Source organism: Girardinichthys multiradiatus, chromosome 12 (assembly GCF_021462225.1).
Source record: "Girardinichthys multiradiatus isolate DD_20200921_A chromosome 12, DD_fGirMul_XY1, whole genome shotgun sequence".
Classification (NCBI taxonomy): domain Eukaryota; kingdom Metazoa; phylum Chordata; class Actinopteri; order Cyprinodontiformes; family Goodeidae; genus Girardinichthys; species Girardinichthys multiradiatus.
The window spans coordinates 52,026,847-52,098,935 of NC_061805.1; the positions used below are offsets into that span (position 1 = coordinate 52,026,847).

Below are 72,089 nucleotides of genomic sequence, written 5' to 3' on the forward strand. Positions count from 1 at the left end.
GAATGTTTAAAATACTTAGATATATACTTTTCTGAAAAATGCACCAAAACTTAAATGGATAGCATATCATAGTAATTTTAAACCTGCTTTGTATGACAATGTTGTGATTATGGATATAAATACATTATTTAATATCAATACTTTAATATTTTATCAAATAATATTTCAGTCTGTTAAGGGTTGTCCTGTGAATACCAGCCCAGTAAGGCGATGGTATTAGAACAAAATAGAAAGGTGTGAGACGAGCTCTGACATTATTGAACAGCATAAACTCTGCACATATATGGAATAAATTCACACAATTTCTTAAAATAAAAGAATTTATTAACAAAAATAAGTCAACTCAAAGTCAAACATATTTCAATCAACAAACTCTTTACTTTGCTAAAACAATCCAACTAAACTACCAATCAGAATTAAAGAATAATGAAGACTAATGAGCTATGTACAATATAAACAAGTTGATTAAAGATGGTTGATAATTATGACCAAAAGAGTGATGCAACATTACCATGCAATGTTTATGTTTGAGAACCACGGATTATCTTGAAGAATCTGGAAATGAAGTTAAGTTAGTCTTGGAACTAACTTAGAAAATAATCAGCAAACGTTTAGACAACCATTCACAATGTAAGATCAGATTAAATATTATTTTAATAAAATAATGTTTTAAATAATAATCTGCTGAATAAAACCAACCTTCTGGATGAATAATTCTCTGTCTGTTTGCCTGCAAAGAGACTATTTCAGCCCGTCCCTTCAGGCAGGCAGCTGAGGATCATTCAGAGCGAGACCACCAGGCTCAGAAACAGCTTTTTTCTTGAAGCTGTCAGACTGCTGAACTCGAACCGGACTCTGTAGACTCTCTCACTACACATACCTGCACTAAACACTTCTCCCACCAAAGCTGCAATATTTCCCTCATTTATAGATGCATATTAAGGACTGCCTCATGCTTTACATGTGGATTTAATACTTTGAAAAGTTCATTTCAGTTTTACTATTTAACTGTATATATTTCTCATAGATAGATAGATAGATAGATAGATAGATAGATAGATAGATAGATAGATAGATAGATAGATAGATAGATAGATAGATAGATAGATAGATAGATAGATAGATAGATAAATAGATAGATAGATAGATAAATAGATAGATAGATAGATAGATAGATAGATAGATAGATAGATAAATAGATAGATAGATAGATAGATAGATAGATAGATAGATAGATAGATAGATAGATAGATAGATAGATAGATAGATAGATAGATAGATAAATAGATAGATAGATAGATAAATAGATAGATAGATAGATAGATAGATAGATAGATAGATAGATAGATAGATAGATAGATAGATAGATAGATAGATAGATAGATAGATAGATAGATAGATAGATAGATAGATAGATAGATAGATAGATAGATAGATAGATAGATAGATAGATAGATAGATAGATAGATAGATAGATAGATAGATAGATAGATAGATAGATAGATAGATAGATAGATAGATAGATAGATAGATAGATAAATAGATAGATAGATAGATAGATAGATAGATAGATAGATAGATAGATAGATAGATAGATAGATAGATAGATAGATAGATAGATAGATAGATAGATAGATAGATAAATAGATAGATAGATAGATAAATAGATAGATAGATAGATAGATAGATAGATAGATAGATAGATAGATAGATAGATAGATAGATAGATAGATAGATAGATAGATAGATAGATAGATAGATAGATAGATAGATAGATAGATAGATAGATAGATAGATAGATAGATAGATAGATAGATAGATAGATAGATAGATAGATAGATAGATAGATAGATAGATAGATAGATAGATAGATAGATAGATAGATAGATAGATAAATAGATAGATAGATAGATAAATAGATAGATAGATAGATAGATAGATAGATAGATAGATAGATAGATAGATAGATAGATAGATAGATAGATAGATAAATAGATAGATAGATAGATAAATAGATAGATAGATAGATAGATAGATAGATAGATAGATAGATAGATAGATAGATAGATAAATAGATAGATAGATAGATAAATAGATAGATAGATAGATAGATAGATAGATAGATAGATAGATAGATAGATAGATAGATAGATAGATAGATAGATAGATAGATAGATAGATAGATAGATAGATAGATAGATAGATAGATAGATAGATAGATAAATAGATAGATAGATAGATAAATAGATAGATAGATAGATAGATAGATAGATAGATAGATAGATAGATAGATAGATAGATAGATAGATAGATAGATAGATAGATAGATAGATAGATAGATAGATAGATAGATAGATAAATAGATAGATAGATAGATAAATAGATAGATAGATAGATAGATAGATAGATAGATAGATAGATAGATAGATAGATAGATAGATAGATAGATAGATAGATAGATAGATAGATAGATAGATAGATAGATAGATAGATAGATAGATAGATAGATAGATAGATAGATAGATAGATAGATAGATAGATAGATAGATAGATAGATAAATAGATAGATAGATAGATAGATAGATAGATAGATAGATAGATAGATAGATAGATAGATAGATAGATAGATAGATAAATAGATAGATAGATAGATAGATAGATAGATAGATAGATAGATAGATAGATAGATAGATAGATAGATAGATAGATAGATAGATAGATAGATAGATAGATAGATAGATAGATAGATAGATAGATAGATAGATAGATAGATAGATAAATAGATAGATAGATAGATAGATAGATAGATAGATAGATAGATAGATAGATAGATAGATAGATAGATAAATAGATAGATAGATAGATAAATAGATAGATAGATAGATAGATAGATAGATAGATAGATAGATAGATAGATAGATAGATAGATAGATAGATAGATAGATAGATAGATAGATAGATAGATAGATAGATAGATAGATAGATAGATAGATAGATAGATAAATAGATAGATAGATAGATAAATAGATAGATAGATAGATAGATAGATAGATAGATAGATAGATAGATAGATAGATAGATAGATAGATAGATAGATAGATAGATAGATAGATAGATAGATAGATAGATAGATAGATAGATAGATAGATAGATAGATAGATAGATAGATAAATAGATAGATAGATAGATAAATAGATAGATAGATAGATAGATAGATAGATAGATAGATAGATAGATAGATAGATAGATAGATAGATAGATAGATAGATAGATAGATAGATAGATAGATAGATAGATAGATAGATAGATAGATAGATAGATAGATAGATAGATAGATAGATATGATACCCCACGCTGCTATGCGGTACACAGACACAATCATTCTATCTGTGGATGTCTCCCCAGCAACAGCATCAAATAAACAGAGATACATTTCATAATTTAATTAAAGAACTGTTTTGCACATCTTCTAGAAGTTTCTGGGTGGAATAGATATCAGATGTTTCAGTCAGCACAGAGAGGAGTAGTACACCTCCCCACAAACACATCTCCTGGTTCCTCATTATACAGACAGAAAACACCTGCAAGCCTTAACCTTGAATAATGAACACCTATTGTGTTATAATACTAGAAGCTACTGTTAAAGTTTTTTCAAACTATCAAAATGAAGACTAATGGACTATAAAAACTCCTAATTAAAATCAATCTATAAACAGCAAAGTCCCAAATATATCTTAGTCTTAGCTACTAATAATAAGGCTTTTATATTTTCCACACATATAAATATGAGCTGGTATGATAATATAAATCCTTGAATCTTTAAGGCCTACTTTATACGGCAATGGTCTGATTTATTTTCTATCACTAATTGGTTGTTATACATTTCAGTTAATTGCAGGGAGCACCTTATGGCTCTGTGTTTATATGAAGAACATCTACCCTACAGTGGTTATAGCTGATAATTAAAATGGCTGCTGTGGCAGAGGAGCTTATCTTTGCCAGTGTTTCAGTTGTCTGAATCTAATTCAGTTTGTAAAAGTAGCAGAAGACTGACTTGTTTAGAGTCCCAGCAACACAACAATGGTTTAGTGCAATTATAACAAAAGGTTTGCTCTAGATTACCTTCGTGTCCGTCTGTTCCTGACATTCAGAGGCCTGCTGAAGGATCAGGCAGATTCAGGTTGAGGAGACTTGGAGACAGCTTTAGAGATGTTCTCATAAAGACTGAAGTACAAATGTGTGTCTGTTTGTGAGACACTTGGGTGACAACACGAGTTAAATGTCAACCCTCTCGGGGCGTGATGTGAGGCTGTCAAACACACATTCCCATGTCTGTACTTCTATCTTTATCAGGCCTGACAGAAGGGATTCATGGCTTCCTATGTCATGTTTATGTTTGTAGGATCCAGTCTGGCCATGAATGCAAACAATATTGTGTTTAAGTTTGAGTTTCAGGAAGGTCATGAAAACATTTGCTTGGCCACACCTGTTCAGTGTGTCAACCTGAAACTGTCCACCTATAAATGAAGCCATGAAAGATGCATCAACTAGACCATCGGATGATGTCAGAAAGTAAATGTGATTGTGGACAAATGTCTTCACCCCAGTTTAAAGTGAACACATAATTAAACAATTAACTGTTTTAATCAGTTGATACTTGATTGATACTGATGCATTAAAGCTGTTTATGTTACAGGTTACAGAGATGTTAGGTTGATAACATCAGTAAATAAAAATGTGTAATAATTAACTGGATAAATCAAAGAAAAGATCCGAAAATGTGCCAAAACCACCAGGCAACATTTATGACTCTAAAATCCACAGTGACATATCCGTTACAATAACCAGAAAATATGATGTTACCCTGCAGACAGCATCTCACAATGAACATTTCTGTCAGCATATAACTTTACAAGCACACATTTATAGAGTCCACAATACACAGCTCTAAATGTAACGACCTACAACCCTAAAACAAAGAAAACTACATTTAAAATTCAATTATCAGCAACATGTGTAACAGTGTAGGGTATTTTGTTATTGACAACCTGCTAAAGGGAAAGATTTATATACAATCTGAAGTGCTCCACACCAAAGCAATGCAGGAATGTCAAAGGTTCAGATATCCGCTGACCTATAGCAGCAGGGCAGTGAGTGGTGGAATAAGTGGAAATGTCAAAGGTGTCAAAAATTCATTTGTTTTGTGGCTTAATTCCCTGGAAGCCTTTTTACCGTCTTTATTATGCTATCAGGTACTACCAGCGCCACCCAATGTTCAAATATCGTCACGTCATGTTCGGTAAACATTTTTTTCTATTTTGTATTTACATTTTGAGATGTTTTTTTTTTTTTAATCTTTTAATTTCAAGTCAAATTAATTGAAACAAACACTTTTTGTTCTTTTATTTGCAACATAAGAACAATGGTAAGGCAATGGGAAAACAAAACCAGTCTGAACACATTCTGGACATTTTCTGATGGATTTGACAAACACAAAGGTCAAAGTGGAGTGGAGAAAAACTGACTAGATGATCCAGGAAAAAATAAAAACAGGAACTGATGATACAGGATTTGTTTCTACAAAAACCCAACAAGCACATCATATCTCGACACCTTCGTCTGTCTGAAGTGTGTTTGATCATTAAGAGATGAACATTTCTTTGTGTTTTGTTGTGTGAAAGAGAGAAGAGCTTTTCGTTCTTCTGTGACGTGAATGTTGTTGAGTACACGTGTTGCAAAGTGGAATCATTTTTTTTGTTCCTGACTGACTAAATATGGGTCCAGAGAAGGGTCAAAATTATTGTAATATTTGAAAAACAAAAAATCTGAACAAATAAATGTTGAAAACTTTGTCAGATCTTAAGATCTGAAAAATAAAAAACTTTCAAATAAAAAGAAGTGAAACTAAAGTTTCTTTCAGTTTGTAGTCTTTTTACTTTTATTTCTGTTACAAACTTTGACCCCGATCTGACAGGGGGCGGGGCATCAGATGTCAGGGGTGTGGCAACATTCCCCACATAGCAGAAGTCTCCACCCCTTTCCTGTTGCGTTCATTAACATGGGAAATTTGAACAGTTTCATGGTTCAGTTTCAGATTTCATATAAAATGTTTTGGGAAAATGACATAAAATATTGACAGATCCAAGCTTCTTAGCTGCCAATTGACATGCAAAGCACAAACATCTCTCACTTTGGTTCAAACGAACTGCTAGACCCGTTCATGAATGCAGATGTTTTCTAACAGACAGACAGAGGCTTCGTCCATCTTCCTCTGTAAAGACATGAGAAGGTTTTACATGAACATCATTGTATCTGTGAAGCATGTGTTCTGGAAAATCAGTTACAATATTTACCGTTTGCAGTATTTTCACTGGAACTTATCTTAATTTTGTAACGTTCATCTGAAAATGGACTCCTGGGTCCACTGGTTGAAGAGAATTAATGACATTTAGGGTTTTTCTGTTGCCCTAGCAGTAACCTCAATTAACGCTGTAAGCAACTTTTATTCTTTTAAGTATTGTTCTTTACTCAATTTTGACATCAGTACTATGTTGTTTTGGTGAACAAATTGCTGTTATATGGTTGTTCTCATCTTTTTATCCCTGTGGTGTTTGCAGAACTATTTATGCCCAGGTTCTTGACTCCCAGCATCTCAGAGAGGCTCCACTCAAGCCCTGGGTTATTCTTCATGCAAGTGAAGTGGCAAGATGGAGTCTGCTCATTGCAACCAAGAGCAGTGTTACTTCACAATAATGTCAGTCAGTCATTTTCTACCGCTTCTTCCATAGTGGGCCTTGGGGGAGCTGGTGCCTATCTCCAGCAGTCTGTGGGTGAGAGGCGGGGTACACCCTGGACAGGTTGCCAGTCCATCGCAGGGCAACACACAGACAACCAAGCACACACTCATTCACACACCTCTGGGCAATTTAGAGTGACCAATTAACCTCACAGGCATGTCTTTGGACTGTGGGAGGAAGCCAGAGTACCCGATGAGAACCCACACATGCACGGGGAGAACATGCAAACTCCATGCAGAAAGACCCCCGGCCGGGAGTCAAACCCAGGACCTTCTTGCTGCAAGGCAACAGTGCTACCAACCGTGCAGCCCTTCACAATAATGTTTCTCAAGTAAAAGTAAAAAGTACATTTCACTGAAAATACTCAATTAAAAAATGAAGTTGCTCATGGAAATGTAACTGAGTATCTGAAACTAGTTACAGATACTCAGTTACCCACCTGTGCTCATAAGTGACAGAAACACGACTCAGGAAGCAAGAAACTGAACCCTGAAACTGGTCTGTGTTTGTAATGATGTAATGCAGGGTTCAAATAACTGTGAGAGAGTGTGAGTGTGTGTGTGTGTGTGTGTGTGTGTGTGTGTGTATATGTGTGTGTTATTTAGTGCCAGTCTGTCATCAATTTCTGTGTGACTTTCAGATCTTGTGATGACATCTTCTCTGCTGCTCAGACTGAATAAAAACTAAGGTTAACTTCATGCTCCAGGCTTCAGGTTTTGTTGATAATGTCACTGATGGGATTCAGTTCAGAGTAGTTCTAAACAGTCACTATCTCACCTACGGCAGGCAGCATTCAGGATGATCTCCATTTGGAAAACCAGGGAAGACTTCCCATGGAAGAGTCTTACTTTGCTCTGTTTGTGCTCCACAGTCTGAGCAAATTCAGGACAATAGATCCTGAACCCAAACTTGATGTTCCTCACCAGCTGCAACCTCAGCATCCAGCATGGCTGTCTCATGCATGGACAGTGTTGGGACCAGTAATAAACCAATCATTAGCTCTTCCATCAGTCTAATTTGTTCAGTCCAACCCAGTACTGCTAGTGAACATGCTGCTGTGGTGTTGCATTGATGTTTGACCTTAAAGAGGTCACTGAAGCTTCTGTATCTGCAGCAGTGAAGGGCTAAACATGCTGGACAACATTAGCTCACTGTTCTCTGTCTGCCTGCAGGCGTAGTAGGATGCATGGTTGGGACTAAAGATCCAGCAGCAGACAGCTGCAGTTCGCACCAATACGACCAGCGGTACGACCAGCGATACGACCAGCGGTACGACCAGCGGTACGACCAGCGATACGACCAGCGATACGACCAGCGATACGACCAGCGATACGACCAGCAATACGACCAGCGGTACGACCAACGATACGACCAGCGATACGACCAGCGATACGACCAGCGATACGACCAGCGGTACGACCAGCGGTACGACCAGCGGTACGACCAACGATACGACCAGCGATACGACCAGCGATACGACCAGCGGTACGACCAGCGGTACGACCAGCGGTACGACCAGCGGTACGACCAGCAGTACGACCAGCGATTCGACCAGCAGTACGACCAGCGATTCGACCAGCGGTACGCCAGCGATACGACCAGCGATACGACCAGCAGTACGACCAGCGATTCGACCAGCGGTACGACCAACGATACGACCAGCGATACGACCAGCAGTACGACCAGCGATACGACCAGCGATACGACCAGCAGTACGACCAGCGATTCGACCAGCGGTACGACCAACGATACGACCAGCGATACGACCAGCGGTACGACCAGCGGTACGACCAGCGGTACGACCAGCGATACGACCAGCGGTACGACCAGCGATATGACCAGCGGTACGACCAGCGGTACGACCAGCGGTACGACCAGCGATACGACCAGCGATACGTAGCAGAGGAGTTAGCGGCTCTAGCTAATGCTAAAACAAGCACTAAACCTGCTACAGATTCAGCGCCAACAAAGACATTCGGGTCCTAAAACAGTCTCATGTTTGTGTTTTTGCTTTCTCACTCAAAGTCTTATAAGCACAAGAAAATAAACACAACATAACCATAAGTTCACAGCAATGAGATTATAAACTTAATGGGATTTAAGCAAGAAGCTGATTTTTCCATCATGACCGGAAACACATTTTTCATCATCTTTTTACTAAACGACGGCTGAACTGCCTGCTACAAAATATTGTATACTGTTGTTTAATATACAAATTTTATCTCGATCAGAAAGAACTTTATCCTTTCAACAAATACATGTTTCTTGGTGTCGGGATCAAGTTTGAATTTTGTTATGTTGATGGCGGCCATGATTGAAACATACAGAGACGACATCTGAAGAACATTTCCATCTTTAAATGAGGGTCATGTCAAAGGAGAAGCTGAGTCCATTCCAGCAATCATACATTCCCACCTTTTCATACATCTGGACTTGTTCCTGCAGTCTTGTCTGTTTCAGCGAACCCAGTGTTTCAGGCTCCAGAACTTTATCGGGCTTAATACAAGGAACAACTCTGCTTTGGCCCAGAAAGGTACCAAATTGGAGGAGATGATGTTCTTTAGCAGAACTCTTGGTGAGCCTCAAACTGATTCCTGTCAACACTGTTTACAGGAGACCTCCATGACCTCAGACAAGAACATAGCCAGGAGCAGGAAGTTCTGTGAGCTTCTCCACTGAGACGCCTTCCATCTTGGAAGCAAACGTCAAGGAACCAGAGGAGGTGCTGCTGTTGCTTTGGTTGATCAACTTCTCCATCACCGGAAAGCTGAAGGTGTGAGAAGATCAGCCAGGTGCTGGAAAACCTTGCTTGGAACGTAGCGTTAGTCAGACAGGTTTTAGTAAAGTGGACCACAGGTCCGGTTCCAGGTAAATGTGGGCCTCTGATTCAGGCTGTTTTCATCCTGGCTGTGGAGGACCAACTCTTCTTCTTTCTAAGTGCTCTATCTCTCCAGCTGAAGGTTTTACAACATATATCAGAACCACAGAACCATTGCAACGATATGATGTTTAATCTTTCCAGAAATCAACATGGAGTTCGGGTCCATGAGAGGCTGGAAACGTCTGACCATAACTGTGTTATGGAGCGGAGGAGAAACACCAGCTCCAGATGGATGATTAACACCAACCTGCCCACATTTAATCCGCCTTTTTAAATCTAAACTCATATGATCAAAGTAGAAAATGATTAACAGTCAGTGTTCTTCAGCCAGTCAGATGTTGGACCTTCTGATGGACGAATAGACCAGACGTTTGTCTTCTGTCCTTTCTCACCGTCCTCCATGTCTCCAAACACATTCTGGAGGTCCAGCTGGACCTCAGTAGAGCAGATTAATGCTGCACATATTTCAAACCTTGACGTCTGGGAGGTGGGAGTGGTTGTGGGCTTTGGTGAGGACACACTCAGACGGACCTCATAGACTGTGAGGGAGGGACAGAGACGCAGCGGAGGCTCTGCCTGAAGGTCGGTGGTTTCTCTCCTGTTTTTAACTCAAAGAAAAGCTAAAATTGCTTCAAACTTTACATATTTTTTTCAGTCTGTTTAATATTTATTATTTATATTAGTTTATTCATTCATGGATTAATTTTAATTTTAAACTGAGGATTTCTGGACTTAACTTGATTCTTCTGTCCATGTTTCAGTGTTTTGGACGAGTTGGGAATCAGAGACAGATCTGCTTATTTCCTTTACAGGTACATTTGACCATTTATTGAATAATTGAAATTATTTGTCATTAAACTGTTGTAGCTTCAGGTCTGTGCAATAATATGATGGAAGGAGGAGTTTAAAGCCAAAGGTTTGCGTTTGTCATTAAACCAGGAACGAATAAAACAGTTTGTGTTCGCCACCTGGAGGTGTGTAATTAGCAACAGAACCTGGGTAATCGGTTTTGTTTTGTTGCAGATGAACTTGGCTCTGATCCATGACCGTCAGCACATTAATTCATTCTGGGAGAACCGGATCAACGCTGATAATCAGCATGCTGAGACCGAGGAGCAGAGGATGAACAAGAGCGCCCTCAGGAAGTCAGTAAGACCTCATCTTCTTTTTATCACAGCTGTAATCTGTTCAAATGATGTTTCTATGTAAAAATGTCTGCGCCTGCACTCAGATGTCTGGGGACCACCAGCTAAGAACTCCATCAGAACCTCATCAGTCCTTAGCGATCCATTCAGAACTCTTGGGTCACAGTAGCAGCTCTGACCTGACAGGAAAACGTTTTCTATTTCCAAAATGATATTTTACCAATTAAATTGGGGAAATGGGGAACCTGAATGAGGCAATCTCAGGTAAAAGTAGTTTTTAGAACTAAAGTCTGAAACCTCTTAGGTTCCATCCATCCATTGTCTTCCAATTATCCGAGATTGGGTCGTGGGGGCAACAGGTCCAGGAGGGAATCCCAGACATCCCTCCCCCAACGACGTCCTTCAGCTGATTCTGGGGGATCCTAAGGAGTTCCCAGGCTAGATGAGATATATAGTTCCTCCAGCGAGTTCTGGGTCTTCCTCAGGCGTCTCCTACCAGCGGCGAGGCCAGGAGGCATCCTGATCAGATGCCCTCATCATCAGACGTAGTCTTCTTGTCCAACATGGCGCTGGAGGAATAAAGTCAGACAGAAACAGTTCAGCGTTCAGAGGGAAAGATGTAATTTGGTTCTGATGCAGATTAGTGATGAAGATGTACATAAAACATCTAGAACCTTCATCATAAGTGGTAATGTCACAAGAGGAGAGATGGAGTCACCAGGTGGTGTCTGGTTTTACGTCTCTGCGGATCAGTGAAGTTCTGTATATCTATCAGTTGGCTGCATGTGGAGCCAATTGGACCTTTCCCACTGGGTTCTGAGCGGTTCTGATCAGAGTGGGTGGAACCCCTGCTGATGGGACCTATTGTATGTTGAAAATGATCACGTTTGACCAGTTTACTGTAATACTGAAGGTGACTGGAAACCAGAATATCCAGTCAGTCATTTTCTACCGCTTATTCCATAGTGGGTCACGGGGGAGCTGGTGTCTATCTCCAGCAGTCTATGGGCGAGAGGCAGGGTTCACCCTGGACAGGTCGCCAGTCCATCGCAGGGCAACACACAAACAACCAAGCACACACTCATTCATACATCTAAGGTCAATTTAGAGAGACCAATTAACCTAACAGGCATGTCTTTGGACTGTGGGAGGAAGCCAGAGTACCCGGTGAGAACCCACGCATGCACGGGGAGAACATGCAAACTCCATGCAGAAAGACCCCTGGCCAGGAATTGAACCTAGAACCTTCTTGCTGCAAGGCAACAGTGCTACCAACTGTGCCACCATGCAGCCCCAGAATATCCAATATTTATTTATTTAATATCAGATATTTATTTCAACATTTATTAATATTTAATAATATTTCATTCATATTTAATATTAATATATTATTTCAGTTTCTTTTGTCTTTCCTTTGATCACCCTCTCATTATCCTCCTACATTTATTATATTTAGCTTTTATTTTCATGTTTTGAAATAATCACCTGATTGTTTCCACCTCATTACTGATCTGTGATGTCATTTCCTGCCATCATTAGTTTATTTCATCTTGGATCTTTTACCAAATCGGTCCAAATTAGGATCTCCCATCATGAAGATCTCATTCACAGTTGGTCCCATGCAGACCCCAGCTCACCTGCCTCCCAGACCCTCAGGGGTCTCTGAATGTGGAAGCTGTTACAACACGGAGAATGAATGCGCTTTGGGTCGCAGCGGGTCGACATGTGAGCATGTATAGCAAATAGACACGTCTAAAAACAGAACCTCTCATTACAAACGACCTCGTCTCTCAGCGAGCAGAGGGACATGCTGACACCCTCTGCCCTCGGAGACAGTCTGGTCCTCAAAGGTCTCCGGAGCATCGGTCAGTAATGAGTGGAAACATCAGCCGGGCCTTACGTGGTTCTGGCAGGGAACTGAAAGATGAATGAAATGCTGTTCATTATGAGGATGGTGGCAGGTTGGAAATATTCAGCATCTGAATGTTCTCCAAACATCTCCTCCTTTGACTGAGAGAGTGGTTTCTTTGGACCAGAATGTTTCCAGAAGGTCCAGAAAGATGTCTTCCTCAGAACAAACTGTCAGAACTGATCAAACTCAGCCAGACTTTAACATTTTCTTCCAGGATTGTCCTGGATTCAGCTCCATCCATCTTCTCATTAACTCTGTCAGCTTCCCTGTCCCTGTTGAAGAAGCATCCCCACAGCATGATGCTGCCACCACCATGTTTCACCATGGGGATGGTGTGTTTAGGGTGATGTGTGATGGGCATGTAGTTCTGGTCTCCTCTGATCAGAGCAGCTTCTTCTGCTCCTAACCCTGTCTTAAGCAGAACCAGAACTTCCTCCCTGACCTGGCTGCTGTGTTCCTTGGTCTCCATGGTGCTGGTTGTTCTGTAATGTTCTTTAAGAAGTTCTGAGGCCAGAAACCGACCAGCTGCATTACACTCAGATTAAATCACACACTGCTGGACTCTGGTTAGGTGTCTCCAGAAGCTACTTGGTTAACTGGATTTTATTCAGGGGCTGAAAACAAATACAAGCCTCACTTCTCAAGGTTTTCTTTGTGTTGGTCTGTCACATAGAATCCCAATAAAAACATTAAAGTTTGTGGCATTAATGAGACAAAATGTGGAAAAGTTCAGGGGGTGTGAAAACTTTGCAGGACAACAGACTGGCTGACCTGAAAAGGTTCTAAAACGGATCTCCTCTGATGGTTGGAGGACCGGTTCTGTCAGACTGTCTGATGACAAATGTTTTCCTAATATGCAGAACTTTGGAGGTTCCCTCTTTTCTTCTGGTGCTGGTTGTACCGCCCCACTGCACATACTCTCACCAACTTTGACTCCCTAGCCTGGTGCTTCTGAGCGGTACCAGATGCAATGAGAACCACTAACGGCACCAGGTGGGCGGGGCATGTTCTGACGTCTCATCTGGTTGTTCATTTTATGTCTGGTTGTTGTGAACGAACCGAGTCGTAATGATATCAGAACTCAACCAGAACAAACAGAACTTCTCCGTGGTCGGTCCATTAGTCACAATGAGGCCAGCAGAGGGAACATCTGGACAGTTTTTAGCCCGTTATGAGGCCAGCTGGGAAACATGAGCTGGACTCAAGAACCTGAAGACAGTTTTGTCACATCAGGTTGTTTTCTAGAAGGCCCAACATGTCTCCTTCTTCTTCAGTTTGTGCTTCACCCTGTGTTGAAGAAACATCTCAAAGACAGATTTTCCTGGTTCTCCACCAGATATTAGTCCTGTCCCTGCTGACTCTTCTCCTCTCCTAACCTTATCCCACCTCTAGACCCTCAGCCCTAATCTCCCCGCTCTCCATTACCCTGTCCCCTAATCCCCCTCCTATCATTCCGTGTATCTCCTAATCCCCGGGGTATCTGTTACCACGTCCACCCCACCCCCCGGACTCCGCAGCCGCCCGTCTCCCCGCTCCGCTTCAGGAGCTACTAATTGTGAGCGTTCTGTGTGATCGGGCCGAAGCTGGAAGAACATGTTGCAGACAGACGAGGTGATAATCTGAGAGCGATGAGTGATGGAAGCCAGCAGAGAGCAGGGATGGATTTAGAAGTTCTTCTGATGCTGACGTCCAGCTACTCGCTGCATCTGTTCATCATTTTCTATTAACTGGAGGCTGATGCAGCTTCAGACACGTCAGTTCAGGTGAAATGATGAGAGACGTAGGAGGAAGATGAGAGGTATTCTTTCATTTAATCAGACAGCTGCAGGCCAAGATCTTTCTCTATATATTCCCTCATCTTCCCAACATTAAAATCCTTCTGGACTCAAATCCAGACATTCAGGTGTCTTCAGAGGTCCAACAGTAAGGAGGCATCTTCTCATTTCTGGTTTTCCTTCTCCATCATTCTCTGCTGGAGACAGCTCAGGGCTGCAAGTAGACCAGTCCACTTTCAGTACCATCCTCTTCCCCAGCAAGGACTTTGGAATATTTCATGTCATTGTCTTGGTGAGAGGTTCAAGGATGTCCATCAGAAAGATCTGGTCCTGAAGGCAGCAGATGTTGCTCTAAAATCTCAGCTGGAGTTTTCTGCATCAATGCTGCAACACAGAAGAGGAGATGATCCAAGCCCATACCATGATACCTCCTGGCTGCAGGGACTGGTTGCTGACAACAGGCTGGATGCTCCTCTTATACCAGATATCTGGAGAACTGATTCATCTGATCCATGTTCCACTGTATGCAGGTTCCACAGAGAAGCTGATTCATCCTCTGAGGTTAACATCAAGCTTCTTCTCTGCTCAGTAAAGGCTGTGAAGGTTACTCTGGATTGTAGAGCTGGACTGAGGTTCTCTGTATGCTTCTATGAGCTGTTGATGGATGATATTTCTGGATGTAGAACTGTCTGAGGGAACAGAGATCACTGCTATCTAGTCATGGTTTCTTCCTGAACTTCTTCCTCCAGATTCTACTCTGTAGAAATCTGAACATCTATTCCAACTGCACTGTGAGGAACATTAATGATTTTCTCAAACCGGAGACCATCTGAAGCTCATTGACCCTCAGAGCCTCAGACTGCTGGAGTCACTGCACCCTAACAACACATTTGGAGAGGTGGATTAACTCTTTCTACCCCTGGTGCACACTCCTCATATAGACTTCAGTTGGATGAAGATCATGAAAGGTGGAGGAAACACACTGACAGTCGAAAAGAGGGGAAACCGGTGAATTTCTCAGAACTGGGTTAAAAACACCCATTTCATCCAGTCCTGTTTTAGCCTGCAGAGATTTAGGTTGTTAGAAGATGATCTCCCTCAGCCTCTGAAGTGATCCATTTCTTTCTGTATAAATGAGACGTCCCGGGATAAATGTGCTGTGTGAGGTTCTGTCAGTGGTTCTGATTCTGCTGAGGTCAGGATTATCAGCAGCTAAGAGAACAAATGGAATAATCCAGAAAACACGTCAGGAAGGCGACAAAGAAATGGTGAGGACAGCTGACAGCGAGCGTCAGGTTACACACACACACACACACACACACACACACACACATCTGTGTTTTACTATCCTTATGAGGACTTATCAGTTACTTCCATTGACTTCCATTCATTTTCCTTGATTTTTAGTGCCTAACCCTGACCCTGACCCTGACCCTGACCCTGACCCTGATCCTAACACTAACAATAACTCAATTCATACACTAGTCCTAAATCTAACCCCTGTCCCGAAAACGGAATTTGAAAAAGTGAGGACCAGGAAAATGTCCTCATTTTGTCAAAATGTCCTCACTTTGCGATAAAAATACAAAAAATGGTTCTCACTCAGCAACAAGTACAAGAACACACACACACACAGTCGTACTCCTGCTTGCTCTCCAACCCGCTGACAGACACACACAAGTTTGTTCTTCTTAGTGAGGACTCATTAACATACTGACGCCTGACCCGGAGCTCTGACGTGTCTCCAAGCTGCACCATCAAACTGATCTCCATCCTGTGGTGTTTCAGCTCCTTCAGTGCTCCTCCTAGCTCCTAGCATGGACCTCTGCTGCAGGGTCTCTGTCACTGACAGCGTCCTGCAACCACACGCAAACCTTGTGTAAAATGTAAAGTTCAGGTTAACCCGACCCAACCAGATGAGAAGCTGATGATGACGTTCCTTTAGGGTTGCTGTAAGGCACGCGGTTATTGCTGCTACAACTGTTCTTTATTGTTCTACTGTTTTAAGTTCCAGAGCTGCTTAAACAAATTTGCTCGCACAATACAATGACTATAAAAGTTCTGACTTTCAGTTGTCTTTCGGACATATTCTCCACCTGAGCTGTGGATCTCTGGTGCTCCTCAAGACCTACCATGGCCCTCTTGGCTGCTTCTCTGATTGATGCTCTCCTTGCCCAGCCTGTCAGTTTAGGTGGACGTCCATGTCTAGGTCTGCAGGTGGTCCATCCTGTCTCCATGTTTAGTTGAGGGGTTGAACAGAACTCTAGGACATGTTGTAGGGGTTTGAATACTTTTGCATGGATTTGTGAATAAATTTCCTCTGAAGCATTGCTTGCATCCTGGTGAGATATAAATGAACATATTTAACTGGAGGTGCCGAACAATAGAACTTGTTTTATTTTTTTTGTCTTCGAGTTTGTTTTCGAACTTTTTCTGAGAAAACCTGATGAACTTCATCAAATAAGGTCAAAGATGTTGTAACATCTCATGTTTAAAATCACTTTTCTCAGCTGACGCCTGAGCTCCTGAGCAGATCATCTCCTCTTGATGCAGGAACATCTCCAACGTTCCTCCTTCAGGCCTGCAGATGTAAAATCTGTTCCTTGCTGTTTGTTTCAGGCTGAGGGGGGAGTGGATCGTCCGTCTGGAGAACCGAAACAAACACCTGAAGAAGCTCAACGACAGCTTCGTCAGGAAGGTGAAGATGGAGAAGTCAGCTGACCAGACATGAACCAATCAGTGGCCAGAGAGAGCGACTGAACGTTTAAGGGTTTTGCTGTTTAAAGAGAAATGAAGCGACTGGGAAATAAAACATTTTGTTCTGAAATGAATAACTGATTCTGTTTGAGTTCTTCTGGGTTTTATTTGTTCATTTCTGAACAAAACAGACACATCAGCCAATCAGAACAGATCCAGCTGCTATCAGACTCGTAGAACTGGATTTACATGAAGCTGCTGCTTCCTCTGAGGAACATCTTCTGAACCAACATTTACACATGAGGCCCATATGGGCAGAAAACAGGCTCAAAATGGACCCCAGATGAGAACCACTGTCAACGTTTCACCAGTGGAGGTTCTGGTGAAGCTGCTAATTAAATGAAGAGTAACTCCTGCTGCTCTTCATCCTATCTGAAGGTTTAAAAATGAACCATTGAAACACTGACCCCTGCTGGTTAACTCAAAGAACAGCAGCCATGACTTAGTGGATTAAACTAATGAATAAATTGAATAATCTTTATTTTGTCATTGCAGTTGTACATTCCAATGAAATTATCAGCCTCATTTAACCCATCCCTTAGGGAGCAGTGGGCTGCGATTGTGCGGCACCCGGGGAGCATTCTGGGGTTAAAGGTCTTGCCCAGGGACCCAGACTGGCAGGTTGTGGGATTCAAACCAGGATCCTTGTGGCCTCTCTGGGACACAACTGCCTTGCTTTCTAACCACTAGACCACCACTCCCACACTCCCTGAATATCTGTCATCTGAGGCCTCTTCTTTACATAACATTTGTGTTTCAGAATAAAACCTGAAACTTGTAGTGTTCCTTTCACAATAAGAGTCCTATAACAGTGACTTCCTGTGTGCAGGCCCAGCCCGTGTACAGTGTTGGGATCAGTACAGGCTATGGATCGGTAACAGGGAGGGGTTTTGGGTTTCTTGGAGCAGTTTCTCTCGCAGCGCGGGTTCCTGCACCTCCATCCAGACATACCGAGGGTTCTCCACCGGCGGAGGTGTCACTGGCACCGGCCACTTCACTTCAAGCCCGTCCTCGTCCCGCGGTGCCCGGTCCGGCACCAGCGCCACCACCGTGTTGAAGCACACGCCGTCTGTCTTCCCGTGCTGGCGGCCGTTGTGCTGCAGGCTGATCACGCCCAGCGTATTGACTTCATAGTCGTAGTAGGACGACGGCAGGGCCTCCTGAACCACCATGTTGGCAGCCCAGGTCATGGCGTGGGTCTTCAGGGCCGCGGCGGTGGGGAGGTGGGGGGTCGGGGCTGCAGGACAGGAGGGATGGTCAGATCATGGAGACGTTTTCACAGAAGAGATTAACTGACATGATGAACCAACAGTCCAAAATCAGAACTGATCCTGCAATCTGATCTGGTCCACCTGACAGAAAATGGCCCATCTTTATCAGATGGGATCCGGATAACAAATGATTACATTTAGTATAAAAACAAGGAAAAGTTTCTGAATTTGGTCCTCGGTTCTGGGACAGAACAAAACTCAAACATTGACTGCGTTTAATGACCATTAGAACTTCTGTTGTTTCAGAAATTCCAGGGTGAAGAAGGAAAAATGTTTGTTACCTCGGATCAACAGGATCCAGATCTGCTTTTCGGCTCCAACAAACACCAGGAGGAGCCTCTGCACAATGTGACGGCAGCTTATGTCCAGAGGAAGCGTGATGGGATGCCATGGATTCCTGTGGTACCTGAAGGCAGCACAGGAGGTTAGAACAGTAACTGATAAGCAGCCTTCTGGTGGATCAGAACAATCTAGGCAATTTGGCTCCAACTGAATAAACTAAAGCAGGAACTATTTGAGTGACATAAGACAGGAGATTTAGTCAGAATTTTTATCGACATACTTGAGTCCGTATTCGATGAGACGGAGGATGTCTCGTCCTCGGAGGGGCATGGAGGACTGTCTGTCCCACCAGGAAGCCTGAAGGGACTCCTGATCTGCTGCCTTCAGAGTCTTTATGCTTCCTCCTGACACACAGAAAACACACCTTCAGGCTCCTCCTACCTGACCTCATGCCCCTCCCCCTAACAGAGCGAGAATGTGTGACCTCTGACCTGTGGTCCGTGCCAGGAAGATAAAGCGAATCCACTGCGGTCCCTGCTCCTGGATCAGCAGCAGCGTGATTGGCTGGCAGTCAAAGCCTGCCTCCTCCCTCACCTGCGGACAAAGAGCATCATGTGACCAAAGAAGAGAGAACAGCAGATGGTTCCCGTCACCTTGGCAACAGGTGCTGGACTCACCTCCCTCCTTAGCGCCTCCTCCAGGCTCTCCCCTACCTCCACCCTACCTGCAGGGAGGTACCACTGCTTGTAGCAGTCATGCTTGGCCTCCTGCACCATCAGCACCTCCTCCTGCAGCAGAAACGCAGGTTTACCCCTCAGCTCACTCTTTGTTCTCACTCCCAGCTCTGTACCTGCTCTGGGCTCACCTGATCGTTGAAAACAACGGCGCAGACGATGTAGGTGACGTTCTTCCTCAGAGTCGCTGGCTTGCTCAGCTCCAGACCCAAATCACAGAGACTAACCTCTGACCCCAGGCCGCTTAGCATCTGCTCCACCTGCTCCTCCACCTGCAGTCGGTCCTTTGCCGTCACCTCCATGTCTGCAGGAAAACATAAATCCTCTTAGTGCCGGTTTCATTTTGCTTCTGTTTCCATATTCTCTGTCTGGTGATTCCAGGTCTGCTGGTTGGACGTTTCTGACCCCAGGTTGGTATCAGAAGAGCCGGGCTGCAACACGGGTTTCTGACAGCTGCAAACGGACCATTTTGTACTGCAGCCACCTGAAAACACACTGAAATTATTTCAGCAGCTCTCAGCTTGAGCTTTCTCACTCTAACATGTTTGCTTCGCAGTTTTCATGGAGATTCTGTATTTACAGAAAAAAGTCACAAAGGTTCTGTTTGGGGCACAAACTGACAGAATCCAAAGGTTCCTGCAAATTTCCCATCTCAGCATTCTGCATTTTTCAAGTCAAATCTAAAAACATTTTGTTTCTTTCTGGAGCCACCCGAATCAGTCGTAACATATATGACATTATAATTGTGTTTTGCTACCAAAATAGTCCTGACCTGTCAAGAAATGGACTCCACCTGAAGGTCTGCTGAACAGCTGGGTCATCAGAACATCGCCCAGATCATCACAGACCATTAACAGGCTTGCCTTCCTCCCATAGTGCCTCCTGGTGCCATGTGATCTCCTACCCCCCCCAGCATGACAAATGCTGGATGAAAACTCAGTGTGTCACAGACGCTGACACACTGAGTTACCTGCGCTCACACGCAGGTGAACAGACGTTCAGCAGGCAGGGATATCTTTTTCCAAGGAATGTCCTGTGAATATTTAGAGCGCTTAAACAGGCGGCAGTCAGAGGAAGCAATGGGCCCAGATATTCACCATTCATGTATATATATATTATATAATATAATAAAATCATCTTCATTTTGTCATTGCAATTAAACATTCTAATGAAATTATCCCCTGCATTTAACCCATCCCTTAGGGACCAGTGTGCTGCCATTGTGTGGCGCCCGGGGAACATTCAGGGTTTAAGGGTCTTGCTCAGGGACCCAGAGTGGCAGGTTGTGGGATTCAAACCAGGCTACTTGTGGCCTCCCCAGGATGCAGATGCCCTGCTCTCTAACCACTAGACCACCACCTCCACTACAGGCATGGCGGGTGAAGTGTCTTGCCCAAGGACACAACGACTGAGACAGACAGAGCAGGGATTTGAACCGGCAACCCACCGGTTACAGGAACTCCTTCTTCACAAATTTCAGCCATGGTAGTTCTTCTTTTCGATCAGCAAACACAGGCCAGTCTTTGCTCCTCATGTGCATCAGTGACCCCGTCACCTCTGTTCCTCCTTTGGACCACTATGATTGATACTGACCACTGCAAACCAGTAACGCCCCATCATAGCTGCAGTTCTGGAGATGTTCTGCCCCAGATCTTCCCCACCCCTTAACAGAAGACATAATGAAGAGATAATCAGATGTTCACTTCACCTTTCAGGGGTCATAATGTTATGCCAGATCCATACAAGAGTCTTTAAAGTTTTCAGTCAGAAACTGAAAGCCCAGAAGATAAGACCAGTTCTGCAGTTTTCCAGTTCTGGATCCCATCATCCACACTAGTGATACCTGGAGGGTAATCTGGACTGGATCATTCTGCATGTTGGAAAATCCGGTCCAGTCCAGTTCTGTCTGATCTCAGGACTGTTCTGGACTGGAACAAAGGTGATCCTGAGCTTTTAAAAACGGTGTAACAGCCCTTTAACGCCAGAAGATCCCAAAACGAGCCAGAAATCAGCGGAAGTAGCTAAACACACCTGTAAACACACCTGTTCCCTGAGGGAAGTGTCGACCAGTAACCAGAGCGGAAATACTCCGTTACCATAGCAACACACTCCTGGGACAGTCAGAAACATTGAACTCACGTTAAACCACAGACCTGTTTATCTTCGACACCGCTCTCAACTCTCGGTATTATTGCCATTTAAAGTCGAACCGGAACTGAACTGTTCTTTCGGTTCCGGTCTGGGTTACTTTCAGCTTACATTTTTTTTAATCATTTTTAACATCATCTCATTAAGAATAAACTACGTGTGTCGCTTCTGTTTAATGAAGTATCCTTAAATTTAAATCCTGAATTGAGTTTGTAAAGTTACGCCGGAAGTCACGTGCCTTGTAGTTTTTTCACGAACATCCGGTGTCGTAACACAGAAGAAGGTCACAGAGGAAGTTAGCAGCAGCTAGCAGCTAGCAGCTGAGAACAGCTTTCATATTTACGGTTTTAATTTAAAGTCAGTTTATCTTAAAGGTACCAGAATTAAGTGGTTAGAACCGGAACACATTTATTAAACAGGTGAGTTAACCTGGGTTGGTTGTTTAAACCGCGGCTGGAGGTTTCCTTTATATTTCATTCCCGAGGCAAGTTTATTTTATTTTATTTATAGCACATTTCAGGTAATTCAAAGTGCTGTACATGAAAAAAAGAAAAACAGACATAATAGGAAACGTACATTACAGTGTCATAAAGGTAATTATATAATTAACGAGCACAAATAATAAAGATTTTAAAAAATTAATTATGAAATAATTGATAAGAAAATGAAAGGAAAGTTGGACTGAAAACTTAACTAATAATGTTTAGATGGCATAGTCAAAGGCCACTCTAAACAAATACGTTTTTAATCTTGATTTGAAGCAACTTAGGGTTTCAGCCCTTTTACAGTTTTCTGGGAGTTTATTCCAGATTAGTGGAGAATAAGAACTAAAAGTTGCTTCTCCATGTTTGGTTCTGGTTCTGGGTGGGCAGAGTAGATTTGAGCGAGATGTTATTACGGTGTTGTAAAATGGGAGTCTTTACTCTCTTTCCTCACTGTGCACCACCGGGTCCGTTTCTCTCCAGTTCCAAGACCAACCAGTAAAACCAGCAAAGTATTTACCTTGTGAAATAATGAGAAATGGTTCAGTATAAAATCAGGATATAATGTCAAAATGATCAGTGTACAGAGTGACATTCACCTTCGGTACCAGGCCCCCCTCAGCCCATTTTAGGGATGAACCGAGAGGAGCAAAGAATGGAGCGTGAGTCCTGCTTTTATCTGTACCTGTTCTTAACCCTCCTAAAGGTCATCCTCTTGTATCAGTTTATCTTTGACTATGTGTTGCATCTTCTGTGATCAGAGGTTATGGTGTGTAAGCTGTAGCAGTGAGCGGTGCAGCAGATAAGCAACAAGGGCAGATATATTTAATTAGGGAAGCAAAGAGATGATCAGAAAAAGCCACAGAATCAAACATCCATAACTACGGGCAAAACTTTCTTAAGGAAAGCTGTGGGTAAAACATGGAGACAGCAGGAAGAAGAACTTAGTTTCTGTACGATTTCTTCTACGTTTTTGTAGTTTATTTGGTGAAATTAGGAAATTTTGTCAAAATCAGTTCTAGTTGGAGACAACATTGGTCCTGGAGTTGATGTGGATGTTCTGATTGCCTCTCTGATCTTTTGGGTTTTTCAGTAAAGAAGTTAACAAATTCATTGCAGGTCCTGGTAGAGTGGAGTTCAGATGCTACAGTTACAGGAGGGTTGGTTAACCTGTCGACCGTGGCAAATAATGCACCAGTATTGTTAATGTTTTTACTGATGATCTCAGAAAAGAAAGATTCTCTTGCATTTTTCAGTTGTAGGTTATATCTGTATAGTCTCTCTTTATAGATAATATAGTGAACATGGAGTCCAGTCTTTCTCCACCTGCGTTCAGCTTTTCAACACTCCTTTTTTCCACTTCTGACTGGTGGAGCACTTCTCCATGGAGACATTTTCTTCCCAGAAATTACCTTCTCCCTGTCAGTTAGATCTTATTGTTTTATTTTAACGTGATTTTGGTAAATTTTCTTTAAAAATCACCTTATTAGAACTGAGTGCCTATTTCTTGTCAAACTGTATGGAGCTGAATTGGGGCCATAAATTTGTCCAAAGCATTTTTTTTAAAACTGACACAAAAGGAATTGGAAATGAAAATAAATGTTTTAAACTATTTTTCAGGTTCAGATTTATTTTACAATTTCAAACTCCAGCTCCTTTAATAATTAAGAATAAATACATTTTAACCTTTTTAATGTAAATTGTCATTCAAGGTTGATTTCTGTCCTAATTAAGAGTTCACTTGAAATATAAATAATTGAAATAATAACATAGTGACATAAATAATAACATAGTGACGTTTATAGAAACTGAACTCAGGACAGAAATCATCTTTGAATGACAGTTTACTTAATAATAATATTGTCCATGTTTACTAGGATTTTTTTGTTGAAAAATTTATATCTTAATATTATTCCAAAAGTATCATTGTAAATGTTTAAAAATGCTAATTTAACGTTGAAATTCTGGTAGTATGTTTCCCCTAGTTTGTAAAATGGCTGTCATTTTGCTACTTCGGCAAACTGAAGAATTCTCTCAGTTCAATTTAACAGGATACAGTAAACTATCCCAACTAACAGCGCTATCTACCACCAAATCCACAACGTTCCTGACTTCTTCAGCAACATGACGGAAGTTAAGTTAGCCGTTTATGCTAGCTCCTTTTCAGAACCAGCCAGAGGCTCAGCAGCTACTTCCTGGAGGCTGGACCTCAGCCAATAGGAGAGAAGCTGAGTCGGTGACGCCGGTCCAAAGACCGCCCCCTCTGTCTCAGTCCCGCCCCGTTCGTATTTACATTTCTTCCTCACGTTGAGGAGAAAAAGACAATACAGCGACCAATAAAGATGGAAATAAATGGGTTCAGGGAAATCTGTTGGGTAAAAATACAACAGGGGTATATTAGAGGGAAAATATATCAGTGCTTAACAAATAAAAGGACAGCGAAATAATATATTTATAATGAAACAAAAAACATGTTTTAAATACATTTGAAAGAAATAAAGGGCAGGAAAAATAAAACAGCAAGAAATCCACTTGTATTAAATAAACAAAAGAAAAATATAGAGTTCCAGAAAAAAATATGATTTGAAAATTGGTGGTTTAAATAAAAATAGAGGATTTCAATAGAAATATATATATTTATATCTGCATAATTGATTAATAATCGAATGAATCTCTTCTTTTTTTATTTTTGTTGCATTTAATGGTGCACTACTGGTGCAGCTACGTTTTGGCCCAGTAATTCTTTTATTGAGTCATTTATTTATTTCTGTATTTATTCTTAATTATGGCAGGATCGGTCCTCCACAGGTGTGAGGGCGGGACACAGGTGACATGGGGTGTGGAATGATGACTGACAGCTTAGACGCCATATTGGAAGTGGCAAGTCTGCCTTTCAAATCAATATGGCGAACTAGCTGAAGTGTTGCAGCAACGGACCAGCACATAATTCATGTCAGGCTGTTTCTCTCAGCTGCTTTAAGTAGTAAATATGTTTGTTCTCTCAGTCTTTATCTATGGTTCCTATCATGACAACCACCCTTTATATTATTACCTGGTCACTGGCGCCCGCAGACGAGGAAGCCATACTGTCCTACTCCCGCTGGTCGCCGCCGCTGCTGCAGTCTGGCTGAATCTCCACTTTACTTTGAGAGGATGGGAAATGTCCAACGCAGACTCAGACTTTATGGCCCCAATTTAGCTCCATAAAACTGTCTTTTCTTTGGGATTTTTTAAAAGAGTAGCAGTTTAAAATGCTGAAATTATTGTTTTCAAGTCAGTTAATCATATGATCAGCAGGTGCAGCTAAAATCCCTCCATCAATCCATCCAGCAGATGTACTGAAGCCGTGGTGATCTTCAAGGTAGAGCTGCAGTCATCAGCACTTTGGATCAAAGCTTCCTCATATGCAGGAAAAATGTTGCACAGAACATTGCAGCTGAAAGAAAATGTTCTGGATCATCAAGAACCTGAAGCAGTAGAGAAGCACCTTCAGGACATCTCAGAAGATCCAGACCTTCTCCTCTTGAGGACGAAGTTGCAGGATCGTGTTGCCACTGACGCAGTAAGGAGAAGCCCTTTGGACAAGTAGGACTGAGACTCTGCTGGAAGTAGATAAGTGGACACCAGCCAACTGGAGCACAGTTGTTCTCTCTGATGAATCCTTCTTGGGACAAATGGAGGGGAAAACTGAGCATTGAATCATGAACCTGTATGGTGCAAATAGTGAAGCATCCTGATCCAATCCATGTGTGGGTTAGCTTCTCCAAGGGAGTGGGTTTCTCCACGTTCTGTTCAACAACTCCACCATGGATAAAGAGAAGTACCAAACTGTCCTTCAGCCACAACGATCCAGGAACACTTTGGTGATAAGCTGTGGGTTTTCCAGCATGATGGAGGACCATGTCATAAGGCTAAAGACCTTTGAAAACCTGGAGACCACCTCCAAAGCAGATTGGAAAGGCTGGGAAAACAAAAATAAACCAGGGCTGAATTTTTGTGCAGTTTCTATGTAGAACTTCCAGGTCATTTTCACCCCAAAGTCCGCTGTGATATTCAACGCCGCGAACGCTGCAAAGTCAACGCCAGTGACTGTCCACTGTCTCTACATGCTCATCCAGGAGGAGTGAATGCTGCAAGTCACTGACTGGATGCAATCTGCTGGGTTTCCTTAGATAGAAAAACTTTTTATCTAATTTGAATAAATAACTGAATCTGATTAAACTGTTAAATGATTACGATTAATTGGAATGTATGAACCTGACTGTTGTGAAGAACCTTGAGACGACATGTTGTGAATTGGAGCTATATAAATAAACTGAATTCAATTGAATTGAATATTAACTCCATTATTATATTTTTGTGTTGTGGTCATTTATCTGAACTTCTTGTTCTTCTTCTGAAGCTTTAGAAACATCTGCTGAAGATCCAGACTTGGATGAAAGTCGTGATGCGTTCAGAGTCCTCTGCGGTCTTCAGTCAGTCTCTGCTTAAAGCTGCAGTAAACTGAAGAAGCTCTGTGATTGGCTGAGAGCATCGTCTGACTCTGTGTTTGCACCTCAGACAAACTGAAGCTGAGGAAGATCTGATCCTGGTGACAGGATGTCTGTAGCTGCTCTTTGATCGGATCCTTCTCCATTTGCAGCGCCAGGTCCAGCTCCTTGTTATGTCCAGGCACAGTAAGCTGCAGAAGCAGGTCCTGGCTCTGTATCGGCAGTTCCTGCGAGCTGGGAAAGAGAAACCGGGCTTCATTCCCAGAATCCGAGACGAGTTCAGAGAGAACTCCCGCATCAAGAAGACGGATGTGATGCATATCGAGTATCTGTACAGACGAGGCCAGAGGCAGCTGGATCAGCTGAGGGACGTCAACACCAAGCAGCTCGGATCGTTTTCTAAAGGCAATGGGACCAACTGAAAAACACAGGACCATCCTGACCAGTGGAACCAGATGCCTCAAAGACTGAACCAGTACCAACCTGCATGTCTGATGGTGTGAGGACAGCATGTTATATGTAATAAATAAAACTTTTAACTTTCAAATATTTCTTTCAGTTATTCAATAAAACAGTGAGACCTGATTGTTCAGAACCCCATGAAGAATCAGAGCGGCGGACTGACGCTGCAACTGCTGATCCTTAAAGTCCATTTCTACTTGGTGCTGCATGCTGACACGCCATCATTACATGATTCAATGAGCAGACATGTTTACAGAGCAGACAGAAGGGTTGAGTCTTTTCATCGTCTTAGTTTTCTTTACTGGAACCAGAAGTGGGAACAAAATGACTTGGGATTGGATTTCTGTTGTGAAACATAACAGATTAAACAGAAACATGAGCTGTGACTCAGGTTGACTCTTCTTTTCATATTTCTGCCAAAGTTGATTCATTAAAATCTCAGAGCCTGAAATAATATTAGATATGGAAGAGCAGAGCCTCACATCTGCATAAATATCTGCACGCCTGCGTGAAGGGAAGAAATTATGGGAGGTTTGAGACAGGGGCCAACAGGGGCCAGTGACACTGTAAAGCTGGTCCTGGGCCCTGTTATGGCCCCGGTACTGAAGACATAACACTAAATCAATTTCTTATGATGATAGGTACTGGCACAGAAACAGTAATTTATTGGTCCCTAGAAACCAATTTCATTTCTTACCTTAAAGTTTTACTTAACTTTTTTACTTTAACAAAGAATGAAAAAAGTCCAAAGACATGCCTGTTAGGTTAATTGGTCTCCATATTGAGATAGGATCATCTGCGAGATAAGGGGTCTCCAACCTGCAGCTTCAGAGCTGTATATAATAAAGAAATTAAATATTTCAGGTTTTTTTTGTTTCAGGTTTGGTCTAGAACTGCCACTGATGGGAGGAGTAATTTTAATTCTCTGTTTTAAAAATAAAGCATTGATAATTGTATATTAATTTATGTTTTATACAAATAAAAGAACTCCAGCTTCCTCCCACAGTCCAAAGACATGCCTGTTAGGTTAATTGGTCTCCATATTGAGATAGGATCATCTGCGAGATAAGGGGTCTGCAACCTGCAGCTTCAGAGCTGTATATAATAAAGAAATTAAATATTTCAGGTTTTTTTTGTTTCAGGTTTGGTCTAGAACTGCCACTGATGGGAGGAGTAATTTTAATTCTCTGTTTTAAAAATAAAGCATTGATAATTGTATATTAATTTATGTTTTATACAAATAAAAGAACTCCAGCTTCCTCCCACAGTCCAAAGACATGCCTGTTAGGTTAATTGGTTTCTCTAAATGGCCCTTAGGTGTATGAATGAGTGTGTTGCCCTGCGATGGACTGGTGACGTGTCCAGGATGTACCCTGCCTCTCGCCCATAGACTGGGCACCAGCTCCCCCATGACCCACTATGGAAGAAGCGGTATAGGAATTGACTGACTGACTGACAGAATAAAATTCCTGGTTAACAAAACTGAAATCTACTAATCTCTCCTTTTGTGCTCTTTTGTACTGGTTTCTTAAAAGGAAATCAGGTTGACAAAAATACACTCATAAGAATACGAGTCACTGATTCAGAAATCTGGGAAGAAAAAGTCTTTATTTGCAGATCTGAGAAAGAGAAGAGCTGCTTTTAACTGATCTTTTAATTTTATTTACCTTCTTTTTAAAAAGAAGGCAAAGGTAAAGTAGACATTGTCCGCTGCAGATAGTGGCGCTGTTGAGACTGGCGGTGTCAAACACAGCGAAGAAGAAGAAAAGTAAACAGGAAACGGAAGGTTTTCTCCTTAGTTTTTGGTCTTTTTTCTGTAAAACTGTTGTCAGACTGTGCCGCAGTCAGCAGCTTCACGTTACCTTGGAAGGTTTTATTTTATTATAAATCCTCTGATTTATCGGTCCGTCTCTCAGCCATGTTCGGTTCTGGAGGAGACATGAGCAACGAACAGCTGATCCAGCAGGTCAGTGAGAAAAGCTGAACATTAGCAGCAGGATGAAGAACCGATGATGAAACCGAGACAGGAGATATATTATGTCTTAAATTATATCTATGTATATGAATTTCTACAATTATTTTTATATTCATATTATTTAATATTCTATTTGACCTTTATTTTAGACACACTGGTCATTTGAGTAAAATAATCAAGAAATAAAATATTTTAAAAGTTTTTTAGTGGCTTAAATAAACACAAGTAGGAATATTAATGAGAATCATACAGAACATTTCATTCCCCCGTAGTCAAACTATTGTGTAACAGTTTATTTCTCTTACCTTTTAAACAGTTTATAGAGATAAGTATAAAAGTGCAGAAATGTCGAATCAAACAATTGTAGATTATTTTCATCAGTCTTTCTATTGCCTCTGATTTCCATTGGTTCTGGTGTCTATCCACGCTTGGGTCAGGTAACCTTTTTAAAATAAGTGACATAAGGACCCAGCAGTGTTTGGCAATAAGAAAATCATTTATCATTAGTGGAGAAAAATATTGTAGATAAAAAGGTGAAAAAAAGATGTTGGAAGGACTAAGGTAGATTAAAATAAAAATGTTGCAGCTGCAGATGTAAAAAACCGAACATTTCACAATAAAATCTATAAAAGAATAAAACATAAGTACAAAGAATAGCTTGTATGAACAATAAGCCCTCAAACACATTATCAAACTAAGTTTAAAAAAAGTTCAATTACAAAACTGCATGAAAGGCATCAGTGTAGCAATCAGAAGAGAGTTTAAAAACCCAGTGCAGAAAGGAGAGCTCTCAGCATACATTAGATGATTAAGAAGATGACTCAGCACCTTCCAACAAGTGTTGGAGATCAGAGAGAGCAGACGACAGTAAACCACTTGGTTTGAGACCATTAAAGGCTAAAGAGGAGCAGATATCTTCATTCATCACCACATTTAATTGCGTTCCATCCAAAGCAGAAGTCCCAGCAGCTTTTCAGGTCTTCCTCACAGCTGCAGACGTAAATATTTAACTCAACTGCATGAACCTACGATGCTCACTTCAGACGGTGAGGTTTGTTCTGTTTGCTGTGGACGTCCAGCACAGCTGCAGCTCAGTTATACAAATAAAAAACTGATTAGAATATAAGTTTTACTGTAAAGGAAGGAGAGAGCTTTTGTTTTGGGTGAAGTGTCACATGTGATTCCAAAATCCTTCAGCTCCATGGAGGTCCATGTTGTCCAGTTCTGACTGTGCAGGTTCAGATTTATTCATCTGTCAGTTTGGTCGATTGAGAAATTCTGCCACTGTTTGGTTTTACAATATTATCAAGAATATAATTTGAAAATGCACGTGTCTGTACTGCAGATGGCGCTGCTACAGTGGCTGTCCTCGCAGTCAGAAGCAGACAGGAAGATGCTGGCAGTGGTGACGGGAGTCCAGGTCGGCAGAGAGCTGCTGAACCGGATCACCGGGCAGGACAAGGTGGACGCTTACAAGGTGACTTCTTCTACACACACCTCTGATTTACAGGAAGTGATTTCTCTGTGAAAACAACGTTCCGGGAACTGTCCTAAGCCCCAGAATACCAGCAACAGTACAAATTAATAAATCAAATCTGACCCGAACTGCTGAGTGAACAATCTTCGAACACAGAGAAAATGCAAGCTATGGTGGAGGACAACAAGTGAGTTTTTGCAAGACTGTTCCTGTCTGACTGATGGAACCATGGAGTCCTGTTCATGTTAGACGTTTTCAGAACAAGCAATCCCAGAAACTCTTTGCAGGACTTTCAGATCCCCTTCAGAACATGCCGGTGCATAATCTCTCATCCGAGTCATACGTGGCAACTACATCAGGCTCAAACCGAAAGCAGCTGGACTTTTGCTCAGTTGTTCTGAAACTGTTTCGACACCCATCTAGTCTTGGTCAGTTCTGGAGAGTAGATCAGGGCAAGATACAGCAGTCCACCTGCACCTCCAGAGAAGAGGACACAGTTTTCATGACAAAGACACTCAGATGACAGATGGTTTGCAGGAGGGGTGAAGGAAGCCATATTTGTCAACAGAGAGAAATCCCCGAACCAGCAGGTTTCCAGCATCTACGACCCTGCATTCCCTGTCCTTCCCCTAGCGACGCAGAGGAAGGACGGGTAAGTTGTTGATTTGCATCTGACTGGGAATGCTCCTAGCAGGATGGGCCTCCATGTGCCTCAAAAACAGCAGCTCCCACCTCCGTGTTGCTCAACTGAGAGCCTCCAGAAACAACAAAGACTCCTGGACAGAATCAGAATCACACAAACAAGGAATCTGACTTCAGTGTCAAGCGCCACATTGTACAGACATTAAATATAAATATATTAACTTTATGCATCAAAACTTGTTTAGAAAAACTGGGCTGAGGTCTGGTTCACACTGAACGTGAATTCTGCGAATATTTCCCGTCATTTGTGTGCTTTTGCTCGCTTCACATCCCGCGTGAACTCCGCGTTGCCAAATGTCAACAAACGGCAACGCTTCGCCGCGTCATCCAATAGGAGGAGCTTCCATCTGCTGCTTGCTGGTTTCAACTGAACATGGCGGACATGGATTTCAGGGACCTATTTACGGTGTTTTACCTGTGGAGAGCGCGCCTTCTGCACCGCGTCCTTTGTCTCCTTCACGCCACTCCGCTCCTGAACGCGCCTCTACATAGGGATAACATGTAAATCGGCCGCTCTTAGTGCGTTCGGTGTGAACGCACCATTAGGTTTAAACCTGTTGTAGCCCCTGCAGAGCAGTTCTAAGTCCTGATGGATGTCTCTGTGTTTCTCCTCAGAGGGACTGCACCCTGAGCATCGCAGATTTCATCAAGAAGAACCCGCGGGCCTCGCAGGCCCAGATCAACGCTGAAGTGGAGAAGAACGTTCTTATTTTCGCTGCTCGGGTGAAAGCTCTGGAAACAGCTCCGTTATTCTGAATTGATCTCAGGATTATTGAAGTTTTAAACACAGAGCTAAAACTATATTTAAATAGACTCTGTTTCTCATGAAGCTGTGTGTAGAACCTGAGCTTGGAAGCCAATCAAGCTCTATCTGAACCATAACGACCTTTCATAATAAAAGCTTCTCCTGTGCTGCCTTGTTCTGCTTTAAAGCCTAAAAACATGTTTGACTTTGACACATTAAATCCAGAAATAAATTGAAGCTGATCTTTACACCGCTGGGTTTAAATCCTGAATTCTTTCATAACATACATTTGTGTTTTCTGGCCCTCTTATAATTTCAAGTGATCCCTGAACTGTTTTGTTTGAATAGTTCAGGGATCAGGACCTGCTACAAGGTGCACCATGGAGGTGTTTTAATGAGTCATTAAGGCCGTTATGACTTCATTTTAATTCAGGTTTTACTGCATACAGTTTTTTCCTTTTTGTATTTACTCAGTTTAAATGTCTGATATTAAACATATTTTGTGACAAATGTTTTTGATGGCACTTTTATGTTGAGCTACATCACTGAGATACTATATTTTGGATTTATTTCCACTTCCTGATACTCAGGATGCAGAGTTCCTGAAGGTCAGTGGATTCCAGGTAACCTGTGTTATCATAAAATCTCCTGGATCTTCAAAGATGATGACAGACATCCCTTGGGTTCAGCAGAAACACATTTAAGCATTAAAGTCATATTACCATCAACTTCTTACACTGATGTGGTGTCTGGAAATTGTAAGATGGACAAATGACTAATATTAGCATGAAAGCTTCTTACATCATCACATGAAATCAAAACTAAACTTTTATCCTACTGAGAAACGACGAATGTCTTTCACCCATTTGCCAGTTTGCTTAAGGAAGCTGAGAAGAAAAGCTGCTGAAACGTACGATTGCGCCTGCGCACTTTCAGTTCCACCGCCGACCAACAACGGGAGCGAGTTTTCAGCGAGGACGCGCTTCGGACGGCAAGACGCTTCGGCCCCGCCCATCTCCCTCGCCCCCCTATGTCTTGTCTGATTGGACAACAAGAGTTCTGCGTCACTGCAGCGTATTCTCTGGTTGGCTGTACTGAATTTGCGGGAAGAAAGAAAAGAGAGTGACTAATTAGTGGAGTTTCTTTCAGGTTAGCCCGGTTGTAGTGAGGTTTAGAAGTTAAAGACAAGTTTAAAAGACTTTATTTGAAAGAAACATCAACATGGAGGCCTGTGAGGATAACAGGGAGGTGTTGGAGGTTTCCGACAGGTTGGAAAAGTAAGTGAAGTGACTCTAACGGCTGTTTCATGTTTTGTCATAGAGGAGCTTGTTAGCTCCCAGCTAACAGATGCTAGCAAGTCGCAGAGCAAAATCAGGCTAAGTCCACATTTATGACACTAAAATGACTTTTTGGTGTGTTTTCAATAACTTAACCAGAAAGGTGACACATCCTGAGAAAGTGATATTGTAAAATTAAAATACCAGAAGTGTATTTGATAAAGCTTCATGTTGTTTGGTACCACACATCATGAATGATTACAGGTTGGGTCCGGCTGTGGTTCTGTTGGTGTGGTTCTAACCCAGACTGTTTTTGCAGATCTCTGTCCATGGATGCAGAAGACAAGATGGAAAAGTACAGGAGGTAATAAATAATCAAGGCTCACATTAAAGTTGTACATTTTCTTGTTTTTTATTGAAATGTTCTCACTATAAAATAAGTTGGCAAAAACTGACAATAATATTTGAAGTTATTTAGCCTGTGAACCTGTGAGTCATATTTTCACCAGGTCATTTATACTTAGAAATGTTACAGTTCCAAATGAAATATTTAATCATCAATATTTAGTTTAACACTAAATATATTAATTAGTGAGCAAAATATTTAGCTTCAAACTTAATATTTAGTTAGCAAGTTAAATATTTAACTATGAATTGAATATTTAGTTTACAAACTAAATGGCACACGTTCATTAAAAGGAAGCAGGATGGTCTTCAGGCTCCTGCTTGTCATGGAGTTTCAGCACTTTCTAGATCTGGATTGGAAATCAATTATTGATGGTCTGTTACTTAACCTGTAACTAAACCTAAATCCTTCTTGTGGATCTGATGTTTCTCTGCTACATTTTTCTTTTATTTAGCCCAACATGCTCGTCTTCACACATCAGAAGATGTCTTCAGGGTGCAGGACCAGTGCATGTTAACGTGTTCACTATTAACTGTTATTCTGCTACCCGTACCCGCCTCAGGGTTCCTCCAAACAGGGTCATAAATTAAAATGATGTTAAGTGATTTTTGTGTTTGTTCATCAAGTCAGATTTGGTTGTCAGATTGGGTTCATCTTTATCCATCCATCTGTCCTGCTTTCCTTTCATATTTTCCTTCCAGTCTGAAGCTTTTTATGGTCTTCACATATAAAGGCTGGTTACTTTGAGATGTTTTGGATTTATACATTAGACGTTTGTTTAAAGAGGGGGAACTCTGGTAATTAGGGAATTCTCACTAGAAATGTGTAACAAGACAGTTTTGCATTGCTTTGGTGTGAAGTGCTTCATACGTAATCCTTATTTACTAAAAACCAGGCAGAAAAAACTGAAAGCGGGACCCTGACAGATTGGGCCTGATAGATGTACTGTTGATCCAGAGCAAAACTGACTGATGTTCTGTTCTTTATCTTTCAGGTTGATTTCAGAAGGTAAAGCTGTTGCCAAACAAGGAGACATTCAACAAGCTTTGAAGCTGTTCAAACAGGCGTACAACATTCACCAAACTCCTAAACTAGAGGACAGGATTAAGAAAATAGAAGAACTGCTGTCTGAGAATGACTTGGAGGATGAAGATGATGAGTTTGTCAATGTGAACAACAGCGGCTTAATGCTGTTTAAAGAACTGCATGACAAGCTGTACGACTATCAGAAAGATGGAGTTTCCTTTCTGTACGGCCTTTACAGGGATGGTCGAAAAGGAGGAGTTCTGGCTGACGACATGGGGCTCGGGAAGACCATCCAAATTATATCTTTCCTCTCTGGCATGTATGACAACGAGCTCATAAGACACACACTGCTGGTTATGCCAACATCCCTCATCACAAACTGGATCAAGGAGTTCAGCAAGTGGACTCCTGGTATGAGGGTGAAGGATTTTCATGGTACCAGTAAATCAGAGAGGACCAGGAGTTTGGAGAAGGTTCAGAACAGAGGAGGTGTGATCATCACCACCTACACCATGCTGATTAGCAACTGGCAGCAGCTGGCCTCTTATCGGGGAAAGGAGTTCTGTTGGGACTACATGATCCTGGACGAGGCACACAAGATTAAAAACTCTTCCTCCAAAACAGCCAAAAGTGCCTACGCCATTCCCTCCAAGAACAGGATTCTCCTTACAGGAACTCCGGTGCAGAACAACCTCAGGGAGATGTGGACACTCTTTGACTTTGCCTGTATGGGAAGTCTCCTGGGAACAGCCAAGACTTTCAAAGCAGAGTATGAGAACCCCATCACCCGCGCCAGGGAGAAGGATGCTACTCCTGGAGAAAAAGCTCTTGGCTCCAGGATGTCCGAGAACCTCATGACCCTAATAAAACCCCACTTCCTCCGTAGAACAAAATCAGAAGTACAGAAGAAGACTGCTGGAAAAGAGGCAGACTCAGAACCTGATAACCACCAAGACTCTCAAGATCAGCCAACCTCTGGGAAAGTCATGCCCAAGCTGACACGGAAGAATGACCTAATTGTCTGGACTTACCTGAGTGTCGTTCAGGAGGACATTTACAGGAAGTTCATCAGTTTGGACCACATCCAGAAGCTGCTAATGACCACCAGATCACCTCTGGCTCAATTAAACATCCTAAAGAAGTTGTGTGACCATCCAAGACTGCTCTCTGACAGTGCTATAGCAAAGTTAGATCTGGAAGAAAATCCTGACGTTGAAGATGGTGAGGTTGATGCACACAACATTGCAAACCTTTCAGATGAAACTTTAATGTCTGAGTCTGGAAAACTCGTCTTTCTGTTGGCTCTTCTGGAGCGGCTCAGAGAGGAAGGCCATCGAACGCTGGTTTTTGCTCACTACAGGATGGTCCTTGACATCCTTGAACGGATCCTTGGGAACAGAGGGTTTAAAGTGCTGAGGTTGGATGGAACCATCATGCAGCTCAGAGAACGAGACAGACTGATCTCTCTCTTCCAAACCGACAAACGTTACTCCGTGTTTCTCCTCACCACCCAGGTTGGAGGAGTGGGCCTCACCCTGACAGCGGCAAACAGAGTGGTTATCTACGATCCAAGCTGGAACCCAGCCACAGACGCTCAGGCTGTTGACAGAGCGTACCGGATTGGCCAGAAAGAAAATGTAGTGATCTACAGGCTGATAACCTGTGGAACGGTGGAGGAGAAGATCTACAGGCGGCAGGTTTTTAAAGACTCCCTCATCAAGCAGAACACTGGAGACGCAAAGAACCCGTTCAGGTACTTCAGCAGACAGGACCTGAAGGAGCTCTTTACCCTGGAGGACCCCAGGTCTTCAACCACCCAGCTTCAGCTGCAGGCTCTGCACTCCAGGCACAGATGGACCGACCCGACTCTGGATGAGCACATCGCTCAACTACATGCTATGCACATGTTTGGGATTTCTGACCACGACCTCATGTTTTCTCTTGAGGTCAATCATGATGAGGATCCAGAGGACCAAGAGGAGCATCACTACATCAATGGACGGGTCCAGAAGGCCCAGGAGCTGATGAAGGCAGAGTCTCAGCTTCAAGTGGGTCAAAGAGCAAATTTTAAATCATACAAATTATCCCCTTTCAGTTTTCTCCTTTCCAGAGCATGAATGTAGTGACTGTTCTGAGCTCACACACAGCTGGTCCCTTTAGACCATGAGAGTCCAGCTCCAGCCCCCAAGGGCCCGTGTCCTGCCAGTTTTAGATGTGAAATAAAGTTGATTTATTTGGTGCTTTTCAGCAACAAGGCATCAAGGTGCTGAACATGAGGAAAAACATGACAATGATACAGAAAATCAAACAGAGGTAATTAAAAATAAAGAGAATAGAATGATGGATAAGAAAACGGAAGGAAAGTCAGACTGAAAACGCAACTAATAATGTTTAGATGGCCTAGTCAAAGGCCGTGCTAAACAAATATGTTTTTAATCTTGATTTAAAGCAACTTAGGGTTTTGGCGCTTTTACAGTTTTCTGGGAGTTTATTCCAGATTAGTGGAGCTTAAGAACTAAAAGCTGCTTCTCCATGTTTGGTTCTGGTTCTGGTTCTGGAGAGTAGATTTGAGCCAGATGACCTGAGAGGTCTGGGTGGTTGATCCACTGACAACAAGTCTGTAATGTATTTTGATGCTAAGCCATTCAGTGATTTATAGACTAACAGAAGTATTTTAAAGTCTATTCTCTGAGCTACAGGGAGCCAGTGTAGGGACTTTAGAACCGGGCCGATGTTCTCCACTTTCTTAGTTCTAGTGAGGACGAGGGCAGCAGCGTTCTGGATCAACTGCAGCTGTCTGATCCACTTTCTAGGCAGACCTGTGAAGACACCGTTGCAGTCATCAATTCTACTAAAGATTAACCCATTAATTAGTTTTTCAAGGTCCTGCTGAGACATTAGTCCTTTAATCCTGGAGATGTTCTTTAGATGATAGAAGGATGACCTTGTTACTGTCTTTATGTTCCTCTGAAGGTTCAGGTCTGAGTCCATCACTACACCCAGGTTTCCAGCCTGACTGGTGGTTTCTAGCTGTATTAACTGAAGCTGTGTGCTAACTTTTAAACGCTCTTCCTTTGGTCCAAAGATTATTACTTCAGTTTTGTTTTGATTCAGTTGAAGAAGATTCTGGCCCATCCATGCATTGATTTCTTCTAAGCATTTACCCAGCGCTTGAATGGGTTCATGGTCACCTGGTGACATCGTAATGTATAGCTGTGTGTCGTCTGCATAGTTATGATAACTTACGTTGTTGTTTATTAAAATCTGAGTTAGGGGGAGCATGAAGATATTGAATAGGAGGGGCCCTACGATGGACCCTTGGGGAACGCCACATGTGATTTTTGTGGTCTCTGATTTAAAGTTACCTACTTACACAAAAAAGTCCCTGTCCTTCAAGTAGGATTTAAACCAGTTGAGTGCTGTACCAGAAAGGCCGACCCAGTTTTCCAGGCGCTCTAATAAAATGGAGTGATCAACAGTGTCGAATGCTGCACTAAGGTCCAATAATACCAGCACCGTGGTTCTTCCACAGTCTGCATTTATACGGATGTCATTGAACACCTTGACAAGAGCAGTCTCTGTACTGTGGTGAGCAGGAAGCCTGACTGGAAGACATCGAAGCGGTTGGTCGTTGTTAGGAAGTTGTTTAACTGCTGAAACACAGATTTTTCAATAATCTTACTGATGAAGAGGAGGTTTGATATAGGCCTGTAGTTCTGTAGTAGCAACTTGTCCAAGTTGCTCTTTTTCAATAGAGGTTTGATAATTGCTGTTTTTAGGGCCTGGAGGACAACACCTGGCAAAAGGGACGTGTTTATTATTTGTGTTAAATCAAATGTTATTACAGGCAAAGCTTTCTTAAGGAAAGCTGTGGGTAAAAGATCGAGACAGCAGGAAGAAGAACTCAGTTGTTGTACGATTTCTTCTACGTTTTTGTAATTTATTTGGTGAAATTGGTAAATTTAGTCAAAATCGGTTCTAGTTGGAGACAACATTGGTCCTGGAGTTGATGTGGATGTTCTGACTGCCTCTCTGATCTTTTGGGTTTTTTCAGTAAAGAAGTTAACAAATTCATTGCAGGTCCTGGTAGAGTGGAGTTCAGATGCTACAGTTACAGGAGGGTTTGTTAACATGTCGACCGTGGCAAATAATGGACCAGCATTGTTAATGTTTTTACTGATGATCTCAGAAAAGAAAGATTCTCTTACATTTTTCAGTTGTAGGTTATATCTGTAGAGTCTCTCTTTATAGATAATGTAGTGAACCTGGAGTCCAGTCTTTCTCCACCTGCGTTCAGCTTTTTGACACTCCTTTTTTCCACTTCTGACTGGTGGAGCACTTCTCCATGGAGACATTTTCTTCCCAGAAACAACTTTCACTTTAATTGGAGCAATTGAATCAATGATGTCTGAGATTTTAGAATGAAAGTTATCTACCAGCTCATCTACAGTGTTACAGGGCAAAGTGGAGGTAGAAGATTAAATCTGGTTAAAGGTTTCAGCAGCACCGTCCTTAAAGATGTGTTTTCTTATCATGTCTCTTTGGTAAACTGAGTCATTGGAGATGATGCTTTCAAAAATAATAGAAAAGTGGTCAGATAGGGCAACATCAGTTACAGACACCTTGGAAATGTTTAGACCCTTAGTGATGATCATGTCTAAAATATGTCCCTGTTTGTGCGTTTGCTGTTTAACATGTTGAGTCAAACCAACATTTCTAAGAGTGTCACATAGATCTATTGTACTTGTCTTCAGGATTGTCCATGTGAATGTTGAAGTCTCCTACAATAATTAAACAGTCATAATAAACACATATCCCAGATAAAAACTCATTAAAATCACTGATAAAGTTTGTTTTGGACTTAGGAGGCCTGTAAATATTCAAGAACATGGTTTGGACCGGGCTCTTTACCTGGAGAGCCAAATATTCAAAAGAGTCAAATTTGCCCAGAAATACTTTTTTACACTCTAATAAATCTTTAAACAAAGTGGCTCCTCCACCTTTTCTTTGCTGTCTGCTCTCACAAAGAAAATAGTAGTTTGGAGGCGTCGCCTCTATCAGAATGGGAGCTTCATTAAATTCATGTAACCATGTTTCTGTTAAAAACAGAACATCAAGATCGTGGTCAGTAATGAAGTCATTGATTAAAAATGATTTTCCTGACAGAGATCTAATGTTCTACAGATGTCTCTGTTCCAGCACCACTGACTCATGGTCCAACTACCAGCATGTCAAAGTTCTGCAGGGCTAACAAGCCGTCATATTTAGGTGTGTTGAACCAGAGAAGGAACTGAAACATGCAGGAGACAGGTCCTGAAGGACTGACTTTGGACACCACCGCTTTAGACGTTTGTTTCTGCTCTCTGAAGGTCTCACCACAGCATTCCAGTCAGGACTTTGACTAGGCCACTGCAGGACATTGGTTCTTGTCTCGCTCTGCCATTCTGTTTTAGATCAGCTGCTGCGTTTGGGATCATTGTCCTTATGATGTTTCAGCTGTTGACAGAAGACATCATGGTTTACTTGCTCACTGCAAGCTCTCCAGGTGCTAAGGCTCTAAAACCAGCCCTCAGCATCAGTCCTCCACCACTGTGCTTGACAGTTGGTATAAGATGTCCTCCAACATGGTGCTGTGCATCATGGTCAGCGCTGATCTTTTGTTTTAGTGAAGGTGTTCATGTTGGTCGGTGGTTCTTCAATGTGTCCCGTATTTAACGCTGTCCAGACCGAGTTCATCAGGACCTATTTTAGTGGAAGAGGAAGGGGGACATTGTCCCAGAAGTCTGGTCCTTCATCCAGATGAAGCTTTGCTAACCTGTTGGTTTCAGAGAGAAGAGATTTCTGCTTCAGTTTTTAAGAACAGCCATACTGGTTTCATGACCTTTAACCTGCTAACTGAGGCCTGTAGAGTCTGAGACGGAGCTTTTAGGTTTTTGGTCATTCCTCAGCTTCACGCTCTGACTTTGGGCTGAATCTGCTGGACGTCCACTCCTGGGAAGACTGGCAGCTGAGATGTTTTCCTCTTAGGAATAATCTTCCTCTGTGTAGGACGATGGACTTCAGATAGTTTGGAGATGACCTGATGATCCTTTCCAGGCTGATTGGCAGCAACAGTTACTGCTTTGAGGAGTTTCCAGCTTGGTGTCGTGTGAACACACACCTGGATGCTCCAAAGCAGCTAACTGATAAAACTCGTTTTCTAGAGGTTCCCACATTGTTGATGATCAGTTCATCAATGAATCTCATCAGCATCTTCTGGCCTCTTCAATCCAATGGAAGCAGCAAGGGTGTACTTAGTTTTCTACACACAGCAGTTACATTTAGCCTCTGTATGAATTAATAATGTTGGTGGAGGAGGAGCAGAAACCTGTCTTCAGATCCTGTCCAGGTTGAGGTGACCCACTGTTAAGAGAACCTGAACGGCAGGCAGAACTTTCAGACCCGACCCGCCGTGATGACATCATCAGTACCGCAGCTTGTTGATGTGTGTTTGTGTGTTTCTGCAGATGCAGCTGGTGGAGAGCATGGCCTCCAGCACAGAACCGGCCTGGCTGAGACAACCGCTGGACAACAACGAACACAAGTCCAGCAAGAAGAAGCAAACAATCCCAAAACCAGGTCTTTCATCTCCACCACCTGACAGGAACTTCAACGTGTTGCCTGTGGTGGTGGATCTGGACCAGTCCGGTTCTGGAGGAGAAGAACCGCATCAGAATCTGAGCAATGAAGTTATTGATCTCTCTGCAGAAACCTCTACAGAACTGATTGGCATCGGAAGATTTGTCCCTCAGCTACAGATTAGCTCAGATGAGAAGAGTGATGGACCAAGCAGAACCTCCCCCTCCGAGACCAACTTCAACCACATCACTGTTCCACAGAACAGAAGAGATTCTGACCTCCAACAGCCTGAATCCTGCTCCAAAGCAGAACTATCCAGACTGAGCCCTGAGCCTGAAGCTTCTCACGGAAGCTTTAACCTGGTGCTGGAGGACAGCATTGATGTTCTGGATGCTGCAGACACCGAGGAAGAGGAGCAGAAGCTGCTGTCTGAGCTTCAGATCAACGGCAGCTTTGATGTTAACAAGTCTCTATCAGAGAGTCGGAGCAGACGGACCGTCAGCAGCTGCAGAGCTTCAAATGTGGACGAGTCCATCAATGAGTCCATCGTGACCACCAAGAAGAAGAGAGCAGCCGTGATTTATGACAGTGATGAAGAGGAGGAACCGAGGAGTCCGCTTAGCCACTCCTTCCAGGTGCTCGGATCTTCCACACCTAAACTATCTCCTCCTGGTTCATCTACTCGCACATCAAGAAAGATCGTTGGAGGAAACACGTCTGTAGTTTCCCATCGTTCCCTCCTTCAGTCCGTCATCGAGGACATCGATGATCAGGATGTCCAGGATGAAGATGAGAATGATGAAGATAACGGTGAAACATTTTCTGAGGTGGACTGTGAGCCTGGAGAGACTTTGCATTCAGAGGAGGAGGAAGAGGAGGTAAATAATTCAGCAGAAGACATGAAGTTTAACTTGGAAGAAGAGGAGGATGGTGGAATGGAGACCGAGGATGAAGAGGACCATGATGTATCAGACCAGCTTTCTGCAGCAGGAGAGGACAGCTGGGTCGGTTCTACTCGGGATGAGCTTCAGCTGGAAGAAACCAGCAGGGAGGAGGAGGAGGAGGGGATGAAGGATCACACAGAGTCAACTAACGTTGCATCATCTGAGGACCTGAGCTCCAGCCTGGAGGAGTTGAGCAGTGAGCCTGAGTTGACCTCTGGAGAGCCTGAGTTGACCTCTGGAGAGCCTGAGTTGACCTCTGGAGAGCAGATGGACCAATGCGCCGCCAAGTCCATTGTGGAGTCTGACAGCTACGAGTCGCTGGTCCAAAGAGGGAAGGACTGCTACAGCCAGGCCCGGCTGGACGACGCCCTGAGCTTCTTCCTCAGAGCCATCGACATCCAGCCAGGAGATTCTGAAGTCCAGTTCATGACCATCCAGCTGTACCGGCAGCTCAGTCAGAACCGATAACAGAACGTCTCTGGGTTCAGACTGACTCTGAAGGTTCCAAAACCATCATCAGAACCAGCTTGTTCCAGCTGGGTTTCTGTTGCCAAATGCACGGTGATCCGATACAGATTCTTTAAAAAGTGAACGGTTCCTGTTTTGTTCACAGAACATCTGAAATATTTCCCAGCTGGACTTCTGAGTGGACCCAGATAACAGAACCAGGTTTTTCTTACGTCGTCGTGACAAATCTGATCTAATAAAGAAGATAATATAGGTTTTACTGTTGAAATGATCCAGAAAATGTTGCAATAAAATTAGAGTTTTAAATATTTTTCTGGGTCTGGAGTTTCTATTAATTCATGTTCAACTTTTCTTGAGTTTTCTAAATTTAAACCTTAAGATCAGTAATCATTTTAGAGTTCCTCAGCTGCTCTGGAATTAGCTGTGATTGTTTTCCAGGGATGGAGAGAAGAAGGAATCAAATCATTTTCATAAAAGGTTAAAGCCTGAACTTTTGAAAAGTGCTTTTTTTATTGAAATGACAGGATTGGTCTTAAATTTGTCATCCATGGTTTTAGTGGAAGCTTTGCAGCAACTGGTTCTGACTTTAAATTTATAAAGGTTCATCTGTAGTTCTGCCAGAACTACAGAACCAGAAAAGATCCTCCCGATCCAAGGAGGAGCAGAATTGCCTCCTTAATGGACCGGACATTTTAAGGTCAATCTGTCGTAATTAGCTGAATATTAAACGCTTTAATAGACGTGGGGAACTTGGACCCTCTAACAAACTGAAAGATGAATATAAAAACGTTTTCTGTTCTTTGGCGACATCTAGAGGGCAACTTTATATGAACACATTGTAAACTCCAGAGATAAAAATCCGATTTCACAGAATTAGAAGATGGTGCTCACAAAATATTACAATTAGTTATACCCCTCAAACATTAATCACATCTATAATATTATACTTGGCTGCACACAGTAGTCATGTTCTGGTGGTACCTCCTCCAGGGCAGACACCTCAGCTGAAAGCTGGTCCTGCCAGAGAGCGACGCTGACTGCCTCAGTCCAAACCTCACCCTCTTCTACAGCCTCCTCTGGGTCATCCTCTGGGTCCATGACATCCCCAGCACCAAGGCAGATGTTGTGGAGGATGGCTCATGCTGTTATGACCTGAAAACAATTTAAAAGAGGGTGGATATATGTGTATATATTATGTATAATGTATATATAAAATGGATCTAGGTCAAAACTTACGTGAGGTACAAAGGTGTGATGCACCTCCAGCGCTTGCAGGAAGATGGCCCTGAATCTGGTTTTCATCATTCCAGAAACACTGTTAAAGCACTGGGCTCCCACACCTTGTCTTGTCCTCTTCTAGGGAGTGATGAGGGGGAGTGGATATTGGAGGCATGGGTACCCTCCATCAGCAAGGATAAAATACCCTGGAGGAGGATAAACTGTACAGTGGGCTGTGGTGGAGCACCCTAGAGTCATGCACTGACCCAGGCCAGCCCACATACGTGTCAATAAAATGGCTCTCAGAAACTGCTTGCAGGATTATGGAAGGGAAGAGTTTCCTGTTCCTGTAGCACTGACCATCAGGGCTGCTTGGACACCTGAAGTGGATATGGCAGCCGTCAATTGCACCCACAGCTTTAAGAAAAACTCTGTGGCGTCCAGCCCTGCAAACTCACGGGACACTGCCTTAAATCCTCAGGGGTCTTTAGAAGGTAGATGACCTGGTGACGAATAGCCACGATCTCCTTTGTAACTCTGTGGACGATGCGATGGACAGTAGAGCGAGGCATCCCAAACACTCTGCAGACCACTCTGTAGGATGTGCCACTTGGCACCAAGAAAAGAAAAACCAAGGTCTCAATAGTAGCACCCATCCATGTTGCCTATCCTGGTGCAAAAGATTAAGCCAGAGACTCCCTGCTCAGCTGAAAATCAGGCCTGGTGTCCTCCTGGTTGAAGAAGCGTTTCAGGACTGGGACACTCAGGTTGATCCTGCAGTAAAGGGGTCTGATCTAGAAAAGGGAAGAATGGAGATGGAAAAACACATTATTTTTAAGGCATGCTTCTGGATATTTTAAGTGATCAAAGCAAGAAGATACTAATACACCAAAAACACTGCATTATTATATAATTATCTAAGAACAGCCAGAGGGGATCAAATACTTTATAATTCCCATCTATCTTAAAATTTAAAGTTGTTGTTTATATATAAAATATGTCGACATACATTAGCCATAAAGTTGCTATCTCTTTGTTTATTGGCTAGTTAAATCAAACATCTTTTTTACCTGAACATGATTGTCTCTGGATTGTACCTGGAATCAGAAATTATAATGCTAACTGAATTATAAATAAACTTTTAAAACATATAGCACATTTCTTCATTAAAATTAATATTGTAAAGCTTATTTATTCTCAATCACACTCTCCAGCGATACAGTTGGATTACATAAAACTGACCATTTATTCTGGTTAACCTTAATATCACCTGAAATGTTAAATCGATTTTCAGTAACAATTAAAATAATAACATAAACTGTTAGAAATCACTTGTGTTAAACGTTCACTGTGATGACTGCCAGCGGGAGCTTAGTGCCGATAGTCCGGTCAGATCTCTACCGGGCTAGCTCACCTCACAGCCGGTAGGACTGGCGAGGCGAGCCGGTTACTACGCCGGGAACGGAAAACTCCGAACACGTCGGAGCACATTTGAAATTAAGCGATGTTTAGATAAATAAAGCAGATATTTCACGTCTACATAGTTATATTCCCGCACTAAAAACATTGTAGAAGTTAATTTGTGTCACAGAAAGTGTAATTTTCCACAATTTACTCACAGCTTTTGTTGCTATGGTCCGCCATGGCTTCCCCTGCTTGACCAATCCGCTTCGACCCGCAATGAATGATGGGAAATGATGGGCCGCGAAGGATACTCACGACCCATCCTTCAAATCGGGCAAAATAAGGACACATTTGTCGGCAGCATTTGCTCGGAATGATTCATGAATTGGGACAGCCTTCGTCGCCGCGCTGTGACGTAATCGGCCTACAAATACGGCCTTCGAAGGATGCAGCCCTGAGGCTGACTTCCGGGTCAGGCGTTGGTACATTCCCTTTCCGGTTGATTTTCTGAAATGTAAAATGTTTTCTAAAATGTAAATTTGTTTTCTGAAATGTAAAATGTTTTCTGAAATGTAAAAGTGTTTTCTAAAATGTAAAAGTGTTTTCTGAAATGTAAATTTGTTTTCTGAAATGTAAAAGTGTTTTCTAAAATGTAAATTTGTTTTCTGAAATGTAAAAGTGTTTTCTAAAATGTAAATTTGTTTTCTGAAATGTAAAATGTTTTCTGAAATGTAAAAGTGTTTTCTAAAATGTAAAAGTGTTTTCTGAAATGTAAATTTGTTTTCTGAAATGTAAAAGTGTTTTCTAAAATGTAAATTTGTTTTCTGAAATGTAAAAGTGTTTTCTGAAATGTAAATTTGTTTTCTGAAATGTAAAAGTGTTTTCTGAAATGTAAATTTGTTTTCTGAAATGTAAATTTGTTTTCTGAAATGTAAATTTGTTTTCTGAAATGTAAATTTGTTTTCTGAAATGTAAAAGTGTTTTCTAAAATGTAAATTTGTTTTCTGAAATGTAAAAGTGTTTTCTGAAATGTAAATTTGTTTTCTGAAATGTAAAAGTGTTTTCTGAAATGTAAAAGTGTTTTCTGAAATGTAAATTTGTTTTCTGAAATGTAAATTTGTTTTCTGAAATGTAAATTTGTTTTCTGAAATGTAAATTTGTTTTGCACTAGCTGGATAGTCATGAACTGGTACCTCTTGTCTTTGTACTCATGAAGATAAACTTACAGTTAAAAATCTGAGAGAAGTGGATGTTTAAGTGATATGAGAATATGAGCAAATATAAGACAAACAGGGGGGAAATGTTGGAATAATTGAATAAAGATTTGTCTTATTTTCTTCCTATTCTTTATTTTAACCATTTAATCTTATAATCATTCAAGATGTGTGTGAGTAAATGATCTGATGAGTTGTCTGCAGGCAAAGATCATAAATGGAGCTGAGCTTGCAGAGAAGGAAGCAGTCCAGTTGAGGAGGTCATAAAGATGAAGGCTGATTACACTGAACAAAAGGCGCAACTGATCCTGGAAGCTGAAAGAGGACTGTGGAAATGTGTTGTTAAAGGATAAAGCTGTTTATGACCTGTCTAAGATGCAGCTGTTGTTTTCCCATCCTTTAGAGATTAATGTTTTTGTAAACTAGGGACCCCCAAAGACAATAAAAAGAGGAAGCGGTTGGATGGGTTTCAGAGCGTTTGGGAGACTTGTAACTGAACATATCTCTGACCGTTCTCCTCGTACGAGTAAAATAACTAATACTTTGTCTCTCTCTTCTTTTTGTGATGTTATAAATATTGTTAGGTTGGTTAAACCTGACAATGTCCATCTTGGTCTGGCTGTTGCACTCCCTCCCCCTGCAACTTGTTACTCCTGGACTTAACACTGGGCTCGGCGGTACTGGTCTGTTTGCTCTCCAGAGGCCAGCTCAGGCTCATCATTTGACTTGTCCAGGTTAAAGCTCAGGGCCTTAGATGATTCAACATCAGCAGATTCTCTGTAGTCCTCATCCTTTTTATTGGCTTCCTCATCATGAGTTGAATGAATCACATAAATCTCATTCTATTCCTCTTCTGATGCAGTCTATCATCCTTCATCTTCGTCTTTTTCTCCTCTTTTTGTTTCTCCTCTCCAGTGAGGAGCTTCACTCTCCTCATCCTCTGTTTCTAGAATCTTTCTGATTGTCTTCTCTTGCTGAGCTTCATTTCAGGTTAAAAAAGCAATGCTCTCTCATTCTGCCTCAGAGGTCCGTCCTGAAACATCTCCACCACCATCAACATTAGAACCAGTGTCGTCTTCTTCTACATCCTGATCATCAGTGTTGTGCAGCTATAGGTTTAGCTATTGATAACTATTAATAAGTGCCAAAGCAATAATTAACTAAGCACTGAATCAGGAACCAACAGCCAATCAGCTCTCAGTCTCAGTCAGGTGTGGTTCTATGAATACCTGCCTGATGAAATGTGGTGTTTTAGAACAATAGATAAAGGAATGAATTCATCCTCAGATGTTCTCTAACAGTCCTGCACAAAAATACAGAATAAATACAAAGAAGTATTTTTCCAAAAAGCAAGAATTTATTAACAAAATACTTCAAATTCCAGTTAAAATACTTCAGTCACCAAACTTTAAATAGACTACTAGCATTCAACTAACTCAAGACTGTGGAAATGGTGGTGGACATTCGGAGAACACCACCCCCATACACCCCCCTCACCATCCTCAACAACACTGTATCGGCCGTGGACCATTTCAGGTTCTTAGGAACCACCATCTCTGAGGACCTGAGATGGTCTTCACACATAGACACTGTTCGAAAGAAGGCCCAGCAGAGACTGTACTTCCTGAGGCAACTCAAGAAGTTCAACCTTCCACAGGAGCTGCTGGTCATCTTCTCCACTGCCATCATTCAGTCTGTCCTGTCTTCATCCATCTCAGTGTGGTTTGGATCATCCACAAAACAGGACAGGTCCAGACTGCAACGAATAATTAGGACTGCAGAGAGAATAATCAGAGCTGACCTTCCCTCCATCCAGGACTTATACAGGTCTAGGGTCAAGAAAAGAGCTGCTAAAATCTCTGCAGACCCCACACACCCTGCACATAAAGTGTTCAGAGCTTTACCTTCAGGTGGCGCTACAGAGCACTGTTTACTAAAACCAGCCGCCACAGAGACAGTTTCTTCCCCCAGGCTGTTTCTCTGTTGAACATTTAATAGAGAACAGAACAACAGCATACAGATGTTACAAATGCACCTTTTATTAGATATGTGTATATTGTACATTGTAAATATGTTTATTCTGTAATGCAAAAACAGAACCAGAGAGCAAAGTGTACCAGAGTCAGATTCCTTGTTTGTATGTAAGAACTTGGCAATAAAGCTGATTCTGATTCTAATAACACACAAAAGGAAAAACACAGATAAAACCAAGGAGATGGGTCATGGTCTTTAAACTCCTTCTCAGACTCCAGCTCCTGGGTCTCATTCACTTTCTCAAACTCCTCTTCCTTCTTGTCCTTCTCCTCCTCCTCAGACTCCTTTCCATGAGTTTCACTGTCATCAGATTAATCCTTTTTCAACTCCTCTTGCATCAGTTCTTTGTTAGATCCCTCTCCCCAAATCACGTCATTTTTCATCTCCTCAGTTTCTTCCTTTGGAGACTCCCAGTGAGCATCTTAATCCTGCACCACATCCCCTCCTCTTGAGTCTCATCTTCTTGCATCCCTTTGGACTCTTCAGACTCCTCTTCCTCAGTCTTGTCCACTTGGACCTCCCCTCTTCAGACGCATCTTCCCCAGATTCACACACTGTTCCTCTTGAGTCTCCTCTCCTTGGTGTCATTCTCTTTCAACTTCCCTTCTATCTTCTGATCATCCAACTCGTCTTTTTCTCCAAACTCCTCTATTTGCATCTCCTCAGAGTCATCTTCCTCCCCAGACTCACATTCTTGGGTCAGGACTTCTTGTGCCTCCTGCTCTGAAACCTCATTTTGATTCTCCTCTTCTCGACTGTCATCCTCACACAGATTCCTTTGTATCTCCTCTTGCATCTCCTTCTTAAGCCCATCCTCTTGCATCTTATCTTCCTCAAACTCCTCCTCTCTCCTGCTAGCAAGCAGCTGAAGCTCCTGGGGACTTGAAACTTCTCCCTGTCTTCTCTGAAATATCTCACCATCTTTATCTCTCTTCTTATCTTCAGCTGTGTTGTCCTCTTTCTCCTGCTTCTTCTCCAGAATGTCATAGAGGTCCTTCTGCTTTAGGAGAAGGTTTTTGTTAGAAGACTGAAGAACAGCACTCAGATTGGATGTCTCTGCTATGAAGGTAAATTCAGGCAGAAGGACAACAGGAACTCTTCTGTTCTGTGGAGGACTGAGGTGGATGACATTCATCTCAGACTGAGAGGGTGTGAATAAAACATATCTGTTGTCATCTGCTGTAATCTGTAGGAAGTTTAATTCACCTCCTGAAGATTTGTCCATGAGTTTCGCAACATCTGCAGAGTTCTTCTGACAGGAGACACCAGACTGGTTGATATCCTGAACAGTCAGGATATCAACCAGTGCTGCTGTTCTTCTCCTTCAGAGCTAGACTGATCCATATCTACCTTCTCAGGCGCTCTGCTAAATTTGTCTTCAGACTCAGGAAATGAAGGATATTGTGTTAAACTTGTGAGGGTTTTCTCCTGAGAAGCCTCTCTGTCAAGTGTTTGTCTCGGACGAGCTTCTTCTGGGCTCAGTTCTGCATTCTCTGCAAGCTGGTTCTGCAGAAACACACAAAAACAGATGAATCAGCATCTGACCTGGTCACCAGGTGGGATGCACCAACGACATGAAGAAACATCAATAAGTGACCCACACAGGCTGGGTCAGTGGTCTCCTAGAAGATTAAAACAGGTTCTTTACTACGTGTTTCTGTGTTGACTCCGTGTTGCTTCATCCCTTAAGTTTCATGGCATCGAACGCCTGAATGATTCATCTGTAACAGAAAGATCTGAAACTGACTGAAGTCAGAAGAAAAGCTCCAACTGACCTGAAGGTTTGGAGAAGTGTTGATAAGAGTCGACTTGAAGGAACCTCTGGTCTCTTTCACGTCCTCCTCCTCTTCCTCTTCCCCTTCAGTCTTCTTTTTTCGGGGGTCATCCTCTCCCAAATTGTTCTCTTGCACTTCCTCCTTTAGCCTCTCCTCAAACTCCTCAGTTTCAGACTCCTCCCCAGATTTCCACTCTCGGGTCTCATCCTCTTCCACCACCGTCTCCTCAGATTTCTTCTCCTCTTTAGACACTTCAACTTGTGTCTTCTCCACAGACTCTTCTCGAGTCTTCTCTTGTTGGGGCTCATTATCTTGCACGTCCTCTTGTTGAACCTTTTCAGACTCCTTGACTTGTAATTCCCCCTCTTCCATCTCCTTGGCAGACTTCTTCTTCTTAAGCTCCTCCTCTGCCCCTGACTCCAGAGTCTCATATTCTTGTATCTTCTCTCTCTCTGACTCTTCTTCTACCTCCTCATGTTCCTTGAAGTCCTCCATTTGCAACTCCCCCTCTTGTGTTTCCTGCTGCTCAGACCCCTCCTCTCGAGTCCTGTCCGCTTGTATCTCCTCTGACTGATCTTGCTCAGAGTCCTCTCCTGATTCCCACTCTGACTCATCCTGTGATTCTTCATTTTCCTCCAACTCATATTTGCTGTCCTCCTCCTCATCCTGAGCATTGATGTTCTTCATGGCGGACTGAAGGAGGGAATGATGGGAAACATCTGCTGTGTTTCCTCCAACTGTCTTTGTAACATGGCGAGCACAAGAACCAGAAGGTGCTGATTTAGGGGCGTTCCTTTATACTCTGTATCGGCTGCTCTCCATCAGTTTCTTCATCACCATAACAAACATCTCTGGTGGTTCTCTTCTTGGTGGTCAAGCTCAGGTCATTCATGGACTCGTCCAAAGCAAAGGCTTGACTGGTGTTGATCTGTTTGCGCAGGTTCTCTAAAAGAGACCTGTTGGCATCAAAGCTTCCATTCATTTGAAGATGAGACAACAACTTCTGCTCCTCTTCTTCAGTTCGAGCGTCTGCCACAAAAAAGTCAGCAGACTCCAGGTCAGAGCTTTCATTTGAGGTTCCAGACTCAGTGCTCACTGAGTACGTCTCTGCTTTAATGCTGGAGTCAGACTGCTGGATGTCAGAAGCTCCTCTGATGTGGTTTAGGTCCATCTCAGAGTGACAGGTTGTGTTCAGTCCATCACTGTTATCATTTGCTGTAATCTGGAGGTTGGCATCACTTCCTGAACATTTCTCCATCAGTTGTCCAACATCAGCAGAGTGTTTCTGAGGCGAGGCGTTTGTAGACAGATCAGTAACTGGATCTCTCATATTTTGCTGTGGCTCGTTTCTTCCAGAATCAGATTGATCCATTTCCACGACAACGGGCGCCATGAAGTTGGGGTAGTTGTTAACAGGCTGTGGGTTTGAAGGTTTTAGATGTTTTGGGTTCTTTTCATTAGGATTTTCTCTGTTGGTGTCCAGTGATTGTCTCGGCCAAGTTGGTTCTGAGCTCAATGCCAACTTCATCTGCAGAAAAACAGAAAACCACATATTAACAGTTTCCACAGCTTTTCAGACTGGATTAAGATCTTTATGAGCCAAACAGGATGTATTTAAGACCAACAAATACAAGCAGGTAAAGGTTAAAAGTATTGTACCTAAAAGGTGATTCATATAAATTAAAAGGAGCATCTCGGGTGTGAAGAGAAGTATCGGCGTTTAGTTTATCAGCTAATGTAAAGTTTTCAGGTAATAGATTTTTGGGGAGGACCTTGTTGGAGGTAAATCATGTTATCTGGGACCACATTCTGTCTCCCAGCTGGTAACAGAGAGACCACCTGTCAGGGTCGGTGTAGCGGAGGACCCCCTAATGCAGATGAGCAGTAAGCATTGGTGGTAGGTAAACTGATTTAATAAATAACACTCACTTCAACAAGTGATAGCAAAAACAGGCGTGGACACACAGGCAAGACAGGCTTGGCATGAGTGAAGGACATGACATGAACAGAGAGTGACGTGATCCAAAATGTTTCCACAAGGAATGAACAGAACGAAGGTGTATAAATGGAGCATGGTACAGGTGGACCGAATGAGGCTAATTGTAAACAGACAGGAGAGAACAAAACGTGACTGGAGCAAAACAGAAATTCAAGGATACAAACTAATCAGGAAAACATAACGTACAGAACATGAAGTAGAACACGAGAAACTACGCCAAAGCCAGGAAAATAATAAACAGAAACAAGATCCAAAACGTAAACTAAAAATAAGAATAACTGATTACTAATAGATCACTGATAGGTCACTGATTACTAATAGATAACTGATTACTAATAGATCACTGATAGGTCACTGATTACTAATAGATCACTGATTACTAATAGATCACTGATTACTAATAGATTACTGATAGGTCACTGATTACTAATAGATCACTGATTACTAATAGATCACTGATTACTAATAGATCACTGATAGGTCACTGATTACTAATAGATCACTGATTACTAATAGATTACTGATAGGTCACTGATTACTAATAGATCACTGATAGGTCACTGATTACTAATAGATCACTGATAGGTCACTGATTACTAATAGATCACTGATTACTAATAGATTACTGATAGGTCACTGATTACTCATAGATCACTGATAGATCACCGATTACTAATTGATCACTAATAGATCACTCATAACTAATAGATCACTGATAGGTCACTGATTACCAATAGATCCCTGATTACTAATAGATTACTGATTACTAATAGATTACTGATTACCAATAGATCACTGATTACTAATAGATCACTGATATCACTGATTACTAATAGATCACTGATAGGTCACTGATTACTAATAGATCACTGATTACTAATAGATTACTGATAGGTCACTGATTACTAATAGATCACTGATAGGTCACTGATTACTAATAGATCACTGATTACTAATAGATTACTGATAGGTCACTGATTACTAATAGATCACTGATAGGTCACTGATTACTAATAGATCACTGATTACTAATAGATTACTGATAGGTCACTGATTACTAATAGATCACTGATAGGTCACTGATTACTAATAGATCACTGATTACTAATAGATCACTGATTACTAATAGATCACTGATTACTAATAGATCACTGATTACTAATAGATTACTAATAGATCACTGATTACTAATAGATCACTGATAGGTCACTGATTACTAATAGATCACTGATTACTAATAGATTACTGATAGGTCACTGATTACTAATAGATCACTGATAGGTCACTGATTACTAATAGATCACTGATTACTAATAGATTACTGATAGGTCACTGATTACTAATAGATCACTGATAGGTCACTGATTACTAATAGATCACTGATAGGTCACTGATTACTAATAGATCACTGATTACTAATAGATTACTGATAGGTCACTGATTACTAATAGATCACTGATAGGTCACTGATTACTAATAGATCACTGATAGGTCACTGATTACTAATAGATCACTGATTACTAATAGATTACTGATAGGTCACTGATTACTCATAGATCACTGATAGATCACCGATTACTAATTGATCACTAATAGATCACTCATAACTAATAGATCACTGATAGGTCACTGATTACCAATAGATCCCTGATTACTAATAGATTACTGATTACTAATAGATTACTGATTACCAATAGATCACTGATTACTAATAGATCACTGATATATCACTGATTACTAATAGATCACTGATAGGTCACTGATTACTAATAGATCACTGATTACTAATAGATTACTGATAGGTCACTGATTACTAATAGATCACTGATAGGTCACTGATTACTAATAGATCACTGATTACTAATAGATTACTGATAGGTCACTGATTACTAATAGATCACTGATAGGTCACTGATTACTAATAGATCACTGATTACTAATAGATTACTGATAGGTCACTGATTACTAATAGATCACTGATAGGTCACTGATTACTAATAGATCACTGATAGGTCACTGATTACTAATAGATCACTGATTACTAATAGATCACTGATTACTAATAGATCACTGATAGGTCACTGATTACTAATAGATCACTGATAGGTCACTGATTACTAATAGATCACTGATTACTAATAGATTACTGATAGGTCACTGATTACTAATAGATCACTGATAGGTCACTGATTACTAATAGATCACTGATAGGTCACTGATTACTAATAGATCACTGATAGGTCACTGATTACTAATAGATCACTGATTACTAATAGATTACTGATAGGTCACTGATTACTCATAGATCACTGATAGATCACCGATTACTAATTGATCACTAATAGATCACTCATAACTAATAGATCACTGATAGGTCACTGATTACCAATAGATCCCTGATTACTAATAGATTACTGATTACTAATAGATTACTGATTACCAATAGATCACTGATTACTAATAGATCACTGATATATCACTGATTACTAATAGATCACTGATAGGTCACTGATTACTAATAGATCACTGATTACTAATAGATTACTGATAGGTCACTGATTACTAATAGATCACTGATAGGTCACTGATTACTAATAGATCACTGATTACTAATAGATTACTGATAGGTCACTGATTACTAATAGATCACTGATTACTAATAGATTACTGATTACTAATAGATCACTGATAGATCACTGATTACTAATAGATCACTGATAGGTCACTGATTACTAATAGATCACTGATTACTAATAGATTACTGATAGGTCACTGATCACTAATAGATCACTGATTACTAATAGATTACTGATAGGTCACTGATTACTAATAGATCACTGATTACTAATAGATTACTGATTACTAATAGATCACTGATAGATCACTGATTACTAATAGATCACTGATAGGTCACTGATTACTAATAGATCACTGATTACTAATAGATTACTGATAGGTCACTGATTACTAATAGATCACTGATAGATCACTGATTACTAATAGATCACTGATAGATCACTCATAACTAATAGATCACTGATAGATCACTGATTACTAATAGATCACTGATTACTAATAGATTACTGATTACTAATAGATCACTGATAGATCACTGATTACTAATAGATCACTGATAGGTCACTGATTACTAATAGATCACTGATTACTAATAGATTACTGATAGGTCACTGATTACTAATAGATCACTGATAGGTCACTGATTACTAATAGATCACTGATTACTAATAGATTACTGATAGGTCACTGATTACTAATAGATCACTGATAGGTCACTGATTACTAATAGATCACTGATAGATCACTGATTACTAATAGATCACTGATAGGTCACTGATTACTAATAGATCACTGATTACTAATAGATCACTGATAGGTCACTGATTACTAATAGATCACTGATTACTCATAGATCACTGATAGATCACCGATTACTAATTGATCACTAATAGATCACTCATAACTAATAGATCACTGATAGGTCACTGATTACCAATAGATCCCTGATTACTAATAGATTACTGATTACTAATAGATCACTGATTACCAATAGATCCCTGATTACTAATAGATCACTGATTACTAATAGATCACTGATTACCAATAGATCACTGATTACTAATAGATCACTGATTACCAATAGATCCCTGATTACTAATAGATCACTGATTACTAATAGATCACTGATTACCAATAGATCCCTGATTACTAATAGATCACTGATTACTAATAGATCACTGATTACCAATAGATCACTGATTACTAATAGATCACTGATAGATCACTGATTACTAATAGATCACTGATTACTAATAGATTACTGATAGATCACTGATTACCAATAGATCCCTGATTACTAATAGATCCCTGATTACTAATAGATCACTGATTACCAATAGATCACTGATTACTAATAGATCACTGATTACCAATAGATCCCTGATTACTAATAGATCACTGATTACTAATAGATCACTGATTACCAATAAATCCCTGATTACTAATAGATCACTGATTACTAATAGATCACTGATTACCAATAGATCACTGATTACTAATAGATCACTGATAGATTACTGATTACTAATAGATCACTGATAGGTCACTGATTACTAATAGATCACTGATTACTAATAGATTACTGATAGGTCACTGATTACTAATAGATCACTGATTACTAATAGATTACTGATAGGTCACTGATTACTAATAGATCACTGATTACTAATAGATTACTGATAGGTCACTGATTACTAATAGATCACTGATAGGTCACTGATTACTAATAGATCACTGATTACTAATAGATTACTGATAGGTCACTGATTACTAATAGATCACTGATAGGTCACTGATTACTAATAGATCACTGATTACTAATAGATTACTGATAGGTCACTGATTACTCATAGATCACTGATAGATCACCGATTACTAATTGATCACTAATAGATCACTCATAACTAATAGATCACTGATAGGTCACTGATTACCAATAGATCCCTGATTACTAATAGATTACTGATTACTAATAGATCACTGATTACCAATAGATCACTGATTACTAATAGATCACTGATAGATCACTGATTACTAATAGATCACTGATTACTAATAGATCCCTGATTACCAATAGATCACTGATTACTAATAGATCACTGATAGATCACTGATTACTAATAGATCCCTGATTACTAATAGATTACTGATTACTAATAGATCACTGATTACCAATAGATCACTGATTACTAATAGATCACTGATAGATCACTGATTACTAATAGATCACTGATTACTAATAGATCCCTGATTACCAATAGATCACTGATTACTAATAGATCACTGATAGATCACTGATTACTAATAGATCCCTGATTACTAATAGATCACTGATAGGTCACTGATTATTAATAGCTCACTGATAGATCACTGATTACTAATAGATCACTAATAGGTCACTGATTACTAATAGATCACTGATAGGTCACTGATTACTAATAGATCACTGATAGATCACTGATTTCTAAGAGGTCACTGATAAGTCACTGATTAAAAAAGATCACTGATTACTAATAGATCACTAATAGATCACTGATTACTAATAGATCACTAATAGGTCACTGATTACTAATAGATCACTGATTACTAATAGATCACTGATAGATCACTGATTACTAATAGATCACAGATAGATCACTGATTACTAATAGATCACTGATTACTAATAGATCCCTGATTACTAATAGATTACTGATAGATCACTAATAGGTCACTGATTACTAATAGATCACTAATAGGTCACTGATAGATCACTGATTACTAAGAGATCACTGATAGGTCCGTGTCTCTCTGAAAGGTAAACAGGTTTTGTGCGGTTCCCTTTGTAGACAAAGCAGAAACTCTCTGAGTTCTGTGCAGGTGAGAGTTGGGTCAGAGCCAAGTGTTGAAGATGTGGTTGAGAGATGACCGACTGACCATTAACACACAGAACATACAAGTTGTATCTAATCGGACCAACCAAACCTGATCCAGTTTGGCTCGGTTGCGCTGTTTCATTCATCTTAATGTTCTTTTATATTACAGATAGTTTATCAGAGAGGAACCGCCAAATCCCCAACATCTGGACTGAGGTGAAAACAGCCAGCACCTCCCTGGGGAGACAATTTTGTGGTCGGGTTGATATTGTGCAGCGATGTGGAGTAGGCTGATTACAACTGCAGGTCAAGGGACCCAGTCCAGTTCAGAAAGACCCAAGGCTAAGATGAAGGTAATTTGCTTATTCATCATAGGCTGTTTTCTGGCATAAGAACTTTTTGGACCATGGAGGCCGTAAACAAATGGTTTATTAAGCCCATATTTCTGCATTAAAATGTTTTTATTAGTCTGATGTAATATTTGAATCATTTTTTCATTGAATGGAAGCAGAAAATCATCATAATTAGAAGAAATAAAGGTTTGAAAATATCAGTCTGGGTGGAATTTATCTATATGATTGGTTTCACTTACCAGTGGAGTTACTGACATGAATTAACTTTTTTGTAATATTCTCAGTTGTTGATTATGACTGTAGATGTTTGTTATGCAATCAGCTATGTTCCACGCTATACTTTACTGAGGACACTGCGCAATCTATAATATCTAATCCCATGCAGATGGGACACTTTTCTGATGCAAGAGATTTTTTTGGATCAATCCAGTTTTATTTAATGCATCTAAGATCAAAAAGCTTTTATAAGGCATTACATATGACTCAAGTTCACCCTCACTGGGCCATATAATAATAAACTCTGCCTTATTCATCATTCATTAAGGCCTTAAAGTTGAATGATTAACCTCCTGTGTTTAATTTGACCAGATTAACTCCGATGTAAAATGAAGTTCAATCAGCTGCTGTTAACAGAACATGTTTCAGTTTGTCAGCTAACATGATGACGTCTCCACAGGCTACAGAGAATCCACTGATATTACAGAATATGATAAAATGTGGATCTAAGGTTTTTATCACAAGGCCCACTGGATCTCTGGATCAAATGATCGGTGGGGATAGTGTAGATGAAGATGAATTTATCTTAGAAATTCATGGATTTTATTAAAATTAGGTACAAACATTCTGATGATCCCAAAGACTTTTGGGGAAATATTCTGGAGACTGATGAAACAAACCTGAAACATCTGGTTTAAAACTAACAACGCACCTCAGACAAAGAACATTATAACTACAGTCAAACAAGATGGTGGTAGTGTGATGGCCTGGGACTGCCTTGCTGCTTCAGGACCTGGATAATTTAATGTTATTGATGAAACCATGAACTCTGCACTCTAGCAAAAATCCTGAAGGTCTGGACATGGGTTTTTGAACCTTAGCTCAAGCTTACTTGGGTTATACAGGTCCTTCTCAAAATATTAGCATATTGTGATGAAGTTCATTATTTTCCATAATGTCATGATGAAAATTTAACATTCATATATTTTAGATTCATTGCACACTAACTAAAATATTTCAGGTCTTTTATTATCTTAATACGGATGATTTTGGCATACAGCTCATGAAAACCCAAAATTCCTATCTCACACAATTAGCATATTTCATCCGACCAATAAAAGAAAAGTGTTTTTAATACAAAAAACGTCAACCTTCAAATAATCATGTACAGTTATGCACTCAATACTTGGTCGGGAATCCTTTGGCAGAAATGACTGCTTCAATGCGGCGTGGCATGGAGGTAATCAGCCTGTGGCACTGCTGAGGTCTTATGGAGGCCCAGGATGCTTCGATAGCGGCCTTTAGCTCATCCAGAGTGTTGGGTCTTGAGTCTCTCAACGTTCTCTTCACAATATCCCACAGATTCTCTATGGGGTTCAGGTCAGGAGAGTTGGCAGGCCAATTGAGCACAGTGATACCATGGTCAGTAAACCATTTACCAGTGGTTTTGGCACTGTGAGCAGGTGCCAGGTCGTGCTGAAAAATGAAATCTTCATCTCTATAAAGCTTTTCAGCAGATGGAAGCATGAAGTGCTCCAAAATCTCCTGATAGCTAGCTGCATTGACCCTGCCCTTGATAAAACACAGTGGACCAACACCAGCAGCTGACACGGCACCCCAGACCATCACTGACTGTGGGTACTTGACACTGGACTTCTGGCATTTTGGCATTTCCTTCTCCCCAGTCTTCCTCCAGACTCTGGCACCTTGATTTCCGAATGACATGCAGAATTTGCTTTCATCCGAAAAAAGTACTTTGGACCACTGAGCAACAGTCCAGTGCTGCTTCTCTGTAGCCCAGGTCTGGGGAATGTGGCACCTGTAGCCCATTTCCTGCACACGCCTGTGCACGGTGGCTCTGGATGTTTCTACTCCAGACTCAGTCCACTGCTTCCGCAGGTCCCCCAAGGTCTGGAATCGGCCCTTCTCCACAATCTTCCTCAGGGTCCGGTCACCTCTTCTCGTTGTGCAGCGTTTTCTGCCACACTTTTTCCTTCCCACAGACTTCCCACTGAGGGGCCTTGATACAGCACTCTGGGAACAGCCTATTCGTTCAGAAATGTCTTTCTGTGTCTTCCCCTCTTGCTTGAGGGTGTCAATAGTGGCCTTCTGGACAGCAGTCAGGTCGGCAGTCTTACCCATGATTGGGGTTTTGAGTGATGAACCAGGCTGGGAGTTTTAAAGGCCTCAGGAATCTTTTGCAGGTGTTTAGAGTTAACTCGTTGATTCAGATGATTAGGTTCATAGCTCGTTTAGAGACCCTTTTAATGATATGCTAATTTTGTGAGATAGAAATTTAGGGTTTTCATGAGCTGTATGCCAAAATCATCCGTATTAAGACAATAAAAGACCTGAAATATTTCAGTTAGTGTGCAATGAATCTAAAATATATGAATGTTAAATTTTCATCATGACATTATGGAAAATAATTAACTTTATCACAATATGCTAATATTTTGAGAAGGACCTGTACAGCAGGATGAAGATCCAAAGCACACCATTAAATTCACTCCCTAATGGCTGCCTTCCAAAATGGAAAACCTCTAATGTGTCTGAATTAAAGCAATTCAGCAAAGCAGAGCAGGTCAGTATTCCTCCAGTGATGTTAAAGACTCATTACCAGTTAACAGATATTGTTGCCAAGGGGGCGAAATGAGCAGTTATTAAATTTAGGGGGTAATTTCTTTTTCATACAGGCTCGGGTTGGTTAGGATCTTTTTTTTTTTGTCTCTTAATAAATCAAATCATCATCTGAAAACTGGGTCTGATATTAACATTTCTTTCATGATCTAAAACATTTAAGACAAAAGAGGAAAAAAAGATGAAATCTGTAAGGGGGTAAATACTTTTCCAGAGTTCTGTATGTTTTTAAAATAATTTTAAATAAGACTAAGAGATTACAGACCTAATGCTAATTTGTGTCACCCTGCTTTGGTCTGCAGCTGCAGACTGAACAGGCTGATGCTTGTTAGCAGAGGATTAAATCTCTGAGTCAGAGAGAGGTTGGCGGTTTAACCTCGCAGCCGTTGGTCCTGCAAAATCCCCTACAACCAGCCAGCCTGCAAACATCTCCAAAGCTGCCCAGAAAAATCCTTGTGTTTCCACAGCAGGTCTGGGGATATTTACAAGAACTTTGGTGGTTTCAGAGGAACACTCCTGGACCAACGGATTTGTAGTTCAACCCCACGGCGTTTTCTGACTCAGGACCTGAACTCCTGGCCTGCAGCCACCTGTTTGAACAGGAATCAGAGCTTTTCTTACAGGGACGCCAATCACTTTTATTAGGTCTGTTGTTTCTGTGTTTTACAGTGAAAGCCCCTTAGATGCTGATTGGTTTCCTGTCTGCATGTGTCTGTTAGATGGTTACCTGCTGAACTTTTTCATCTTCTGTTCCAAATCAATGGACAGAGATCTGCAGAGATAAAGTGTGGGTGAGAAGCACATCAGCAAAGAACCAGCCTGCAGCAACAGTTTGGGTCCATGAAACAAGCAGGTTCAACAACCATCAAAACTGTCACATGGCGCCACGTGGTACAATTATTCTTCTGTTCATTCAGTGCGTGCTCCTCAAACAGGTCAAAGTTCATCGTTATTATCACACATTCTGGAGATTTGTCTGTTTTTAATGTAAATCTGATAAAGCGAAGCAGATATAAAACTTCTTCTACCAACTGGAGGTTCCACTGCAGAATCCGGTGCTTTGATGCTGATGTTCTACAGGAACTAACAAGGTTTCCTGCTCTTTGAACAGTAATTATTATTCCAGCAGATTTGGCATCAAAACACGATCTTTAACAGATACGTCCTTCATTACAAAACAACAAACAACACCCAAAAATCTGGAAAACAGCAAATGAATCTCTGCAGACTGCATTTTATCCTAAGATGAAATATCTGAAGAATAAGATCAAATTAAAGTTGTTTTACTTTTCCAGCCTCTGTGACAGCTCAGAAATCTCCTGGTGATCCAGATGTTCCTCCATACTGTCCATCACGATGAAACTCCTGAAACATCAGCCCAGGTCTATATGTTCTGATCCAGGATCCCAGTCAAATTCAAATTCAATGCCGGTTTGTCACAACCAATCAGAGAGCTTGCTGTGGTGATGTCTTCTGCATGGCGGTCCAATTAGAACAGAAGAGAAACATCATTAGATGATGAGATGAACGGACCTTCTCTGAGAAAATCGAAAGTAAAAGTGCAAAGATGTTGAGATTCGTTTCTTTAGAAACCTGCTGGATCGTTTGAAGGAAAGTACCTGAATTTTTTAGAACCCGCCCAGGAATCTAACTTGCTTCTGGAACACTGTTTATATCCAGCTGCTCATAAAGCAACAGGCATGTCGACACAAAACTATTTACTGTTTAATTCAAAGAATTATTCCATCATTTAGGGAAATTAGGAATAACTCCTAAATGGTGACATAAAAATGTTCTGGACTGGTTGCCAGAGTAGAACAGATTACAGAACCGATCTGTGGAGATTCTGCCAAATTTAACACCGAGCAGCTTTCAGGGTAAACCACTGTTGAGGTAAAATAATTATATCACTGATATCCTTGCGTCCTCAACCTCACCCAGTCCGGATGTCGTGAGAATGAACAGAGAAGAGCAGGAAATTAAGATTAACACAAGTTTAATTTGGTAAATAATAAGTCCAATAATTTCCGATGCAAAATTGAATACAAAAGAATAATGCAAAGAAAGAAAAATTACCTAAGGCCTTCGGGAGACCTCGGGTCAGCAAAGCTTAGGCTGTATTCACCGAGTGATCTGTCTGACCATAAATGTTAAAACGTTTTATACCTTTACTTCAAAGTTGACTGACTGACCCTCCCCTCCAAGAATTATTTATGAAGTCTGTGTCGGCGCTGTAAATTAGCCAACCCCCATGTGAATACTTTATTATCTATACCATGCCCAACAGCCGACATTTATTGCTTTACTGCCCATACAGTCTGGCATTTACTGCCCACAGCTGCTGGGAACATCCTAACCTGGGGTTCACCCTTGCTCCAGCCTGAAGCCTGCTGTGACCCTGTGACTTCTTTCCCCAAAGCTCACACATGTTAAATCTCAGTTTTATGCTTATACATGCAGACTGAACACATAGTATGAAACTAAATGATTTTAATTCTCAACACCACCAAAGCAGGAATCAGACTTCAGGTTCGAATTCAGGACATCTGGTTTTAACTGGGATTAAAGCAGGTAGCTGAAACCGGGTCGGAGCCGAGCCGAGCCGAGCCCTGCCGCATAAACCTTTTCAAACAAACAAATCATCAAAAACATTTTTCTTTAAAATACCTAAAACTTTAAAGTCGTTGGTGTTAGTGATGATCCAAACATGATTTTCTCACTAAAGCCTGAATATGTCAGCAAAGAAACTTAACTTTCTGTTATTTTATCTTTACTGCAATTTTTCATGTTTAAACAGAAAATATCAAATATAATATAAATATGTTATAAATATAAAAACAAAATATCAATGTAAAATATAAAATTCAAAATGATTTATCTTAAAATAAAAAAGAAATCATCTTTTTCCTGCAAAAAACTTTATAAACAAAATAAAATTCTCTTTACATTATAAAACTCAAAGCATTGAATCATTTGCTTTTGTTTTCACCTGAACATCTCAGTCAACTCATTTGATCCATCACCTTCCTGCTTTCTGGACGTTCTACCAGCGTGTTGGTCCCACTGCATGGTTTTAGATCAGTACAGCTTTTTGGACCATCTTCAGTCGGGTTTTCACCTGAAGCGGCTCTTCTTAGAAGCTCTAATGATATTTTGAGGCAGAGTGACGCAGGTAAATGTTCTGTCCTGCTTATATTGGACCCTTCAGCTTTTAATACTGTTGGCCATCCAACTCTGCAGTTTCTGTTTTTTCCATCGGGTGGTAATCTACTGAGACGCAGTAGTAGCTCGGGCTCTTTGTGACTTTTTGCTATTGATGCTGAACCAGCACTGAAGAAGGAGCAGAAATGGGAGCTAACGGTACATCCTTGAGGACTTGAAACATTGCATTGGAACTTGAGCCTGAATTTGAAAGGTGAAATCAGATCAATTGTTTTTTTGTGTGTCATCTTTCAGGTTCGATTCCTGGAGTTCATCCCTTCACCTTATCACCTTCGATGGCCCTGGTGCCGGATTCCACATCTATAGCAGCGCTGCAACGTTTTCCCTCGACGTCCTGGACGTGATAAACATTGAGGGCTAAAGGGGTGGGAGGACAGCATCTTTGTTATGTGCACTCAGGGCTATTATTTTGTTGGAAATAGAAGTTTAATTTTCCCTGAAATCTCAGTAGTATTTTATTTTTTTCCACTTTATTTTTTCACTATAAGTCTGATTTTGTTGATGTTTGTGTTGCAATCAATATTTATAGATTTTTTTCATATAAGTTATTCTGTGGTTCTTTGCCTTATTGAGGTGGAATTTAAAAGTCATATCCGGTTTAATCATAACCAACTTCTTCCATAGAGGATTTAGATAACCCTGAATTTGACTCCTAAGTCTGCTATAAGCAACGTGATCCTTGTAGAGTTACACCGGATAAATAGGCTGAGGTGTTGGGCTGGTATTCCAGGTTCTGCTTTAAAATGGTTGTCTTCATACTTCTCAGATAGATCAACCTTTGTGGCTGCATCTACAGAACCCATTCCTGTCCTGTTTTGGTGTTCCACAGGGCTCTGTTTTGGGGCCACTGTTGTTTTTGCTTTATCTGCTGCCTCGTGGTCCCAGTATGTCATCTTTTAAGGATGTTTCCTCTAATTGCTATGCAGATGATATCCAGTTGTATATTTCTTTTCTGCCAAATCAAGATTTGAAGCTGCACATTTTCTTAAAATGCGTGGACTTGATTAAAAACTGGATGAGGGAAGGTTTTCTTTAATTAAATGAAAAAAGAAACTGAAGTTATCATTTTTGCAACAGAAAAAAAAAACTGGAAAGATAAGGCAGATCCTTGGGCCTTTTTGTAATTTGGCTAAATCTTCTGTTGGAAACCTTGGGATAACCTTTGACTCGGGATTTTAGCTTGAAAATCATGTCAAATCTCTGGTTCAATGCTCTTTCTATCATTTGCAAAACATTGGCAAACTTTGCCTTAATGTTTCTCATGTTAGGATGAAATTCTTAATTTATGCTTTTGTTTCATCTCATTTGGGCTATCGCAGTGTGCTCTACACATGTCTGTCTTACCAACACCTCCCTAGACTCTAGATCCAGACCATGAAAATAAATCTAACCTGTGTTTAAGATGCAAAGACTTTAGATTTTCGATTTTATGCAACAGTTTGTTTGGATTCAGATTAATTTTAATCCTGAAGGAAAATTTAAAATACCAAAAACCACAGATATCTCGCCCATAGACTGCTGGAGATAGGCACCTGCTACCCCGTAACCCACTATGGAATAAGCTGTAGAAAATGACTGACTGACTGACAGGAAACTAAAAATACCAAAACCATAGATATCTGTCAGAGTTAAAAACACTGATAAACTCAGAGAAGGTATGAATGAAGACACAAGCGAGTCAAAGTTATCAGTTCATTCTCTCAGAGGAGCTGCTCTGTGTTACAGGCTTTTATTAAAGAAAGGAAAACCACTCATGTTACAGCATTGTGGGTGTGGCTACACACAGTTTCACAAATACAAGTCCTACTGAATAAAACTGGTTCTGTCCAGGTACTGATACAGCCCACACATCCACATCTGGCATCCAAGGACACGGAGATTAGCTGGGGTGAGAACAGACGGCTTCCCAAACTCCTCCACACACAAGTTCCTGCTCAGTCTGCATAGCAACCACCCAAATGCAACTTTAAGACAAGATGAATATTCTGTTAATAGTTCATAAAGTACTTCAAAAATCAATGTGAAAAGTATTCAAACCACTTCTATCAAAGTTCACCAAACTAAATAAATGAAAATGTCTTTTAATGGTAAATCATTTAGGATAACGAACCTTTTTAAACTAAACAATGATAATTCATGTATAAATCTTCCAACAATATCACAATGGTTCATCAGCAGGATGATTAATGAAAATCATTTTGGTAAATTACAGCTGAAACTGGACCAGAACCAACTTGTGTTCTGACTGAAGCTTGTGTTTTATTTTCAGGATCTCGATGGCTTCTTGGAGCATCTTGACAAACAGATGATGGAGGATTGGTGGAGAAGTGTTTCAGAGATGTTTCCAAGCTTTAGACAGAAGGTTCTGGTTCTGACAGGCAGCACCAACTCACCAGATAGAGAAATGAGGCAGAAAAACAGCTTAGATCCTCAGAAATGTGTCCCAGTCAGCATGAAGTTCCTCTACAATCAGTCCTGTATGTCAGAGTTAGACAGCAACACTGAAGGGGAAATGTTCTCCCAGAACCGACAAACTGGATCTGGGTTTTCTCTGGTTCCTCACATGAACATCTGACCCTGAAACTAAAACCAGCAGCAGCAGGTTTCTCTCCTCATGGAAACACAACCATGAATTCTGGGTCTGAGTTCAGAATCAATGAAATAATAACTGAATGCTACGGCTGAAATGTTATTTAATTTCTATGGTGTTTTTTAGGTCTGTCATTTTTCTTATTTGATTTCACATTATTTTAGTATTTTTCTTTGATTTTTCTAATTATTGTTAGAAAAAATCTGCCTTTGCTTTTCTTAATAATCTTATCTCTATATTTCTGAACATGGTGAAACGCCCTCGGTCAAGGGTTCATTTAGTTTTATTTGCTACGTTTAGAGCTTGATCTTGTTGTTTCCTAAGTTTTATGTCTACTTTTATCCAGATATCTGTGTTTTTGTGTCGTTTCTGTAGGAGTTTTTGTGTGAATTCTCTAATCGTTCTCTCAAGTGTTTTAAGGAATATCTGGCTGTCTTTTTCAGAGTCGACTAAAGGTAACATGACGTCCCGTTGAATTTAGTTAACTGCTGCTTCACAGTTAACTTTTTGGGATTGTGACAGTTAGGTTTTCACTGGCAGAAATATCGAAACATTCTTGGGAACGTTTTCTAGTGATGAGGGTTATATTGTGGTCTGATAAACCTGTTAACAGATTAAATGATTTTACAATTCTTGCTGTCTTTTCACTACTGCAACTAGTTTACCAGCAGGTGGCGCCGTTGTTCTCTCAGCTATTCAATCGTCAGCATCCTCTTTGTCTATTTCCATCAGAATCTTTTTTTGTTACCATCAAAATAAATGTTTTAATGTTCCGTGGACCGACACAGTTTCTCAGGTGGTTCTTCGCCATCTTTAGGGTGGAAAAGGTCATCTATCAGGCAGCCGGGATGATGGATAGTGTGAGGAGGAACTTGAGGCCCAAACCGATGATATGATATGCATTGGTGAGCAGATTGTTTGGTGAAGTCGGTGTGTAACAACATATCGGGCAGTTTTTGCAAGTGGAAGACACTTTCATCGGTGTCCTCCATACCTTCCCCCGTTTCATCGCTGGAGGCAGCGGTCCTGGTGTTGTAGTCATCCAGTGGTGACTGGTTTAATCTGTCCCACTGCTGTGCAAAGCTGATCAATTCAGCCTGGGTTCTAGCAACACTGGCACGTCCATCGATCTCCAGCAGGCATTTCCTGAGGTCTCTCATGGAAGCGTCTGGAAGCCTTTCTCCATGATTTCTGGGAAATGTTTTGAATTCATGCAGGACACATCTAGACACTGCACTGAATTTGCTGCATAATGATGGTGAACACTTTCAATTACAGTATCCAGAATCAAGCTGTGAATGTGGATTTTATAATGTTTCAGCATCAGCAATGGTTTCATCTTCTGCTAACTCGCCTGGCTTCTTCTTCACTCTTTTGTTTTGGGAGGGCAGTCTGAGCTTCTGCATCACTGTCCTGTTGCTTCTCCAGCAAGCCATTAGCCCACTCAACAAAAGTATCTGCCGCCTTTTTGACACCCTCAAGGTCTTTGGCAAACTTTTCAAACATCCCTCTGTTCCTTTCGCCAACCTTTGTGTGGTTGCAAGGTCCATACCACTTGTTTGCAGGTACTTAGAGAAGTTCCATACTTCAGGAGAGCAGCTTGTGCCTTGCTTTGGATTACAGGTTTTATGGTCACATCCTTCTGAATTGTGATGACCAGATCTGTGTACAGTGCATAGACGGGCTTAGAAAGGCTTTTCTCAAGGCCTCGTCTTCGGCCCACCAGCGAGTTTCACAGAATATACCAGCTAACTTCTTCAGCTGTCGCCATCTCTTGTCTTCACTGGTTTCTTCCTATAGCTTCATGCGCTTGTTGGAATCTCTAATAAATACTGCAGTGTGATTTAGCCGTGAGAAAAGTGTTTCACTGCCTACAACCACCCCCGTGGTCTCAATTGGCACAAGGTTGAGTACATGTTAGTATCACCTTACTCACCGGCCACTTTATTAGGTACACCTGTCCAACTGCTCGTTAACGTAAATTTCTAATCAGCCAATCAGATGGCAGCATCTCAATGCATTTAGGCATGTAGACATGGTCAAGACGATCTGCTGCAGTTCAAACCGAGCATCAGAATGGAGAAGAAAGGTCATTTAAGTGACTTTGAACGTAGCATGGTTGTTGGTGCCAGACGGGCTGGTCTGAATATTTCAGAAACTGCTGATCTACTGGGATTTTAACGCACAACCATCTCTAGGGTTTACAGAGAATGGTTCGAAAAAGAGAAAATATCCAGTGATCCAGTTCTGTGGGCGCAAATACCTTGTTGATGCCAGAGGTCAGAGGTGAATGGCCAGACTGGTTCGAGCTAATAGAAAGGCAACAGTAACTCAAATAAACACTCGTTACAACCAAGGCATGCAGAAGAGCATCTCTGAATGCACAACACATCGAACCTTGAGGCGGATGGGCTACAGCAGCAGAAGACCACACCGGGTACCACTCCTGTCAGCTAAGAACAGGAAACTGAGGCTACAATTCACACAGACTCACCAAAATTGGACAATAAAAGATTGGAAAAATGTTTCCTGGTCTAATGAGTCTCTATTTCTGCTGCGACATTCGGATGGTCGGGTCAGAATTTGGTGTCAACAACATGAAAGCATGGATCCATCCTGCCTTGTATCAAAGATTCAAATCTGCAGCATCTGTGTGATGCTATCATGTTAATATGGACCAAACCCTCTGAGTACCTTGTTGAATTAATTCCACAATTAATCCCTGACACAAGTCAGGGCATATATATACAAAAGTCATATCATTGTTGTGTATGTGAAACTCTTGACCAATCCGATTTACCAACTTCATTTACGCACATGTTCTGGCACACACAACACTGAATTCTCAGCCGCAGTTACGGCAATACAAGAATAGCAACACATCTGCAAGCAATCAAAACTGGTCTACGTGACAGTTGTACCATAACAATTTCATTTGCTCTTTTCAAGATGGAGCTGATGTGCTTCAATAAGAAGGTTCAGACAGTTTCAGAATCTGCCATGATAGTTGTTCAGGGTTTTATTTCATGTTTACAAATAAAAGTCACATCATTTGTCTCCATTTTCTATGTTTGCATTGCTAACATTCAGATATGTAACTGTACTTTTGTTTCACAGAGAAAAGATTGAAAATTTTCACTAGTGTCCCTGTCTGGTAGGTTACTACATGTCCTTTACCTGATAATTTCAACTATCATCCAGTCCCCTGATCAATAAAACAATGGGAGCAGATATCCTGATAAAATCAAACGTTTTTTTTAACAAAGTCTTGGATTTTTCTTTATGTTGACACAGTTGGAGTTTCTCACAAAAGTGTTTGCTGGTTGTGTAATATCCAAACAAATAGTCTTTGTGGACTATTCTTGCAGATTGGCCTCAAAGCAACACACAGCTAAGGTGGAGTATTAATGCATGTTGATGCAGATTCCACATGTACCAAGAATCGTATTGGACACAATGTTGTCATCTAGTTGTGTGGGTTATATTTGTAATTAATGGTTAATGTCTGTCATGTAAATCAATGCAAAGCTAAAGATTGCAGCCCATATGGTAAAGCTCCGCCAAAGAGGACTTCGTACACCACTGCCTTCAATCCATCTGGCAAATGTCCGCTCTCTAAGTAACAAGATGGACGAGCTGCTTCTTCTCACCGGTAAAAACTGAGACCTCCGTGGATCAGCGGTTCTCTGCTTCACCGAGACATGGCTGAGTGGAAACATCCCGGACCGAGCACTGCTGATGCCGGACTTCCAGCTGTTCAGAGCGGATCGCAGCGTGGAGCTATCGGGGAAGAAGAGAGGAGGTGGAATCTGCTTTTATATAAATGAAGGTTGATGCAGAGACGTAAAAGTGCTGGAGAAACATGTAGTCCTGATCTGGAGTCATTTTCTATAATCTGTAAACCGTTTTATTCACTGAGAGAGTTTTCCTCGTTTATAATAATCAGCTCATATTTTCCACCTCATGGCTGCACTTCTGCTGCTGAAAAACATCTCGCTGAGATGATTACAGACCTGGAGAAAAAATACACGGACTCTTTCATCATAATACTGGGAGATTTTAACAGAACAAACCTCTCAAATGAACTCCCCAAATACAGACAGCATATTAAGTGTCCCACCAGAGATAAAAACACACTGGACCATTGTTACACAGCTTTAAAGGACTCATATCATGCTGTTACCAGGGCTGCTCTGGGTTTTTCAGATCATTATCTAATCCACCTCATCCCAACCTACAGACAGAGACTAAGAGCTTCCAAACCCAAGGTTCACACTGTTAAGAAGTGGACTGAGGAATCAAAGCAGATGCTACAGGCCTGCTTTGAATACACAGACTGGACTGTTTTTGAAACTTCAGCCACTGACTTAAACCAACTAACTGATGTGGTGACATCATACATCAGTTTCTGTGAGGACATGTGTGTGCAGACCAAGACCTTCTGACCCTTTGGGAACAACAAGCCATGGTTTACTCCACACCTCAGGAATCTGCGCAGGGAAAAGGAAGAAGCTCACAGCAGTGGAGATTGGGCGTGGTACAGGCAGGCCAGGAACAAACTAACAAAGGAGATCAAAACAGCTAAGAGAAGCTACAGTGAGAAGCTGAAGAACAACCTTTCTACTGGTGATACTTCAGCTGTATGGACTGGTCTGAGAAACCTGACTGCCTACAGGAGCCCCTCCACCCATCCTGAACAGAGTCGTCTCCTGGCCAACCGTCTGAATGGCTTCTACTGCAGACATGACAAGAAGCCATTCACACCTCAAATCATCTCCTCTACATCCCATTCAGGAACAAATTCTTCCCATAAAACAACCAACCCCCTACCTTCAGATCTTCTGCCTGCACTAAAGATCTCTGAGGAAGATGTAAACAGGCTCTTTCAGCGCATGAAAACAAAGAAAGCTGGAGGACCTGATAACGTCTCCCCATCATGTCTGAAAGCCTGTGCAAATCAACTCGCTCCGATCTTCACAAGGATCTTCAACAAATCACTGGAGAAATGTGAGGTCCCCTCCTGCCTCAAACGATCCACCATCATCCCGGTTCCCCAGAAACCCACCATCCTAGGATTAAATGACTACAGGCCTGTAGTCCTGACGTCTGTGGTCATGAAATCCTTTGAGCAGCTGGTGTTGAAGCACCTGAAAGACATCACAGGCCCCCTGCTGGACCTCCTGCAGTTTGGTTACCGAGCAAACAGGTCAGCAGATGA

The 72,089-nt window shown here is 40.9% G+C and overlaps 4 protein-coding genes across 11 annotated transcripts; 3 read left to right on the plus strand and 1 right to left on the minus strand.

Moving 5' to 3' along the window:
• Positions 1-10,160: 10,160 nt before the first annotated feature.
• Positions 10,161-17,341, plus strand: LOC124877854 (protein FAM240B). The gene is made up of 4 exons (XM_047381437.1): positions 10,161-10,260; positions 10,440-10,490; positions 10,702-10,823; positions 17,130-17,341. The coding sequence occupies exons 3-4, from the start codon at positions 10,702-10,704 to the stop codon at positions 17,239-17,241; spliced, it is 234 nt and encodes a 77-aa protein (XP_047237393.1). The 5' UTR covers positions 10,161-10,260; positions 10,440-10,490; the 3' UTR covers positions 17,242-17,341.
• Positions 17,342-17,717: 376 nt separating this feature from the next.
• nudt18 (nudix (nucleoside diphosphate linked moiety X)-type motif 18) lies at positions 17,718-21,842 on the minus strand. Of its 7 annotated transcripts, none has more exons than XM_047381428.1 (8): positions 21,708-21,842; positions 20,327-20,587; positions 19,686-19,858; positions 19,498-19,608; positions 19,312-19,414; positions 19,101-19,224; positions 18,820-18,944; positions 17,718-18,504 (listed from the first exon to the last, which is right to left on the minus strand). In XM_047381428.1, the coding sequence occupies exons 2-8, from the start codon at positions 20,403-20,405 to the stop codon at positions 18,122-18,124; spliced, it is 1,098 nt and encodes a 365-aa protein (XP_047237384.1). In that variant the 5' UTR covers positions 20,406-20,587; positions 21,708-21,842; the 3' UTR covers positions 17,718-18,121. The 7 variants fall into 7 exon arrangements, with proteins under 7 accessions (XP_047237384.1, XP_047237383.1, XP_047237387.1 ...); XM_047381427.1 differs by having other exon boundaries at positions 21,694-21,823; XM_047381431.1 differs by lacking the exon at positions 21,708-21,842 and adding an exon at positions 19,960-20,038 and having other exon boundaries at positions 20,327-21,255.
• Positions 21,843-21,970: 128 nt separating this feature from the next.
• On the plus strand, positions 21,971-27,221 carry sdhaf1 (succinate dehydrogenase complex assembly factor 1). 2 transcript variants are annotated; one of them, XM_047381434.1, is made up of 2 exons: positions 21,971-22,121; positions 26,587-27,221. In XM_047381434.1, the coding sequence occupies exon 2, from the start codon at positions 26,848-26,850 to the stop codon at positions 27,094-27,096; it is 249 nt and encodes an 82-aa protein (XP_047237390.1). In that variant the 5' UTR covers positions 21,971-22,121; positions 26,587-26,847; the 3' UTR covers positions 27,097-27,221. The 2 variants fall into 2 exon arrangements, with proteins under 2 accessions (XP_047237390.1, XP_047237391.1); XM_047381435.1 differs by having other exon boundaries at positions 21,981-22,121; positions 26,593-27,221.
• Positions 27,222-32,991: 5,770 nt separating this feature from the next.
• On the plus strand, positions 32,992-43,084 carry ercc6l (excision repair cross-complementation group 6-like). Its single transcript, XM_047381776.1, has 4 exons — positions 32,992-33,312; positions 33,632-33,676; positions 34,713-36,792; positions 41,251-43,084. Exons 1-4 carry the CDS (start codon positions 33,257-33,259, stop codon positions 42,772-42,774), a joined length of 3,705 nt encoding a protein of 1,234 aa, XP_047237732.1. The 5' UTR covers positions 32,992-33,256; the 3' UTR covers positions 42,775-43,084.
• The last annotated feature ends 29,005 nt before the right edge of the window (positions 43,085-72,089 follow it).

What these genes read in the sequence shown, in the direction of transcription:
- LOC124877854 (XM_047381437.1), top strand. Translation starts at nt 10,702, where the DNA reads ATGAACTTGGCTCTGATCCATGACCGTCAGCACATTAATTCATTCTGG. An exon ending in AACAAGAGCGCCCTCAGGAA is followed by an intron (nt 10,824 to 17,129) that starts GTCAGTAAGACC and finishes TGTTTGTTTCAG; the next exon opens with GCTGAGGGGGGAGTGGATCG.
- nudt18 (XM_047381428.1), bottom strand. Translation starts at nt 20,405, where the DNA reads ATGGTCTGTGATGATCTGGGCGATGTTCTGATGACCCAGCTGTTCAGC. An exon ending in CCGTTGTTTTCAACGATCAG is followed by an intron (nt 19,609 to 19,685) that starts GTGAGCCCAGAG and finishes TTTCTGCTGCAG; the next exon opens with GAGGAGGTGCTGATGGTGCA. An exon ending in CTCATCGAATACGGACTCAA is followed by an intron (nt 18,945 to 19,100) that starts GTATGTCGATAA and finishes TGCTGCCTTCAG; the next exon opens with GTACCACAGGAATCCATGGC.
- sdhaf1 (XM_047381434.1), top strand. Translation starts at nt 26,848, where the DNA reads ATGTCCAGGCACAGTAAGCTGCAGAAGCAGGTCCTGGCTCTGTATCGG.
- ercc6l (XM_047381776.1), top strand. Translation starts at nt 33,257, where the DNA reads ATGGAGGCCTGTGAGGATAACAGGGAGGTGTTGGAGGTTTCCGACAGG. An exon ending in AAGATGGAAAAGTACAGGAG is followed by an intron (nt 33,677 to 34,712) that starts GTAATAAATAAT and finishes TTTATCTTTCAG; the next exon opens with GTTGATTTCAGAAGGTAAAG. An exon ending in AGGCAGAGTCTCAGCTTCAA is followed by an intron (nt 36,793 to 41,250) that starts GTGGGTCAAAGA and finishes GTGTTTCTGCAG; the next exon opens with ATGCAGCTGGTGGAGAGCAT.